Source organism: Syzygium oleosum, unplaced genomic scaffold (genome assembly GCF_021117445.2).
Source record: "Syzygium oleosum isolate NSW1041296 unplaced genomic scaffold, Sole_v2.1 Sole_v2.13, whole genome shotgun sequence".
NCBI lineage: Eukaryota > Viridiplantae > Streptophyta > Magnoliopsida > Myrtales > Myrtaceae > Syzygium > Syzygium oleosum.
The window spans coordinates 10,244,762-10,314,080 of NW_026607497.1; the positions used below are offsets into that span (position 1 = coordinate 10,244,762).

The 69,319-nt window shown below is 41.7% G+C and overlaps 1 protein-coding gene and 2 pseudogenes across 1 annotated transcript; 1 reads left to right on the plus strand and 2 right to left on the minus strand.

Annotated features, from left to right (window-relative positions):
• Nucleotides 1-14,283: 14,283 nt before the first annotated feature.
• On the minus strand, nucleotides 14,284-41,429 carry LOC115688016 (disease resistance protein RPV1-like; annotated as a pseudogene).
• A 5,064-nt stretch (nucleotides 41,430-46,493) lies between these two features.
• Nucleotides 46,494-54,089, minus strand: LOC115687987 (disease resistance protein RPV1-like). Its single transcript, XM_056317497.1, has 7 exons — nucleotides 54,027-54,089; nucleotides 53,292-53,932; nucleotides 51,812-52,592; nucleotides 51,684-51,734; nucleotides 48,019-49,023; nucleotides 47,627-47,875; nucleotides 46,494-47,533 (listed from the first exon to the last, which is right to left on the minus strand). Exons 1-7 carry the CDS (start codon nucleotides 54,087-54,089, stop codon nucleotides 46,640-46,642), a joined length of 3,684 nt encoding a protein of 1,227 aa, XP_056173472.1. The 3' UTR covers nucleotides 46,494-46,639.
• Nucleotides 54,090-54,178: 89 nt separating this feature from the next.
• Nucleotides 54,179-57,528, plus strand: LOC115687988 (disease resistance protein RUN1-like; annotated as a pseudogene).
• The last annotated feature ends 11,791 nt before the right edge of the window (nucleotides 57,529-69,319 follow it).

Below are 69,319 nucleotides of genomic sequence, written 5' to 3' on the forward strand. Positions count from 1 at the left end.
CAGCAACCGATTGTGTCTGGATTAGTGCCCCAAGTGTTGCGCCTCTACCGGTATCCACACACGAACGGAATTCTCCAATGATCCACGTGCTAGCGAAAGATCTTGAAGTTCCTTTTTCTTGAACGCCTTTTGATTTTCGATACTCTGTCGAAAAATCCTAGACAGAGAACGATTCTCTATCTATTTATACAGCCTCATTATCCAACGAAATTAAAAGAAGTGGACCGGGCGATTTGGGCCCGCCAAACCGTCCACCTTTAATCGTACGTTTAATCGTTATCTCATAACGCGCACGACCGCATAGATAATTTAAATAAGAGAATAAATTAAAATCTACTTCTTAAGTAGATCAAGGCGCACATAAAATATTAAGTCCGTTCGCTATTGTGTGCGACCCTGTAGGTTCACTAAATATTAGCAGTGTGCTCAAAACTCTTTTTGGCCCACAAATCATAAGCGGTCTCTAGCAAGACATTATGACTACCTAAGTATAGTGAAGGTCGATTTTTCGACACAACCTAATCCACAACTAATATTAGAGTATCAACCTTGATTGATTCCTAGGGCAGACCACTAACATGTACAAGTGAATCATTTCCGAGAGCCCAAACAATCATAATATCAAGGATAGTTAGGCATGATTTCGCAATAGCTCCCAAATTTGAAAATGTTACAACTCAGATACAATTGCACGATGGACCCCGAACTCTGAAAAGTTAGAGGTTAACTTTTTGTCACGCTCCAGACCCTAACGGGCTCGTGACACCCCTACGACGGTCGTATCGAACACGATATCCCAGGACTCGTCGCCGACCCAAACGAAACATCCCACATCATACGCAAGCGGAAGCAAAATTTTAAACAACCCAGACAGTAAACGATGAAGAAGGGGTAGTACTTACACAAACCAATAAATGCATTACCATTGCATGGCATAACTTACAACATTCATAAATACACGATATCAACCGAGGCCACTCACTTCAAACCACATTCATCAAAAGGGAGCGGTGGTTGGTGAGCTTAACTCCTCTACAAAAGGGGCACTCAAAAGACAAGGTAACTTGACCCATTCTCGATCCCCGAGGTACTCTAGCGGCGTCTCCAAATCAATCACGGTTGCGGATCTGAAATTGTTTGCACTATAGCAATGAGAATAAATCTCAATAAGCAGACAACCTAAACCCCACCTAGGCCAATGCGTACCCAGACAAGTCTCAACATGCATTCTAACAAGTGACATACTAGAATTCACATAAACGTACTTACCTCGCCTTAGAAAACACACCAACTCTGCATATTAGTCCAATCACTATAAGCAATAATATTCCAAGAACACATCACAATCACTCGAGCGCCATACACACGTGCGTTCACCCAATTCAATCAAGCACATTCCACATGCGTGTCCATCCAACTATCCACGACCCGTGTAAGCACACCTCAGGTCCTCTCTCATAGCCGGCGTCAACATGCCTCAGGCCCATTCTCACAACCCGCATCAACACACCTCAGGCCCATTCTCACAGCCCGCGTCAACACGTCTCAGGCCCAACTTTCTCCAATGACCCGCGTAAACACGCCTCAGGTCTAACTTGCCTTCCACGGCCCGCGTAAATACGCCTCAGGCCGTTCAGACAAGTGCATACGCCACATTATTCAATCAATTACCATGTCTTTCACATATTCAAACAGCGTCCAAGGATATCTGATCAACCACAATACCATTTGCCACTCACGCGCACCAAGACAACCATAATTCCACCAATTAAAGCCACACTCGTACACTCACAAACGGTCATTCAAGGTCAGCCATTACTCATCATCAAATCATCACTTGAGCACACAATATCAAGCATTGAATCAGCCCTTAATTCAAATAACCACCAGCCACACTTAGCTCGCCATTCCAATACAATAAGGCCCACATTTTACTCCAAAACTTGTCCAATATTAGTCCTCCGGACTAGCTAATGTCCCAGCTTGTGACAACCCTTAACTAGGCCTTAAAACTAGCCAACAACTCACCCAATGATGGCCCCAAATCAACCTCTAATTCAGCCACATATAAACAACATGAACAATCACCAAATCGGACTTTGAATCACACACGAATAATCAATAAACTTGACATAAATTTTCAGCATTATACGACCTCCAAACCAGCCATAAAATCAGCAATAAACCACTTCGATTCAGCCTACGTTCCAACCCAATCACCCATCCCGAACTCACCACCAATTCCTTCACTAAACCGCACCAAATCAGCCACCTAATCCGCACCAAACAGCCCATAACAGCCACCATTTTCACTCCAAACGACCCTTAAACAAGTATATTAATACCCAAAGTCTTAGACAAGGTTTAAGGTGTCGCTTACCTAGGTTTGGCCCGGGGAAAACCGGCAAGGGGCCAAAATGGCCCGATCGAGGTAGCGACGGCTTAGCGCTGGAGAGGGCGTAGTGGGCACGATGGCTGGCCACGGCTCGGCACAGCCCTCAGCCATGGCTCGGGACTCTCGGCCATGGTCGAGCGAGCGGCTAGGCGAGCGGGCGACGGCTTGGCAGTGCCGGGCGAGCGACTGGCTAGCTCAGCCATTGCCGGGACGGCGACCAGGCGAGCTCGGCCACAACGGCGACAGTGACAGCGACATCAACGGGCTCGGCCAGGTGAGCTGGGGAGCGATCAGCGAGCTGGGCTGGCAACGACGACAAGCTCGACCAGAATAGGGGGCGAAGCAGAGGCAGCCGCGTTGTTGCCGGAGAAGCAGGGGCGACGGCAACTTGGGGAGGGGGAAAGCTGGGGTGGTGGTGGCGAGCCAGTAGGGGCAACGGCGTTCGGAACGGCGACGCACGGTGGTCGTGGGCGAGGTGGAATAGGGGCGAGTCGGGGCGAAGGAAAAACAGGGGAAGGGGAAGGGGAAGGAGAAGGGGGGTCGCAGCGGCGATGGCGCGGCCGTCGTGGGAGAGCAACGGTGCAAGGTGGGCCGCCGGTGAGCTGCGGCTGGGTGAGCGGCGGTCGGGCAGTGAGCAGCAAGAAGTAGAAAGCAGAAGCTCGGCCGAGAAGAAGAAGGAGAGGGGAAAGAGGAAGAGAGAGAGGAGGAGACGTGAGCGTGAGGGGGGGAGGAGACGTGCATGGGGCAGAGGCGCGACAAAGGAGAGAGAGAGAGAGAGAGAGAGAGAGAGAGAGAGAGAGAGAGAGAGAGAGAAAAGTCAAATAAACACTCAAGTGCAAAACCAGCGGCCCACAATCGATCTCGCGAGCTTGATCCGACGACCACAAAAAATCCTAATTATAAATTAGGATTTGGCCAAAAGACACTAAATAAAACACATTACGAGAGAGGTCTTCTAGTCCAAATCCGCACCCAGTTAAAATTTCACTTTTCACCAATTCCGAGCAATATCGACGCTGGCCACAATAATATCGACACCGTCCAATTAAATTTGTCACGAAACTCTGAAAAATTCAACACCCAAGTTCGGGCTCTAAATAACAGCCAAATTCGATCGAGTGCGATTCTAGCGAAATCTCTAATTTAAAAATAACCCAAGAGTGATCAGTTCCAAGCGAGATTTTACTATAAGCACACTGACAAAATACACGCTTTATAAATCCCAAAAATAGGTCGAAATTCGGAATGTCACAACTCTTCCCCCCTTAAAAAAATTTCGTCCTCGAAATTTACAATACAACCCAACTATTCAAACAAATGGGGGTATTAATATCGCATCGACTCTTCGCTTTCCCATGATGCTTCCAAATTACCTTGACCATCGGAATTGTCTTGTTCCGTAACACTCTTTCCATTCTGTCCTCGATCCTTACTGACTTTTCCACATACGATATTCTGTCATCCACGTCTATCTCTTCATAATTCAGCACGTAGGTTGGATCCGGTTCGTATTTCATTAACATAGACACATGGAATACATTGTGAACTTGGGACAAATTCGGCGGTAGTGCGAGACGATAGGCCAAAGTACCAATTCTCTCTAAGACCTCAAATGGACCCACGTACCTCAGGCTCAACTTCCCTTTCTTGCCAAACCGTGACAATCCTCTCATCAGCGATACTTTGAGGAAAACGTGGTCCCTCACTTGAAATTCCAAAGGCCTACGTCTCCGATTTGCATAATTCTTTTGGCAACTCTGAGTGGTCTTAAGCCTGTCCCGAATCATTTTGACCGTTTCGACTGACTGCTGAACTAACTCTGAACCCGTGATGCTGCTCTCACCAACTTTATCCCAACAAATCGGCGTTCTGCAAGCTTTGCCATATAGCGCTTCAAATAGAGCCATTCTGATACTCTGCAGATAGCTATTGTTGTATGCAAATTCAACCAGATGCAACTGTTCCTCTCAACTACCCTTAAAATCCAATATACATGCCCGCAGCATATCTTCCATGTAACACCCCTACCTCGGGGTCATTAATTTGATGTCCCGTTCATTGTTATCTTTTAATAAGCACAAGCGAAAACATAAACTCGGGACAATCACAATCAGAACAACAGCGAAATTTAAACAAGTAGCATCATGAGCAAACCTTATATTTACAGGGCATGCCAACATATTTTAACAAGCCCATTCTTTTGGGTCATGGCAATTATCACATATTTTCATAGCCGACTATGAATAGCAAAACTTGACTTGGGTTATCCTATACCCACTACGGCTTCTCGCTCCTCGCTTCTTCACCTCCACCCTGGTCCCGTCTGCTAGGCCATCTCACATCCCACCCGTGGCTTTATCCCAGAGCCGGCTCGCCCGTACCGCCAAAGCACCATTGAACCCACATAGGGATCCAACCCATTCTCCATTCGCATAGCGATACCACGCCATGTACGGATGAGGCACCAAGTCCGTTAGGCTCTCATCGAACATCACAAGCGTCATGATTCGGTGGTAGGCGCGGTCTTCTCGGACATCTATCACGGTGAGCATTTCGGCTCTCTGCTCCACGGGATTGCCAACATGGGCTGGGGGAGATGCCATCCTACGGTCCTGAAAAAGGGAAACAATGGGGGATGAGTCGGGGAGACTCAGCAAGTGAAAACGCTAATATCAAGTGAGGATATATCGATCGCCGTTAACAAAAGTCGGCCCTTATCACACTCGCATCGATGGCAGATCAATAGCAAAATTCAAACAAGAGAACATCACGTATGGCCACATCATGTACACTTTACCAACCAAGGCTCGGTTCTATCTCAAAACAACATCAAACATGAAACATGATCAAACTAAGAAAATGAACCAACTACGACCAACCAAACGATCGAGAAACGGTCCAAGCAAACCATGTCACAACGCATCTCAACATCCTTTCTCGATATTAGGGAATTCACTTACACAACGACTAACAAAACTAGAGAACTGGCTAAAAACGAGTGAGCTCGGGAAATTTCAGGCCTTGTCCTTGCTTCCTTCTTGCTTGGCCGAGCAAACTTAGGCCTACAAAGGTCAAACCGTGGGCTCTTGGGTAGGAACGAGAAGAAACACGGGCCGGTTCGGGATTTATTTAGGCGGGAGCTTCTCGGGCCAATAGATGAGAAAACAAGAAACAAAAAGGGAGAGGAAGAAGATGGTGAGATTGGCGTGAGAAGAGGGAGAAGGGGGGGAAATTGTCTTGCTATTTATAGAGGACTTGGAAGACACTAGAAAATCCTAGACTTGAGCCAATAAGAGAGGGGCTCTTAGTCAAATTTCATGATGGCATGTATTTAATGTCATTAATGAACTAAGCCTCTTAGTCAAATTTCATGATGGCATGTATTTAATGCCATTAATGGACTAAAATGATGAAGAGGCCAACCTTATCTTCTTCTCATTGGCCCTCTCTCTCTCTCTCTCCCTTTCTCACGGCTACTCTATCTCTCTCTTTTTCCCCTAGGCCTAATGGCCTTTGCTTGGGTCATGGCTTAGGTCATCAAGGGATTAGGTCATGGCTTATGTCACTAAGAGATAAGGTCTTTTATGCTCATTTATGCACAAAGGCCAAAAGCCATGATGAAAACTCTAAGCCATTTAATGGCTTTAATTGTGGCCTTTCTCTTCCTTTCTCTCTTTCTCTCGGCTCACTCTCGTTTTCCCCCCTGGGATGACCTCCAATCAAAGTATAAAATATCTCATTTGAAAGCTCAGAACGTATGCTTTAAGTCATCAGAAGACATCAAGTCGAAATTCCAACATTCTCATGTAGAAAATGCTAAATCTTTGAAATCTGACAAAACCGGGCAGTTTTGCACTGTTCACGAAATTGGACTTGAAAACATAGTAAATGGACTCCGAAAATTCTCAAATTTGAATATGTCATAAACAAGGCCTTAACAAACATTTTTCATGAGAACATGAAATCTGAATCTCTCTGTAAACACCATTTTTATTAGCTCAAAGATAGACTAAAAATAGTTCGCTGGAACAGAATTCTTGTTTCTCAAAGTAAGCTCTGTCCAGAATCCAAATCATCTCGAAAAATTACCAAATTTATATACGTCATAGAAAAGAAAGTTCTCAACAACTTTTGTGAAGGAAACTTTTCCAAAATCATCCCAGAAAAGCTTGTAGAAAATAAAGAAAGGGTGAACATCAACGAAATACCCATTCTGGGCAGTTTTACACGGTCCGAAAATCAGGCCATCGTACCACTCATATCAAGTCCAAAAATTATGAAATTAAAGTATGTAAAACTTCAAGATGTTTGGAGAAACTTTCAAGAGGGATGTGTCTGGAAATTCGGATCACAAAAGTCTCTCCAAAAATAAAAAAAAAAACGAAGGGGTACAAAGGATCCAAAACTGGATTTTCCAAAACAATAGTAAAAAAATTGGTTCCAATTGAAAAATTACCAAACTTAAACCATAGCCATTTCTCAAGGACTAAAATTGAGGATGTTACATTCCAAAGTCTGAATCGTCCTTTCAGATTGGCCATCCGTTTGGGGATGATAGGCTATGCTAAATTGTAACTTCGTTCCCAATGCCATATGAAGACTTTTCCAAAAAGCGACAGTAAACTTAGGGTCACGGTCTAAAGTAATCGTCACTGGCACTCCGTGAAGACGGACTATTTGTCGCATGTATATCTCGGCATACCTTTCCAAGGCGAAGTCCTTTCGCACCGGCAGAAAATGTGCTAACTTTGCCAATCGGTCAACTACTACCCAAATCGAATCATGAACCCTCTAACTCCTCGGTAATCCCATTATAAAGTCCATAGTGATGTGTTCCCACTTCCATTCAGGATGTCCAATGGCTATAACATTCCACCTGGCTTGTAATATTGCGCCTTCACTTATTAACATGTTAAACACTTAGCCACGTGCTTGGCTACATCTACTTTCATGCCGTTCCACCAATAATGCTGTCGCAAGCTCTGATACATCTTCGTGCTACCCGGATGAATATTGTAATTGCTACGGTGAGCTTCTGACAAAATCTCCTCCTTCAGTTCTGCATCGCCGGGTACACATAATCGTCCACGAAACCTCGGAATCCCATCCTTGGGTATCTGAAAGTCCGATTTCCTTTTTGCGACATCCATTTTCAGAATCTTCTGAATCTCCAGGTCCGTCGATTGTAAAGCCTTAATCTTAGTCTGGATTTCCAGTTCAATCCTCAATGTGGCAAGCAGACTTGAGACATGACTCACTTCAAACTTAAACTCCAAATCCCAAACTCCCTCCAACAAAGTCCATTCCTTGACCATCATATGCGTGATGCTCGATTTCCATCTCAATGCATCCGCTACTTTATTAGCTTTTTCGGGATGATACATAATCTCACAGTCATAGTCCTTAAGGAGTTCCATCCAATGGCACTGTCTCATGTTCAATTCCTTTTGGGAGAACAAATACCTTAAACTTTGATGGTTCGTATAAATCTGAAATTTCTCCCCACACAAGTAGTGTCTCCAAATCTTAAAAGCGAAGATAATTGCGGCCAATTCCAAGTCGTGCGTTGGGTAGTTCAACTCATGTGGTCTCAATTATCGCAATGCGTATGCCACTACTCTTTCATATTGCATTAGCACGCATCCCAGTCCCATTAGCAACGCGTCATTGTAGATCTCATATCCTATCGGACCTGACGGGATTGTCAACGCTGGCACGGTCGTCAATCTTTGCTTTAACTCTTGGAAACTCCTTTCACACTTATCCGTCCTTTCAAACCTCGTCTCCTTCTTTAGTAACCGCATCAACAGTGTTGCTAATGCTGAAAACCTTTCCACAAAGCATCTGTAATAACCTGCTAGACCCAAGGAGCTCTAAATCTCGATTGCTATTGTCGGGTTCGGCCAATTCGTGACGGCTTCGATCTTCGTCGGATCCACTGCAATTCCTTCTCCGGATACCACATGTCATAAGAACGCTACTCGATGAAGCCAGAATTTACACTTACTGAACTTAGCATAGAATGCATGTTCTCTTAAAGTCCGTAGAACCTTTTCCAAATGTAACTCGTGCTCAACTGAACTCCTTGAGTATACCAAGATATCGTCTATGAACACGATTACAAACTAATCCATAAATTCTTTGAATACCCTTTCATTAAATCCATAAAGGCTGCAGGGGCATTAGTCAATCCAAACAGCATCACCGTAAACTCGTAATGCCCATACCTCATCCTAAATGCCGTCTTCGGCACATCCTCCTTCTTAATCCTCAATTGATGATAGCCAGTCCTTAAGTTGATCTTTGAAAATATCGACGCCCTTGCAACTGATCAAACAGGTCGTCTATCCTTGGTAGTGGATACTTATTCCTAATGGTCACCTGATTTAGTTGTCTGTAGTCAATGCACAATCTCAATAATCCATCCATTTTCCTCACAAATAAAACCGGCGCTCCCCATGGAGACGCACTCGAACGAATGAAACATTTATCCAATATCTCCTGCATTTAGACTTTCAATTCCTTCAATTCTAACAACGACATCCTATAGGGTGCTTTCGAGATCCATTCTGTCCCTGGGGCCAACTCAACCACAAACTCCATTTCTCTATCAGGTGGCAATCCTGACAATTCCTGAGGAAAGACATCGGGAAAATTGCACACCACAGCTAAGTCCTTTATCCTTGGCTCCTTAACCAACGAGTTAACCACAAGATAGTTATCTTTCTACACCTCGATGACAAAGCTTAATCCATCCAATTTCAATCCAACGGTTTCCCAAAAACAATCGTCCTGGTTCTTTACAGAATCTGAAATTTCCAAGCGATAACTCATTCATCCAAATCTTGCCCAAAGAATATCATCAGTAATTCCGAAATCCATAAACTGATTGCGCCTATCCACTATAAACAATTATACATCGTATATGACCATTCAAGTTATAACTTCAAAATCATCTCCTATTACACCCAACATTGTCACATTACACATCCAAACTATCAAGACAAATCCTCTGCTCCCTTCCCAACCACAGCATACATCTTTCCTTGTACCTGCGGTCGGTCTTGATTATTCTGCGGGGCAGCTCCCGCTTAATATCCTACTTGCGGTTGTTGTTGTTGAATTAGCGGTCTAGCTTGTCAGTTCAGGCAATTTCTCACTTGGTGACCATGTCGGTCACATCCAAAACATGCTCCATGTCCACCTAGACAAGGGTCATTCCCATGCCTCTTTCCACAAGACCGACACGCGGCGTTGGAGTAGTGATCCGACTTTCTAAAGTTCTTTCTTACCGGAGGGACAAATCTCCTATTCTCTGTCATAGGCTTCTTTTCAAAGTTCCCATTGTCCCTAGCCGGCGTGTACCACAATCCAGAAATGGCAGCCCTTTCATTCATATCCCTTTCAACTTGTTAAGCCCTCTCAAACAGTTCATTGTAATCCCTTAAGTCCAGTAGTATCAACTGACTATGGAGATTTGATTTTTTTTGTCCATCTCGGAACCTCCTCGACCTGTCCACAGGGTTTTCCACCATCCTTGATGCGAACTTAGATAATCTTGCGAATTCCGTCTCGTACTGATCCACTGTCATCTGATTTTAGCAAAGCCAAAGAAACTCTACCATTTTCTATTCTCGCACACTCTCTGAAAAGTGTTTCCCATTGAAAGCCTCGACCAAGGTACCCCAATACCTTAAAGCCTTTTTCTAACTCTTCTATCCAAAGTGATGCAGTCTCAAGGTCGCTTTTCCCATTGAACTTCGGAGGTTTCAATTTCAAAAATTGCTCAACCAGTTGATACATCTGTCTGACTACATTAACTTATCCTTAACCTTGATTTCCATCATTCTCATTAAAATTTCAACTTCCTCGAGTGCCCTTAGAATTCCATCCACTCTAGGATCCTCTATAACTCTAGCTTGCGGACCCACATGACCTTGACCTCGACCTCGACCTCGACTGCTCGAACTCATAGGGTTCACACCACTCACTTACGTGCTATAATTCCCCTCAGGAATTAAAGACTTAGGCCAACTATATCAGTCTAAAGCCCTAGGCAGTGAATCACAACAACCATTCACAAAGCAGGCAATCAATCAAAAACATAACTCAATCACAACCAACAGGGTTCGTGCACTTACCTCAAGTCTTACCGCACCTGCACTTCACATAGTATTGCATAAAATCACACGGCAATCCCAATCACATAGTATGGGGTACGCATGGCACACAAGTCCTCCTAACTGACTGCCCCAAAGTCATCACTCTTTATCACTCCAGGCTTCGACCAACTTGGATCGAACTGACCTTGCTCTGATACCAAATCAACTGAAATGTCACGTCCCGGACCCTAACGGGCTCGCGACACCCCTACGACGGTCGTATCGAACGCGATGTCCTAGGACTCGTCGCTGACCCAAACGAAACACCCCACGTCATACGCAAGAGGAAGCGAAATTTTAAACAACCCAGACAGTAAACGATGAAGAAGGGGTAGTACTTACACAAACCAATAAATGCATTACCATTGCATGGCATAACTTACAGCATTCATAAATACACAATATCAACCCAGACTACTCACTTCAAACCACATTCATCAAAAGGGGGCGGTGGTTGGTGAGCTTAACTCCTCTATAAAAGGGGCACTCAAAAGACGGGGTAACTTGACCCATCCTCGATCCCCAAGGTACTCTGGCAGCAACTCCAAATCAATCACGGTTGCGGATCTGAAATTGTTTGCACTACAGCAAATGAGAATAAATCTCAATAAGCAAACAACCTAAACCCCACCTAGGCCAATGCGTACCCAGACAAGTCTCAATATGCATTCTAACAAGTGACATACTAGAATTCACATAAACATACTTACCTCGCCTTAGAAGACACGCCAACTCTGCATATTAGTCCAATCACTATAAGCAATAATATTCCAAGAACACATCACAATCACTCGAGCGCCATACACACGTGCGTTCACCCAATTCAATCAAGCACATTCCATATGCGTGTCCATCCAACTATCCACAACCCATGTAAACACACCTCAGGTCCTCTCTCACAGCCCGTGTCAACACGCCTTAGGCCCATTCTCACAGCCCACGTTAACACGCCTCAGGCCCATTCTCACAGCCCGCATCAACATGCCTTAGGCCCAACTTTCTCCAATGACCCTCGTAAACACGCCTCAGGTCTAACCTGCCTTCCACGGCCTGCGTAAACACGCCTCAGGTCTAACCTGCCTTCCACGGCCTGCGTAAACACGCCTTAGGCCGTTCAGACAAGCCATGCGCCATATTATTCAATCAATTACCATGTCTTTCACATATTCAAATGGCGCCCAAGGATATCCGATCAACCACAATACCATTCGCCACTCACGCGCACCAAGACAACCACAATTCCAACAATTAAAGCCACACTCGCACACTCACAAACGGTCATTCAAGGTTAGTCATTACTCGACATCAAATCATCACTTGAGAACACAATATCAAGCATTGAATCAGTCCTTAATTCAAATAACCACCAGCCACACTTAGCTGGCCATTCCGATACATTAAGACCCACATTTTACGCCAAAACTTATCCAATATTAGTCCTCCGGACTAGCTAATGTCTCGGCTCGTGACAACCCCTAACTCGGCCTTAAAACCAGCCAACAATACGAACAATCGCCAAATCGGACTTTGAATCACACACGAATAATCAATAAACTTGACATAAATTTCCAGCATTATATGACCTTCAAACAAGCCATAAAATCAGCAATAAACCACTTCAATTTAGCCTACGTTCCAACCCAATCACCCATCCCAAACTCACCACCATTTTCTTCACTAAACCACACCAAATCAGCCACCCAATCCACACCAAACAACCCATAACAGCCACAATTTCCACTCCAAACAACCCCTAAACAAGTCTATTAATACCCAAAGTCCTAGACAAGGTTTAGGGTGTCGCTTACCTAGGTTTCGCCCTGGGAAAATCTGCAAGGGGCCAAAATGGCCTGATCGAGGCAGCAGTGGCTCGACGTGGGCGAGGGCACAGCGGGGACGGTGGCCGGCCACAGCTCGGTACAACCCTCAGCCATGGCCCGGGACTCTCGGCCATGGCCGGGCGAGTGGCCAAGTGACGGCTGGGCAGCACCGGTCGAGCGGCTGGGCAGCTCGGCCACGGCCGGAACGGCGACCAGGCGAGCTCGGCTACGGCGGCGACGGCCACGGCGGCGTCGACAGTCTCGGCCAGGTGAGCTGGGGAGCGGCCGGCGAGCTGGGCTGGAGAGTTGGGCTGGCGACGGTGACAGGCTCAGCTAGAACAGGGGGCGAAGCAAAGGCAGCCGCATCGTCGCTAGAGTAGCAGGGGTGACGGCAGCTTGGGGGGGAAAGCTGGGGTGGTGGTGGCGAGCTGGTGAGGGCAATGGCGTCTCGAATGGCAACGCGCGGCGGTCGTGGGCGAGGTGGAACAGCGGCGAGTCGGGGTGCAAGAAAAACAGGAGAAGGGGAAGGAGAGGGGGGGTCGCGGTGGCGATGGCATGACTGGCGGCGGCGCGATAGTCGTGGGCGAGCGATGGCGCAAGGCGGGCGGCCAATGAGCTACGACTGGGTGAGCAGCAGTCGAGCGGTGAGCAGCAAGAAGTAGAAAGCAGAAGCTCGGCCGAGAAGAATAAGGGGAAGAAGAAGAAGGAGAGAGGAAAGAGGAAGAGAGAGAGAGGAGGGGACGTGAGCGTGATGGGGGGGAGGAGACGTGCATGGGGCAGAGGCGCGGCAGAAGAGAGAGAGAGAGAGAGAGAGAGAAAAGTCAAATAAACACTCAAGTGCAAAACCAACGGCCCACAAATGATCTCGCGAGCTTGATCCAACGACCACGAAAAATCCTAATTATAAATTAGGATTTGGCCAAAAGATACTAAATAAAACACACTACGAGGGAGGTCTACTAGTCCAAATCCGCACCCGATCAAAATTTCACTTTTCACCAATTCCTAGCAATATCGACACTGGCCACAATAATATCGATACCGTCCAATTAAATTCATCACGAAACTTCGAGAAATTCGACACCCAAGTTCGGACTCTAAATAACGGCCAAATTCGATCCAGTGCGATTCTAGCGAAATTTCTTATTTAAAAATAACCCAAGAGTGATCAGTTCCGGGCGAGATTTTACTATAAGCACACTGACGATATACATGCTTTATAAATCTCAAAAATGGATTGAAATTCGGAATGTCACACTCTTGAACTTCGATTTTCGTCTCAATGGCTAATATTTCTAGTTTACATAACTGTTAAATGTTATTTGAGAGTGGATTAAATTATTTTTTGACAAACTTAGCTGAATTATTGTTAACTTCATTAGTCATACATCCTTCCTATTTTCTTAGCTTCATTCACCATGCAGTAGAAATTATTCTAGTCAAGAAGAGCAAGTCCCTTTTCAGGGAACGTTTAATTTGCTATGCAGAGGAAAAAATAGTGACAACAACAAAAACCAAAGCTCAAGAGGATAATATGTAACTTCTCAAAATTTGGTGCTATCGTGCAACGTTGTCAAAGTTCACGAAAATAATTTACAACTAATATGTACAATATGGCTAATTTCCAATGACACAAAGCATTCCTCTACGGTTAAGTTTCAATAACAGGAGTGTTTTCTCTTGTTTAGTGCTTGTGTATTGTTAGATTATCGTAGTTTCAATGAAAATATTACCGACAGTCATTGAAATTCATGACTATGCTAAATAGATACGTAACACCACATTGAAATGAAAAATAGAAATACAAGAAAAAGGGAAACATATTCAATTGAAATGAGCAGCCGTAATGTAATCAACCCAACTAACCATGGCAAATGAAAACACTCAATCATCTGATCCAAACAAACACTGTATTATTCATCGCAATAAATGCCACCAACGGCTGAATTTTGAAGATCCTAACATTTTTTGCTTCAAGTCAGGATTAACATAGAGGTTAATTAGGCTAGAGGGAAGGGGAGGCAACTCTTTGAGAAGGTCGCAGTGTAGCAAATCCAAAGTCTGAAGACTTGACATGAACTTGATTTCTAATGGAAGGCCAGATATACGAGCACCTCAAAATTTTTAGTTCTCTGACACAATGTAGTTTTGTAATACCACTTGGAATGACTCCCACCAAACTCCTACACCAGGAGGCATATACTTCTTCAAGGGAAAACAACCGTTCAATGTACCAAGGAAATTTGCTCACGAAACAAGAATCCATTTTCAGCACTTTTAATCTCCAAAGGTTCTTAATTGTGTTGAGAAAAATCCCTAATTAGTTTTGAAGAATGACAAAATAATCTTTTACTGACTACAATTACACTTAAGTTATTTGATGCAGGTAAATGCTGAGTCATCAGACTTAGTTGATGAAAGGACTTTGTTATCAGACTCAAAATTACTCGTCAGATTCAATAAAGGGTTATATTTTGGCAAGTTTATGAAGGATAATCAAATTAATATTTCAAGATATTCTAATTGGCAATCACAAGAGCGTTTCTTAAACACGAAGAACTACACTTATGGAAACCTTGATTTGATTGTATGGGTGATCAAATCACCTAGAGATAATGATTCTTCTTCTAACGGCTATGCATTTTCTTTTTGGGAAGTTTCTCCAACAGGTTAATTTGGAGATCAATCCTCTAAAGATTGTCCAACGGATAGATTGGAAGTAGAGGAGTATAAAAGGAGTGTAAACGTAGTACAAGAAGAATAACCAAAATCGAGAATTCCAAAATTTAAATAGAGCTTTGATCTTACACACTTGTGATTACTGTATTCCACGCTGTGACTTTAAAAAGAAAATTACTTGAGTGAAGAGTGTAAGTGATAGTGTAGTCTATCATCTGAGAAGCACTGCTCTTATAACCTTTTGATGATTCAATAGTGAAACACAGCCAACAGGCTATCAGTGTGGAGAGTGGACATAGGCTCGATAAAGCCGAACCACTATAAAGATCTGTGTACAGTATTCTCTATCCCTAAACTTTCATTTATTATTATAAACATTATACTGCATACATATCTATCAAATAAGTTCGTTAAAACATCATCTTAGTCATCAGACGGAATCATCTGACGACAACTTATATACTAGTTTGTTATACGCATCTATCTAATATTGATCATACGAATTGTTGACCTCAACTATATTCATTCCGCACGTTTAAATCATTCAATTTGATAAAATCACCTATTCACCCCCCTCTAGATGATAACACTAGCCGTAACAATTGGTATCAGAGCCTAGTGCTTATTTTTCTTTGAAGTGTTATTTTACTTCTGAGTTAACGATTCTTGATGGCTAGTAATGCTGAGTCAAGTCACAATAACAGACCACCTTATTTCAATGGAACTGAGTACAGTGTATGGGAAAACAAGATGAAGACATTCATCTTGGGAATAGATCAGGATATATGGGACATCGTTGAACATGAAATCATTCTAAACATTTCAACCGAAACAAAATCCTCAGAAACTTCAAAAGGGCAAAATGAGACACCTTCTGTTGAAGGAATTAGAGAGCAAATCAAACCTCAAGCTCTACCTCTCTCGGCCAAGGAAATTTCCAAAAGGATCCATCTGGATGCAAAGATCAGAACAGCCATATACAATGGTCTAGCAAGTGTTGAATATAAATGAATTGCAAATCTTAAAACTGCAAAAGAAATTTGGGATCATCTCAAGCTTGTTCATGAAGGAACAGAGAGAGTCAAGGAGACAAATCTTAACATTCTCCTTGGGCAGTACGAGTCCTTCACTCAGAAACCAAATGAAACAATTTTCGAGATGCAGAGCAGATTCACTGAGATCGTAAATGGGCTTGAATTCCAAAACAATCCTATCTCAGAACCTATGAAGGTGAACAAGTTACTGAGAGCTCTTTCAAAAGAGTAGAACAACATCAAAGTTTCTATTTGAGAAACTTAGGGGATCAAACCACTCACGGTGGACGAACTTATCAAAACTCTTCAATCCTATGAAATTGAAAAGTTTTTAGAAACTGAAGAACTCAAAGGTAAAAAATTCATAGCTTTAAAAACTAACATTGATTCTGATAACACAGATTCAGATAAAGATGAGGATAAAGATGAAGAGTTGGCTTTAATGGTCAAGAAACTGAGGAAGATGGCAAAGAAGGTGAAGATGAATAAGTCAAAGAAGCAATTTAAGAATTATAAGCCATCAAAAGCCAAGAAGCTAAACTTTCAAAAAAAATCAAGTGGTGAAGATGAAGAAAACAAGGATGTGATATGTTTTCACTGCAAAATGAACGGACACATAAAGCCAAAATGTCCTCTTCTAAAAAAGAACAAAGAAAAGTATGAACGATATAAGAAGGCTTTCAAAGCTGAAACGTGGGGTGATTCAGATGATGATGAGAGCGAACAAGAGTATGCCAATATCTGCTTGATAGCAAATTTGGACTCAGAATCAAGTTCTGATGAAGAAGACGAAGTAAGTAATTCCAAAATTCCTGAAGCAGTTATTAATTATATTGATGAGTTAGTCTCTCTTAACAAAACTGCTTTCAAAAAGATTTCTGTATTGAAGAAGGAAATTTTGTCTTTAAAAAGTACGACTCAAAACAAAGAAATTGATGAGTCAATTGCATATGAAAATGAATGTTTAAAAAAGGAAAACAATCTTTTAAAACAGCAAGATATCTCACAAAAGGATAAGATTGATTTTTTGCAAAAAGAAATTAATCTCATCAAGGAGAATAAATAATTCCTTGAAAAGGAAAATGATTTATTGAAAAAGGAAATTTCTGATCTGAAAAATATTTCTAAGGAAAGTTTTGATCGTATCTCTAATGAAAAAGAACTTTTGAAAAATGAAATTTCTAATATAACCAAGAAATTCTCAATGGGTTCGAAAAATCTTCAACATATTTTATCAATTCAAGTTCCCTATTATAATAAATCAGGTTTAGGTTTTGAGAAAAATACTGAATTGAAAAATGCTTTTCCCAATGTCAAAAAAAGACTAAAGAAAAGACCCCCCAAATTTGTGTATCAAAATCACTTTCAAAAGCAATTTGTGAAATTCAATGGTCAAACTTCCTATAAGTGCTCCAATTGCGATGATTCAAATCACTTTAAGAGTGACTGTCCTAAAGTTTGGACACCTATTCAAAGAGACATTCTGAGAATGATTGATCCTAACCAAATGGACCCAAGAAAATATGGGTAGAAAAAGTGAGTTACTTATCTTTTGCAGGTACCAAAGAATAGAAAGAACAAGTGGTACCTTGATAGTGGTTGCTCAAGACACATGATCGGAGATCCTCTGAAATTCATCCAGTTAGAAAGAATTAAAGGAGGAAGTGTATCCTTTGGAGGCAACAACAAAGGAAAAATAATTGGCAAGGGAACTGTCAGAATCGAAAATCTCATCATCAACGAAGTCTCACTAGTTGAAAGTTTGAACTTCAATTTAATTAGCATTAGTCAATTATGTGATATTGGTTACAAAATCACTTTCCAAGAAAACAAATGTTCTAGGATAAGTAAAGACAACAAGCAATCATTTACGGGTCGAAGACAAGGAAACATTTACCTACTAGACGCGAAGTCTAACGACTTGCAATGTCTCGTTTCCATAAAAGAAGAATCTAATCAGTGGCATAGAAAGCTCGAACACATAAGTGTCAAGTTGATTTCCAAAATAGCTTCAAAAAAACTCGTCAAAGGACTGCCAGAACGAAAATTCAAGAGCACCGAGTCATGTTCAGATTACTCTAAAGGTAAACAGGTAAGAAGTTCATTTAAATCAATAAACTATGTCAGCACTAACCAAGTTTTGCAGTTGCTTCATATGGATATTTTCGAACCTACTAAAACTCTAAGTCTTGGAGATGAGAAATACTGTTTAGTTATTGTAGACGATTATTTAAGATTTACTTGGATATTCTATTTGGCTCATAAAAGTAAAACATTTGAATATTTCTTAAAATTTGCCTAAAAGGTACAAAATGAAAAAGGTTATACTATTTCGAGCATTAAATCTGATCATGGAAGAGAATTTGAAAATAAAAAATTTTCTAATTTCTGTGATGAAAATGGTATTCAACATACTTTTTCCTTACCTTATACTCCTGAACAAAATGGAGTAGTTGAAAGAAAGAATAGAACTTTGCAAGAAATGGCTAGAACTTTTCTATTTGAAAACAAAACTCCAGCACATTTTTGGATTGAAGCTGTATCAACAGCTTGTTATATTTTAAATAGAATATTTCCAAGACAATTTCTTGAAAAGACCCCTTATGAATTGTTCAAAGGTAAAATTCCTAATGTCTCGTACTTTTGGATATTTGGATGTAAATGTTTTATTCTAAAAAATCCTAATGATCGTTGTAACGTCCTGAATTCGACCCACTTTCGTGATCAATGAAATAGATGTTTATTTCTCATTTCCTTTTTAATAAGTCTCGCCTGGAACGGATCCTTCTCGGGATACTGACCAATAGGGAATGGCTAACTAGGAAAACGGTACGTGGACCTAAGAACTCGACTGCGAATCGAGTCCGATTCCGAGAAACGACGAGGGAATATTTTGTGCCAATGTGGGCCGATCCAAGGAGAGTGACGGATTTGATTTGGCCAACGACATACAATCGGATCTCGGGTGATTCCGCACGATCGAGAGTATGCGTGGCAAACAATCCCAAACTTAACCCGAACGATCGTGACCTCCGGAACTAGCGATAAATTCTCGTGTTCTCTTGGAAGTTGAGACTGTCACAACTCGAGTAACCCTAGGTCAATACGCGTAACCCCTAAACAGCCGCCCGTTAGTGAGAGACGCTAAAATCGCATTTGAGCGAAATTGATCGTGGAATTGAGTCCGGACTTCGGTGTCGAATTTCGTGGACGTGCGCAACTATTTTGCGAGGACAACGTCATTTTATGTGGCCAATTATATTAGGGATCGGTATAGTCGAAAAATGAAATTTCGGGCCAGAAATAAAAAAAATTACCAAATTGCCCCTAAGCCTATGAATGGGTTCCGAATTTTAGAAGTGTTAATTTGTTTTATTTAGTCTATTAGTGGCTGAAAATGATGGTCAAGAATGCCCCCATTACTCTTGCTCAATTCCCTAAGTGCCCCTAGATATTTTGTGTAAGAATGAATCTTGACCCTTGGATCTAGCTTGTCCAACAAGACCAATTGTGAGCCCTTGGATATTTTGTGTCTAGAACCCATCTTGGCCATTGATCTTGGTTGAATGTGATTGATCTTCAAATTTGAGCCATTAGATCTAGTCTTGAGTGGAGTAGGCCACCAACCCCCACCTACTCCCACTTACCCATTTTGGATAAAATATCTCTCTCTCTCTCTCCTCTCATTCTCACTCTCCACCAACCGGTCTCTCTCTCCCATTCTCCCCTCCTCCTTGGCCGTGAGGTCAGCCGCCGCCAAGCAGCCACCGCCATTCACCGCCGGTGCCGCTCGCCGGAACCGCCGCCGGCCGCTCACGCCTCATGCATCACCACCTCGCCTCACCGTCTCACCCCCTCCTTTCTCTCTCCCGTTTTTGCTGCCACCACCACCATCACCATCACCCCCCCCCCCTTGCCGCCGTGACCAGCCAAGAGTCCCAACCACCGTCGCCGCTGCTGTTCACCGCCGAAGCGCCGCCGCCAAACCGGTTTGATCCAGCTGCTGTTCGGCCCGTTTCTCTCCTTATTGAGCCCACATTTGAAGCCTTAAACCTTGTGAGTGGAAACCCTAACCCTTAATTAGGATTATGTGCACTTTAGACAAGTTTTAGGGGTTATTAGGGTATTTTAGGGGTTAATTAGTGTGGGATGATTAGGGCTGATTTTGTGGCTGTCTTGATGGATTTGTGTGATGATATAAATGTGTTTTGGTGGCCTAGAATGGGCTGGTTGATGGCTGTCCAATGTGGACTTGATTTGGGCTAATATGTGGATTATTATGAGTACAATTTGTGGGCTGAGTAGTGGCTGATTTGTGGTGATTTTAATGGCCTAATGTGAAGGTTTGGAAGTGGATTAGTAGCCTAGAGTAGGCTGTGTAGTTGCTGTCCATTATGGCATTGATTGGGCCTTGTTCGGCTAACAGGCGAATTATTTATGAAATGTCGAGTACGCCTTGATGTGCCTATGTAGTGGTTGAATTGAGTGTGATTGTCAATTGATTGTATGATGCCATGTTGAGTGTTTGATGTGGACGAGAATTGAGGGGCATGGCGGGCCATGAGTGTACTCAATTATATTGATTTATCGCATGAATTCGGGTGCCAAGTATGTATTGTGGCTATTTTGAATTCATTGGTTCATTAGGCGTGCTAAGAGGTGAATTGAGCATGTCGTGGCACACATTAAGCATTGGCATAACATGTGCATTATGTGACCGTGCACGAATAGCATGAGAATGTGATCACCTAATCACCCTGATGCATTTACACGGGGTTCAGATACTAACCGGTGGATGTGTACGTGTGATCACATAAAGCCCTGATGCGTTTACGCAGGGTATTGAACCCGTCCTGATGCGTTTACACGGGACGATGCCCGGATTGCCGAAAGACGGCCAACTTGATGCGTTTACGCGGGTATGGTCCGTATATGGAGATCGATGTTGCGCCTGATGCTTTTACGCGGGCTAGAGACACTGGGCCTGATGCGTTTACGTGGGTCAGGAAGTGTTGGATATTGATGGACCTGATGCGTTTACGCTGGTTGGACCTGATGCGTTTTACGCGGGTCGGAAGTGAACAATTGGAAAGTTGGCACGTGTGCAAGTGTGCAAGTGTGCATTGAATTGTGCAAGAATGAGCATGACATTGGCAAGTGTGCAAAGAGTGCATAACGAGTGCAAGCATATGCGTGGCATGTGATCGTGGCCAATTGAATGATATGTGTATGTGCATTGTGGGGTATAGTATTATTATTATTATGTGCCTAACCTGCAGGGTCATTATATACTTGATTTGGGGCCCGAGGGCCTAGGTCGTGTGATTGCTCAACTGTGTGTTTAGTTGATTCTTGTCCGGGAGGTGCATGTTAGCCTAGTTTCGGTTTAGGGGGCCTACTCGCTGAGATTTATTCTCATTGTTGTTTAAACCCCACTTTTCAGACCCCCGACCTTGAGATGGTGGATGCGCCACTTCGTTTTGGGATCCCGTATCGCATAGAGCGATCGGTGACCAAGCACCCCGTAGGGAACGGGGAGTCTTATATTAGGCATTTCATTATAGTTTGGATCGACAAGGGCGGGCCATACTTCCGGGCCCATCCTTATCTAGCTTGGTGTTTCCGGGACCAGTTCGGCACGCATGGACCTCTTTGGTCCTTCGACATCCCGTTCGAAATATATAGCCAGCCGGATCCGCAGGCCGCTGATGGAGAGGTCGTGAGTCCCGCTGCCACGTCTGAGGAGGATTCCGGTGCCCGACCAGTCATCATCGAGATGGATATCGAGTCAGAGGGAGAGGAGCCGATGGACTGGGAGTCCGACAACGAGCCGAAGCCCATGGAGCAGGAGCTAGAGCCGAAGGATGATTCCGGGGTGGAGTCAGTGGGAGCCGAGTCTGAGCAGGATTCGATGGATTCCGAGTACGAGTCAGCTGACGATTTGTCCGAGTCCTCAGGATCCAACTCGGACTGGGTGCCCTAGGTTTAGCCTTGACCGTAGTTAGGTAGGGCCAACACTTTTTGGATAGGTGCCCTTCCTAAGTTTAGTATCCTGAGCCACATACCCCTTTTTTATGTTAGTGGCTGTTGACCCATATTTTGGTTGGTGTATATTGCCTGACAATGGATTTTGTAAATCCCTGTTATTAATGCAAGTATGTATTTATGATGGTTGTTGTTCATTGCTACCCCTGGTCATGTTGTTTTAATTTGTTCGGGTGTAATGTTGCTTCCGCGTGTATTTTGTTCTCTGTTTTAGGTTTTTGGTCGGCGACGCGTCCTGGGACGTCGCACTTAAATCGACCTCGATAGGGTTGTCACATGCCGTAGGGTTCGGGGCGTGATAATCGTGTTGGTAAATTTGATGAAAAGTTAGATGAAGGAATCTTTCTTGAATACTCAACTACAAGTAAAGCTTACAGAGTATACAACAAAACACTCAAACAGTAGAAGAATCATTGAATGTCAAGTTTGAAGATTCAATTCAGACTCAACAAGATGACTCTGACACTGAAAATTCAGTATCTGAAGAAAGCATCTGATGAATTGACGGTAAGTGGAAATAATCATAATCAAAGATCTGATGAAGCTCAGGAATCATTAAACCAACAAGACAATGAAGAATCATCAAATTTCAATGATGAAAATGATGAAAGATTCAACAAAAACTGGAAGCAAAAATCCAGTCATCCCAAAGACCTCATCATTGGAAATTTAGATGAAGGAATCAAAACCAGAGCAAAGGCAAAATAAGTCATAAATACACTAGCTCTCATTTCTGAAGCCAAACCAAAGAATGTCAAAGAAGCCTTGAAAAATGAAAGCTGGATTGAAGCCATGTATGAGGAACTTTTACAATTTCAGATCAATCAAGTATGGGAACTCGTTCCTAGACCCAAAAATTCTCAGTTATTGGAATAAAATGGGTATTTCGAAATAAACTGGATGATCAAGGAAAAGTCGTCAAAAATAAAGCAAGACTTGTGGCCAAAGGATATTCACAAGAGGAAGGAATAGATTACAATGAAACGTATAATCCAGTGGCCAGGTTAGAAGCAATAAGAATTTTACTGGCTTATGCTTGTTTCTGTGATTTTAAACTATTTCAAATGGACGTCAAAAGCGCATTCCTGAATGACTACATCAAAGAGGAAGTATATGTAGAACAACCTCCTGGTTTTGAAGATCCGCACAAGCCTAATCAGGTATATACTCTCAAGAAAGCATTATACGGTCTTAAACAAGCACCACGTGCTTGGTACGAAAGACTGAGTAGCTTTCTAGAACAAAATGAATTCACAAAAGGAAATGTAGACACTAACCTATTCATCAAAAGAAAAGGTAAAGATATTTTAATTGTTCAAATCAAAGTAGATGATATTATTTTTGGTTCTACAGATGAAAAATTATGTAAGAATTTTTCTAAAATGATGCAAAGTGAATTTGAAATGAGCATGATGGGTGAGTTAACTTTCTTCCTTGGCTTACAGGTTAAACAAACCAAAAATGGCATCTTTCTTTGTCAAGAAAAGTATGCCAGGGAAATTGCGAAAAAGTTTAGAATGGTAAAATTGCAAAAAGACAGAAACTCCAATGTCATATTCCTTTAAACTAGACAAGGATGAAAAAGAAAAACTAGTAGATAAAAAATTATATAGAAGCATGATTGGCTCACTTTTATATTTAACTGCTTCAAGACCAGATATTCTGTTCAGTGTTTGTTTGTGTGCAAGATTTCAGTCAGAACCAAAGGAATCTCATCTTCCTGCAGTCAAACGAATTATTAAATATGTCGGCACCAATCCTACACTTGGGTTGTGGTATCCAAAGGGATCAAATTTTACTTTCATTGGATATTCTGATGATGATTATGCTGGTTGCAAGATAGACAGAAATAGTACTTCAAGAACATGTCAATTGTTAGGACACATGCTTGTTTCATCGTATTCAAAGAAATAACAAACTGTAGCTCTTTCTAGAGCAAAAGCAGAATACGTCTCACTTAGAAGTTGCTGTACTCAAATCCTTTGGATGAAACAACAATTGAGAGACTTCAACGTCAAAGACTCAACTGTGGAGATCAAGTGTGATAATACCAGCGCCATTAATCTGACCAAGAATCCTATTCTACATTAAAGAGCTAAGCATATCGATATTAAGCATCATTTTATCCGTGATCATGTTTTAAAAGGAGATATTAATATTCAATTCATAGACACTAAATAACAATTAGCTGACATATTTACAAAACCTCTAGAAAAGAAAAGTTTCGAGCTTATTAGAAACAAACTAAGCGTTATTAACCCGCTTGATTGAGCTATGCAGTATGAACTCACATTGCATCTGATGACTTATTTGATTAAGCACATATTTGAAGCGTTTGGTTTTGGCGCACAACTCATCTTATAAAAGGTATGTATCTCATATTTTTTTTTAATGATATGATTGTTTGAAATAAGTTGTTCTGAATGATACTGTTTGGGAATTAAAATCCCAAATTTTCGAAATATAATTTCTGAAATTTCCCTTAACTGTCAATTGACAGTTTCTAAAAAGGATTTTGTAAGAACCGATATATTGCACTTCTCGGTTTAAACCCTTTTTCTTCTTCTCTCTCGCTATCACTCTCTCTGAACACACGATTTCCTCACTGAAATCCTAAAAATCCTATCTTTCTCTTCCGAAACCTAAAATTTCTTCAATGGCGCCTAAATCGACCTCTGAATCAAAGAAAGGAATCAAGGGCTCTAGAAGATCAAACCGTCTTACGGGAATGTTCACGAAGGCAAAACAAGATGGAGAACCAAAGAAGATCGATATCTCTTCCACGGGTTCTATAACGCTCTCACCTCGGGGTCATTCATGTGACGTCCCATTCATTATTATCTTTCGTTACACACAAGCGGAAGTATATCTCGGGACAATCACAATCAATACACACAGCGAAAATAAGACAAGAAGCATCATGAGCAAACCTTATGTTTACAGGGCATGCAAACATATTTTAACAAACCTGTTCTTTTGGGTCATGGCAATTATCACATATTTTCATAGCCAACTATGAATAGCAAAACTTGACTTGGGTTATCCTATATCCACTACGGCTTCTCGCTCTTCACTTCTTCACCTCCATCCTAGTCCCATCTGCCTGGCCATCTCACATCCCACCCGTGGCTTTATCCCAAAGCCGGCCCGCCCGTACCGCCAAAGCACCGTTGAACCCACATAAGGATCCAACCCATTCTCCGTCTGCATAGCAATACCACGCCACGTACGAATGAGGCACCAAGTCCGTTAGGCCCTCATCGAATATCACAAGCATCGTGATTCGGCGGTAGGCACGATCTTCTCTGACATCTATCACAGTGAGCACTTCGGCTCTCTGCTCCACGGGATTGCCAATGCAGGCCGGGGGAGATGCCATCCTACGGACCTGAAAAAGGAAAACAATGGGGGATGAGTCGGGGAGACTCAGCAAGTGAAAACACTAATATCAAGTAAGGATATATCGATCGCCGTTAACATAAGTCGGCCCTTACCGCACCTGCATCGATGGTAGATCAATAGCAAAGTTCAAACAAGAGAAAATCACACATGGCCACATCATGTACACTTTACCAACCATGGCTCGGTTCTATCTCAAAACAACATCAAACATGAAACATGATCAAAGTGAGAAAATGAATCAACTACGACCAACCAAACGACCGAGAAACGGTCTAAGCAAACCACGTCATAACGCATCTCAACATCCTTTCCCGATATTAGGGAATTCACTTACACAACGAATAAACTAGAACAAGAAAGGAACACGGGACTCTTGGCGATTCTCGGGCTTGAACACGTGAGCAAACGCATCTTGGCGAATCTCGGGTGATTATTCCTCTCCCACTTTTTCTCTTTGGCATGAACCAAGAAGCAAGAAGGCAAGAACCAAGATGGTGGTGGCGTGAGAGAGCTTGAGGGTGGCCAAGCCTATTTATAGGTGTCACTCCCCGAACCTCATCGAGCACAAGACATCCCTCTTCGGTCAAATTAGTGCGACGTCCCAGGGTATCGCCGACCTCACTTATAATTACCAAAGATTTATATCGACAGCGGAAACCACAAATACCCGGACAATAATATCTGGGGTAATAAGGGAGAATGCACATATTCGTTTTTCATTCAAACTTATATAATATTTACAACTTACAAACCGCCATACACATATGCACACCATACTATAAACCATCGATATTCAAAACGATCGATGACTTGGGTATTCTATCCTCAAAAATGATACTCTCCAAAAAGTCAAATCCCAACTCCTACTCTAACCCCTACGCCCTATGCTTGACGTTCACTCTGAATCAGACTCTTCGTTATCTGAATCTGAGTCCCCCTGGACAGTCTGTTCCTCTGAGGACTCCGGCTCGGCCTCAATCTCGATTGGGTGGTTTATATCACCCGACTCAGCTGGAACCTCGACCCGTTCCTCCTCGACCGACTCCTCAAAGAAATCGTCCTCAGGCACAAAATTGGGGTCCATCCACTACTCATACGGGAGTATATGCTCCGGTTCTTCTTCAGGCTCTACAAACTCAGCAGGCTCATTCTCGGGTTCGGCCTCGGCCTCTTCTTCTTCCGGTTCTTCCTCTGGAATCGGTTCGAGATCCATGTCCATTGGATCATACCCCGCCTGCGACTCATCAGGTTCTGGCTCATGCTTGGCCTCCGAGGGCTCAGGTGCTGCAAGCGCTTGCTATAGCCCTGACTGTGCAAGACTAGTCTCCACACTAGTCAACTCGCCATCAGGAGGAGGTATGGCAGACGGGTCCCAATCCCCGACTCCATCGAAGGGGACGTCGAATCCACGGACGGGACCAAACTCATCTACTCCGTCCCTAAAGAACCAAGCGGTATATGTATGGGCCTCCCATAGGGGTAATCCTACATCTACAAAGACTACGGTGGTATGCTTAATCCAGGTCATATGGTCGTCCATAGGAAACTCTACAATATCATGTTCGGTGTGCATCGGTACTCCAAAACGCTCAGGTGGCGGCGGCGGAGGGGGATTCATTGATCAAGCCGGGGTTCTGAAAAGTTCGGTTGAAACAACCATGAGAATACATCTCAGCAAGCACACCCCCTAAACTCCACCTAGGCTATCACGTACCTCCAGACAATCACAAACACAATCACAATCACACACTCGGCCATGACATTGCAGGCACACAACTTGCACTTACTTGGGCCTTTCCAGCGTGCGACCTGCACGTCAGTCACAATAGCACCAATCCACTCACATGCATGTTCTAATTACATTTCATACATTTGTTCCGATCTCATTACATCTTTTCCACACCACTCGCCAGTGACCCGCGTAATGATACCGCCTCAGGATCACTGCGACTAACTCATTCTCAACTCGCCAGTGACCCGCGTAGTAGTACCGCCTCAGGTTCACTGCGACTAACTCATTCTCAACTCGCCAGTGACCCGCGTAGTAGTACCGCCTCAGGTTCACTGCGACTAACTCAAAACAACACTTCAGAGCCCGCGTAATGGTACCACCTCAGGCCATGCATCTTGCCCGCGTAGTGGTACCGCCTCAGGCTCAACACCCACCACCTACGACACAACCCGCGTAATGGTACCGCCTCAGGTTGGCCGTCCTCCGGTATTACCGAGCATCGTCCCGCGTAGTAGTACCGCCTTAGGACGGAAATATCCCCGCATAGTGGTGCGGCCTCAGGGATTTCCACAATCACACATGCTACACCACACACAATCTCTTGCTCATTCACATGCTCAACACTCACTTGCCACTCAATTGGCCAATCACACGTGACCCGTGCACGCAACAATTCACATACATTTTTCATGCTCACTAAGCATTCAACATGGCCAATTTGACAATTAATTCAATCTGGCCCGAGCGTGCACATAACAAGCATATTTAAATCAATCAATTGCACATTAATGCACCCAATTTCATCACCACGATTCAGCCACAGTTCAAACACACATTCAACATACAAATTGCCATTTTTCCCCATCCAAACTGCGGCAAATCAATTCCGACCCTTCACGGCATTTTCCCATAATTAGTCGCCGGATCTAAATATCCAATTTGTGTACCGAACAAGACATCATAGCACTCATATCAGCCACCCACAGCCCGCCTTTGGCCTATAATTTTCCACCAAAATCTCCCAAATTCATTCTTAAAACCCGCTAATCAATTCCGCCCCTAAAACCGTGCTAATCCGCGTCTATTAAAACTCGAATCCACCCTAATTTGTCCGTCGATACCCGACGTCCTAAATAAAGTTTAGGGAGCGACTTACCAAACTCTAGACTAACGCGGCTAGAGTGGAAAGCGGCGGTGATCGGCGGCGCAGCTCGGCAGTGGCACGAACCGTGTATGGCGGCTCGGCGACGGCGAGCGGCGGCTTGGGCCGGTTCCTCACGGCCACGGGAGAGAGAGAGAGAGAGAGAGAGAGAGAGAGAGAGAGAGAGAACCGAGAGGGTGAGGGGGACGGTGGTGGCGCGGTACGGCGGTGGCTGGTGAGCGGCGACCGCGCGGTGGACGGCGGCGGAGGTGCGGCGTGCGGCAAAGGGACAGAGAGAGAGCTCTCGTTGGAGGGGCTGCCGTGAGATGAGAGAGAGAATAAGGAGAGAGAGAGAGAGAGAGAGAGAGAGAGAGAGAGAGAGAGAGAGAAATTTGGACTAAAATAGTCCAATTTTGACCAACTTGGCAAATTACAATCTTGCCCCTCTCTAATCTTTTTAATCAACGGCCGAAATTCGATCTTATCTTGGAATAGACGGCCGAGATCGAATCTTCTCCAAAAATATCCTAAGGCAATTTAGGAATTTCATAAAATTCCAAGGGCAAAATCGTCCAACTCAAAAGTTAGGGAAAAATGACCAAAATGCCATTCCCCTTTAATACTTGCCCTTTATAAATCCCCAAGGGTAAAATGGTCACTTTTCCATTTTCTTGTCGAAATTGAATTTTTTTGAAGGATCCGAGAAAATCCAAAGATGTACGTTCCAACCACGACGTCGTCCTAACTTCCCGTTATGACTTCCTAATTTTCCGATGTCCAATTTGGGCTCTAGTTAATAATTGAATTTTATTTAACATAACTCGAGCGTTTCTCAAACTAACGGGCGGCTTTTGGGGAAATTCGCATATTCGACCCATGACTGATAATAAATCAAGTCACGTGCAAGTTCATTCAGTCCGTGACGACTTCGATTGTCACTTAATCGCGAGGATCGATCGCTAGGTCCGAGAGGCACGATCGTTTGGTATAGGTTCGAGATCATTCGTCAATTCATTTCGTGGTCCAGCAGAATCACCCGCGATCCACTACTATGACAGTGGCAAACTGACCCCTGGCTATCCTTGGATCGGCCTACAGTGGCTCAAAATATCACTTCGACGATTTTATGGTCGAAAATCAATTCACGATCGAATTTTCTTTAGTCGCACGAATTTAAATCCCTAATTAGCCTTTCCCTAATGGTTAGTATCCCAGGAATAATTAGTTCCGGGCAAGAACTAACTACGAGTACGTTCATAAAACCAAGCATTTCATAAATCCCAAATGGGCAAATTTTCAGGATGTCACAATAGGCAAGCCAAACTTGCTCACTAAGTTGCTCTCCAACTTGCTCAAGAAGATACATGGCCATCATGACAAGGCCTCCAAAGTCAAGACTCATGATGGCATGCATTAAATGCCATTAATGGACTAAGGCCAAAGAAAATGATGAAGGCCAAGCTTATCCTAATCTCATTGGCCCTCTCTCTCTCTCTCTCTCCCTCTTGGTTCTCTTTCTCTCCCTCTCTCTCTCTCTCTCCCTCTCGGCTCTCTCTCTCTGAATGCCTCTCTTTTGGCTGAATGGCACTCTTTCTCATTGACGGCTCCTTGGCTTGGCCAATTAATGTTTGTAATTATGAAAGGGGTCCCTAAAGTCTAAACTCAATTAAGGCATGTCATCATGATACGGACTCCAAAGTCAAGGTCATTAATTAGGCTTCTCTGAAGAAAGCTCCGTCATTCTTTCCATTCATTTCTCAAAACTGAATTTGAAATTTTGAAATTCTCAGAAAATCCATTCAGAAACTACTTTGTTCTTGATTTTAAATTCATCTCTCGGACAATTTCGAAAGTAAAAGTTTTAATAAACTTTTCAAAAAAAAAAATAAAATTCATAATGGCTTTAATAAATTAAAAATTCCGAAAATTCATAAAATTAGAAAATTTCAGAAATCCATAAAAATTAGAAATTAAAATTCAAAATTCATAAATCGGGCCGACCTCTAATCAAAGCATAACATGTCTCATTTGAAAGATCAGAACGTGTACTTTAATAAATCATTTTTAAATTTAGAAATAGAAATGGCAAATAAGACATCAAGTCCAAATTCCAACGTTCTCGTATAGAAAATGCTGAATCTTTGAAATCTGACAAAACCGAATAGCTTTGCACTATTCACGAAATCGGACTTGAAAACATAATAAATGAACTCCGAAAATTCTCAAATTTGAATATGTCATAAACAAGGCCTTAACAAACATTTCTCATGAAGAACACGAAATCTGAATCTCTCTGTAAACACCATTTTTAGTAGCTCAAAAACAGACTAAAAACAGCTCGCTGGAATAGAATTCTTGTTTCTCAAAGTAAGCTCTATCCAGAATCCAAATCACCTAGAAAAATTCCCAAATTTATATACATTATAGAAAAATAAGTTCTCAACAACTTTTGCGAAGGAAAATTTTCCAAAATCGGCCCAGAAAAGCTTGTAGAAAATAAAGAAAGGGTGAACATCACTGAAATACCCATTCTGGGCAGTTTTACACGGTCCAGAAATGAGGCTGTCGTACTACTCATATCAAGTCCAAAAATTCTGAAATTAAAGTATGTAAAACTTCATGATGTTTGGAACAACTTTCAAGAATAAAGTGTTTGGAAATTCGGATCACAAAAGTCTCCATAAAAATAACAAAACAAAGGGGTACAAAGGATCCGAAATAGGGTTTTCCGAAACAAGAGTAAAACTTGGTTTCAATTGGAAAACTACCAAACTTAAACCATAACCATTTCCCAAGGACTAAAATTGAGGATATTACAGGTTCTAACAGGGAGTCATCTAAAGGTAATAAATCTCTGAGAATCCCTGTCAATAAACGTCATCGTTTTGTTAGAGCAAGGCAACTGATAAAAACCATCAAACTACTTCAAGAAAATCGAAGTGATCAAAGCACTGTCAATGCGGTATGCAAGACACTAGGTTTTCTATCTAAACGAGAAGTTGTGGATGAATATGAAAGGGGTATGAGGATTGGAAAAATACCTCCTGCTGAAAAGGGTATTGTACTTAAAGAGACATCTAATGTTAAGGAAACCCCTACGACAAAAACGAAAGGAATTTCTAGAAAAGGAAAAGAGAAAATAGGGGAACGGTCAAATGTTGGTCCAGATGAATTTGTTGGTGAGGAGAAACTTCAGATTGTAGAGCAAAGCAAAAACATTGACTCTAGAAAGGAGGATAATGACGAGAAATTATACACTGAGTTTGTGCCTATTTCTGGCATTCCCCCTGATGATGAGAAAAGTGACAGTTTGTTCAGAAACAAAACTCATCAGATTGCTTACAACTCTCTCTTAGCCAGAGAAATCAGGAATAACAGAGTAGTAGACTTCAATTTCTTTGAAAACTTCAATATCAAGATTCAGAATCTGATTGAAAATCTTGATTTTTAGAAAATGTGCTCTCTCTCTCACAAGGTTTACCCCGAACTCACTGCTTACTTCTATTCCAATCTATCTTTCAATTCTCCTGCTGAGATTGAATTCTCTGTTTTTCAACAAGATTATAAGTTAACAGCCTTTGATCTCTCTGCCATTCTAGGAGTAAAACATACTGAATTTTCTTTTATTCCTACCACTTCTGATTCGGCATATCGATTTTTGTCTGGTAACTCATCTTTCGTCAAAAGTTCCACATCTCATGTATCTGACATTCTTTTTCCTCTCAACTCCATTATCTTGCACAAAATCATCATAAAATATCTCAGACCCAAAAGATCTTCCAAAACTAATGTCTCTAGATATGAGGCAAAGCTGATTTGGGCAATTCAAAACACCTTTCCTATTTCTTTGTCCCATTTGATCCTTCTACAAATGTACAGATCTGTCAAGAAGAGCAAATGTCAACTTCCTTGTGGAGCTTTGATCACTGCTATTTTTTAGTTCTTAAAAATTCTCATTCCTGAGAAACTCAAAGGTAAACCTTTTCAAACCATGACTGTAGGGGAACTTATGATGACTAAAATGGGATATAGGTTTGATGGAGAAAGTTGGAAGGATAAGAAGGGTAAGATTATTCCAGTCAAGCTGATAAGTGAACAGAATAAGGGCTCTGTTAATATCCTTCATGAATCTGATAAGGAGGAGTCGATTGAATCTCTAGTGAGAAAGAGAAAAGTGAAGCAAACTGCCTCAAGATCAGACAGACCAGCCAAAAGAAGACAAGCAGTGGCCAGTGATTCTGATGAAATGGAGATATCAGATGAAAAATCTGATGAGCAATCTTAAGCTGATAACAGAAGCCTTGAGGAAATAAGGTTTACGCAATGGCTACTTAATCAAGAAGCCAAGCATAAAGTTCATGCAGACAGGCATGCTGCAACTCAGCTTGAAATTCAAAGGCTGCGAGATGAGGATGAAAGCTTGATGCAATCACTTAGTGACCTCATTAACAAAATAGTTATGGAGAATCATCAAGAGAACATAGCCACTGCAGAGAAAGAACCTGAGGAAGGACCCTCTAAGAGACAGGGGGAGCTTGAGCATGAACATGTCATAGAGGCTGAGAGGCAAGCTGAGTATGAGCAAGATAATGCTCAAAATATTGAGGAAAATAGCTTTGATCTGGTTGACATTCAGGAGGAACAAAATCAGAATGCACAAGAGGCATACCCTTCAAAAGCAACATCTGCAGATTTCCCTCTTGAAGGAGATGAACATGAAAATGTTCCATCTGAAGCTCAATAGAAAGGAAAAGAGAAGGTCATAGAATCTGTTGACATTCAGACCACAAACACTCCCTCTAGATATAATATCTCCTCACCTATGTTAGATCATGTAGCTATTACAGATCTGAGGTGGAGGTAAGCTACTATTCAGAATGAAGTCAGGGAACTTCGAAATGAACTTAAAAAAGGAATCCAGGAGCTCAAGAACTTGATGGAAGCAAGAATCAACAATCTGAAGATACAAGTCACAACTGATATACAAATTACAGCAATTCACACTGCAAATATCGAAGGACAGATTCATCAGCTCTCATCACATATTGAGCAATGATTGAACCAACTTTTTCACTTCAGTATTGTCCAAGTGCCTTTCCCACCTACACCTTTTGGACCCTCTTCATTTGAACCCTTTGGACCCTCAACCCTAGTCATGGCCATGGTTCCGAACCGGCCGGTTCCGGGCCAGTTCCGGTTCCGGGCTAGTTCCGGTTCCGGTTCATAATTTAAAATTTTAAAAAATAAATTATAAAATAAAAAAATAATGAATTATGAAATTATGAAATAATGAATTATTTAATATAAATTGTAATCAAAATGTAAATTGTAATCAAATTTGGGGACAAAAAGAGAGAAAGAGGGGGCTTGAACTTAATAAATTATCATTAAGCGGCTTACAATTCGTTACAATGATCTATAAAAAAAAAAAAAGGGAGAACAATATATATGCCCTAAAATGACCCCAAAATCTAAGCCTATCCGAACCCCCGCATTCCGTGCGCAGGGATCACATATCGTTGGATTATACTTCGGTTTCCCTAAACTCATGTGAGCGTGCCCGGTATGAGAAACAAGGGTCCCCAAAATATTTGCCAACTCCAACAATTCTTTTACCCTCAGTCGTCGCTACCCATTCCAGTACCGGTACCGGTACCGGTGGTATCTCCATCGTTAAAGAATTCGGATTCATTATTCCGATCTATCTCTTGTTGTTGGTATTGAGCCTTCGTCCAATCATCGACATAAGCTTGAGCCTCCACTGATTCTGGCACTAATCTTGAACGATGTTCGTCCAAAATATTACCTTCAACACTAAATGGTTGTTCGACCACAACTGTGGAACAAGGGGTTGCAAAATTTTGTTTTGCAATAAGAGAAAGGATTGGGTATTGGCTTGCGTGCCTCTTCCACTAATCCAAAATTAAAAAACCTGTACTACCTTCGAATTCAGTAAGCTCAAAGGAAACGGTTAGATAAATCTCTAATGCAGAAATATTTCCTATTACTCCCTTTTGCTTTTTTTGTCTATGTAATAAAAGTTGGTATCTTCTACTAATTTTACCTATACTCTCACTTTGTGTCTCGGTAGATTGAGAAGATCCAATATCACCTAAATTATATTTAGTATAAAATTCATTATATAATTCTATTACTACGTTTTTAACCTCACTTAGTATGGTTCTAACATTTACCGTATCATAATGTAAACATTGATAATACATATGCAAATAATCACTTAAACCATCTAATTTGCAACGCGGATTAAAAGCACAAGCAACTAAATAAATAATGGAAATTTCACTATAATAATGTAACCACTTCATTTTCATTGTTACTATAGTATGTTGTAATTCAACATCATTCTCATATTTCTCAAAAACTCCGACAATATTAATACACTCTACTAAAAATAAATGCATAGTAGGATAATAAATACCGGACAAAGTATAAGTTGCATTATTAAAAATCTTTAAAATATCTAATTTTTTTTGCAAATACCCCACTCTTGTGGGTATAAATTAATCTGAGGTATATTATTAGAAATGAATATACATAATAAATCTTTATATGCAAAAGATTCACTAAGCAAGTGGAAAGTAGAATTCCAATGAGTTGGAACATCTCTTGGAAATCTTTTTGGCTTTTTGTCATTTTCTTTACAAAATCTACCCCATTTTTTTCATTTTTTGGGGATGTTTCCATAAAAATTGAATCGCCATTTTTATTGGTTCAAGAAAAATATCAAGAGTTTCAAACCATCTTGTACACATAAATTTAAAACATGACAAGCACATCTAACGTGAAAAAATTTTCCGCCAAAAGCGGGTTTGCAAATATTTTCTAAATCGGCAATTGAAGCGGTATTTGCCGCGGCATTATCAAAACCAATTGAAAAAATTTTGTTAAGCAAATAATATTCTTCTAAAATTTGCCTAATTATTCTATAAATATTATTTGCCGTATGCTTACCATCAAAAACTCTAAATGCAATAACTCTTTTTTGAATATTCCAATCGTAATCTATCCAGTGACATGTTATGCCCATGTAAGAATGAATTTGCCAATGATCACTCCAAATATCACTACTTATATGTATGCATCCATTAAATTGCAGAAAAAAGTTTTGTAAATCTTTTTTTTCATTTTTGTAAAGATCTTTAATTACTCGTTTAAGTGAATTTCTAGGAACACGTTTTGCTTATGGAGCACATGCTTTTTGTACAAATTGATTAAAACCAAATCTTTCTCCAAAATTAAATGATAAATGCTCAATGGAAACAAATTCACCTAATTCTTCCTTATAAGTTTTTTCATTAAAACGAAATAAAGGAGAAGTGTTAGGATTGACGTACCCAGAAATTTGTTGTTGCCTGATATCGATTCCCGCTTGAGTTGGATGTTTGCTCCTAAGATATCGTTTGAATGTTCCATATCCTTGTCCACCTGTATATTTATATATTTTCCCACAATGTTTACAAATTATATCATACCTTTTTTGACCAATATTAAACATTTCCATTTTCATGAAGTGATCCCAAATGTCAGATGTAAGTTCCCGCTCCGCCTCCTTTGTTGTAGATATTTCGGCAGGAGGATGAAGACTTTCTTGCGTCGGGACGCGCTCCACATTGGGAAAAATGTTGATTTCATCATCTTGAAAATCTGCATAATCGCGAGGATCAAAAGAATGATGGGATTCCGTCATGATATTCTTACCTTTGCCAGTTGGCACTCGACTTTCACTTGTCATTTTTCGAGTGGATTGAGAGAATTGAGCGGATTGATTGGGAGAATTAAGAGAGAATTGCACGGATTGAGAAAATTGAGAGAATGTAAGAGAATTTGAGAGAATTTAGAGTATTGAGAAAATTTGAGAGAAGAGAATTTGAGAGAATTTGAGAGAATTTATAAGAAAAAAATGAGAAGAAAATTTAGGATAAAAAAAAAGCTAAATAACTGTTGCAATTTGCAATGGTTATCTTTTTATTTTTTTATTTTTTTTTATTTTTTTGCCCGTTGCCAAGGCTGCCTGCAAAGGCTGCCCTGGCAACGGGCTGCAGCAGGGCCTACAGACGTGCAGGCCCTGCTACAGGTTTTTTTTTTAAATTTATTTATTTAATTTTTTTAATTTTTTTTTTTGGAACTAGGCCCGGAACCGCCGGTTCCGAGCCGATTCCAAAATTGCTGGAACCGAAACCGGGCCCGTAGGCCACGGGCCGGTTCCGATTCCGAACCGCTGGCCCGATCAACGGGCCGGGCCCGGGTTTGACCGGGCTGAAACCGGCCCATGGCCATGACTACTCAACCCCTCCAGCAAATCAGCTAAACTGATCACAGCTATTTGTTTCAGCGTTCAATATTTGTTTTTGTCATGTTGGTGTGAACTTTGGATATTGACTTGTGATTCGACACTGGTTGTTAGACTCTTATGCTGAACTCTTATTGAATTTTTATTGATTATGCTATTGCTACTTATCCTTTCTGCTGATGTCAAAAAGGGGAAGAAGTATTATAAAGATTGTGAATGCAATTGTGGCATGAGCAGTAGAATGAGAACTAATATACTTAAATATTACCCTGGTTTTAGAAATTAACAATGCTTTATATGCTTTGAATGTTATATCCTCTCAATAGACTATTTTGTTCACATAAATATTTCTAAAGCATATGGATAGTTTTGTCATCATCAAAAAGGGAGAGAATGTTGTGGAAAATCCCTAATTAGTTTTGAAGAATGACAAAACAATCTTTTACTGACCACAATTACACTTAAGTTATTTGATGCAGGTAAATGCTGAGTCATTAGACTTAGTCGATGAAAGGACTTTGTTATCTGACTCAAAATTACTCGTCGATTCAATAAGTGTTATTTTTTGGCAAGTTTATGCAGGATAATCAAATTGATATTTCAAGATATTTTAATTGGCAATCACAAGATCGTTCCTTAAATACGAAGAACTATACTTATGGAAACCTTGATTTGATTGTATGGGCGATTAAATCACCTGGAGATAATGGTTCTTCTTCTAACGGCTATGCATTTTCTTTTTGGGAAGTTTCTCCAACGGGTTGATTTGGAGATCAATCCTCTGAAGACTGTCCAACGGATAGATTGGAAGTAGAGGAGTATAAAAGGAGTGCAAACGTCATACAAGGAGAATAACCAGAATCGAGAATTCCAAAGTTTGAATAGAGATTCGATCTTACACACTTGTGATTATTGTATTTCACGTTGTGAATTTAGAAAGAAAATTACTCGAGTGAAGAGTGTACGTAATAGTGTAGTCTATCATCTGAGAAACACTGCTCTTGTAATCTTTTGGTGATTCAATAGTGAAACATAGCCAACAGACTGCCAGTGTGGAGAGTGGACGTAGGCTTGATAAAGCCGAACCACTATAAAGATCTTTGTGCAGTATTCTCTATCTCTAAACCTTCATTTATTATTACTGACATTATACTGCATACATATCTGTCAAATAAGTTCGTTAAACATCATCTTAGTCATCAGACGCAATCATTTGACGACAACTTATACACAAGTTTGTTATACGCATCTATCTGATATTGATCATACGAATTGTTGACCTCAACTATATTCATTCTGCACGTTTAAATCATTCAATTTGATAAAATCATCTATTCACCTCCCTCTAGGTGATAACACTAGCCGTAACAAATTGAATTGAAAAATTTTGAAATACCTGTGCCCGAACTATCCAACTCTACTATGCGTCCCGACATGAAAGTGAATTCCAGAAGCTTTTTGAGCCCACGACATTCCCTCAAAGACAAGTGTGTAAGCTCCTTTAGGTCTCCAATTGAGTTGGGGAGTTCAAGAACTTTCGCGTCATCCAGGCTAGCACCGAAAGAGCTTTAGGTTCACAAACCGAACCAAGAACACCAACCAATGAGAAACAATTAGTGGCACTAAGAATTTGCAGTTGAAATAATCTGCCTATCGATGTAGGAAGTTCTCGTACGGAAGTGCCATCAATCATGAGCTCTCTCAAAGAATTCATCCCATCCATTTCCACTGGCAAGATGCTAAGTTCGGTGCAAAACTTCAAATTTAGGGTAACCAAGATCTTCAGATCATTAATTGAAGGATCTAAATGAACCAGTCGAGAACATCACTCAAGAATCAATATCTCCAAGTTTGGGCAGCAGGAGAAGCTGGGAGTAACTAATAAGTCCACACAACCTATAAGATCCAAAACTTTCAAATGCTCCATCTGCAAAACAACGGAAAAAGTTCAGATGGCTTAGAACTCTCAATCTACTTAAGGGCCAACACGAACACAACAACAAATGAGCTATAGACCCACCTTAATTCTTTTCCAACCTCCCCAAGATTCTGTAACCTTACTCCACGAAAGATCGAGAATAACTAGGTTCTCAATTTTCTCTAAATGAATGAGATCACATCTCGAGGGCACCCCTGCCAATGAAGCCACCGTATGTCCAATAAGGCATCTGCAAATTGTCCACCAATATTGGCATGACTCAAGCTGAGAAATGTCGTGTTCGGCAGGATCTCAAAGCCCGCCTCATCAGTGTTAAGGCGGTCTGTTTTCTATATGATGAACCACAAAAGTCAAGTAGAGAAAAATGTGTTAGTATTCAGACAATAAAATAATTACTATGGATGCTAAACTCCCATGAGGTAAAAAAAAATTCTTTCATCCGTGAAAGAAAATAAACAAACAATGTGGTTATTGCTAAAAAAAATACAGAAGACACAAAATAATATATAAAAAATTTCCAAGATAATTACTACACATCCAACTATTCCACTCAAATCGACCACCAAACCGTTACTCCAAGATATGATCTTTGGTGAAATTAACAAATGATGGTTATGAATTGTAGAATTCCTCCAAAAATTCTTTGTGGATTCTATTCTTGCAAGGGAATTAGCTACTGAAAAATTAAAGTATATGTAAGCTACTTCAGAGTTCGGACGATGACTTGCTTTCTCTTGTAGTTTCAGCTCATGTGTTTGCCTTCTTTTTTCTTTATATTCTAGGGATAATGACACAAATAGTCCTTGAACTTTGGTTTAATGTGCAATTTGATCTCTAAACTTTTAATTTGTTCAATGTAGTCCCTAAACTTTAGCCTAACGTTTAATGTGGTCCCTGAACTTTCAATTTGTTCAATGTGATCCATGAACTTTTGGTACATATTCAATTTAGTCCTCGAACTATATGAAAATGTACAATATAGTCCCTGAACTTGAATTAATTGAAGGACTACATTGAACATTTTTATAAAGTTCAGGAACTATATTGAACATGTACCAAAAGTTCAGGTACCATATTGAACAAATTAAAAGTTGAAGGACCATATTGAACATTGAGTTAAAGTTTAGGGACTACATTGAACAAATTAAAAGTTTAGGGATCAAATTGCATATTGAGTCAAAGTTCAGGACTGTTTGTGTCATTTTCCCTGTATTTTAACTTTACAACAACTGTATAATCATGTAAAAAAATTTCGGGGTGATTAGACTTTTTATCTATTTGATGTACAATACACTTAAGCTGAACTAACTTCATCAACAATTACCATCTTTAGGAGAGAGTACTGGAGAAGAGAGGAGAATAGGGGCGAAAAACCATAACGAGGTCCTGTAAGACAACATGAAATGATCACCAGTTGATAGATCTTCAAACACATATTTGTGCTCTATCATCAGCTTAAACAAAATATCTCCAACGATGTTTGCGATTAGTGCCCCTTCACTGCCGAGGCAGAAAAAATCCTAGTTCCAAACCATTAAAAGATGTGATCTAAGGACCTACCACCCAACACACCACTTAATGAAACGACAATTTGGATGTGCTGAAAGATCTCTGATCTTTAACTGCAGAACATGATTTACCTGATGCAAAGATCTATTAAACATAGGATAACTGATGTTTAGTGATTGTATGAACATAGGATAATGCCACTGCAGCAAGTATTTAGTCCGACCAACGGATTATATTGTCACAGTTCGCCATTGGGGTAAATATATGACTCAACCATGGATTGAAATACAGAAAGACGCCACCAAGTGAATGAATAGAATGAACTTATAAAGAGAGTTCACTGAGCCAAACTAAGATATGTTGTGTAAACGGGTCAATTCGAGAGAAGGATTTGGCCTGCACAAGAAAGAAGAGGGAATTGAAAATTTTAACCCTGTTTTAATTCCCATAAATGATTTCCACTTTTTTCTCTAGTTTTGTACCCATAAAGCTTTGAAACAGGCTCAGTAACGATCATGAACACAAGTAAAGTGAACAAAACAATTAAGAGTACAGCAGAGTCGACCAATATTTGCTTTTTTTTCCTGGGAAAAGGTTGTTGAGTTCCTTTTCTTTACCGACATTGTCGACACTACATTGGTCGATTGAGCAAACAAATCACAAGGAAACCTACAAGAGAAGAAGACAGATGTAATGTAACATACCTGTTATATGAGCTTAGCTCCCATCCCTCGACTTTACCAGCCTCCACGAGAGCCTTCTCCCACTTCTCGACCTTCTCAGCGCCAAACCACCGGCCGTGCGAGTCCAGGAGTCCTCTGTAGAGTGATGTTTCCAGCTGCACATCAGACCGTTTCACATAGTAGAAAACGGGCAGGATCTCTTTCTTCCCACCTGATCTAGACGTGTGCTCTATCATGAGTGCGAGTGTCTCGAGGCAGCGAGGGCTATCAGCATAGGTTCTCGAAAAGATAGGTACGAAGATCTTGGAGCCGGAGACCGACAGCCGAAGCTCTTGGGTAGAGTACATAGGGTTCCGTCATAACTGAGAACGCGAATTCCGTCAGCTACCAAGCGGCGATGCAGGGAATCAGCAAATCCAAAGGAATCATCGGATCCTCCGAAACTCAGGATCACATCATCTTCCCCACTTTTCCATTCTCTTTGATACAGCCTCGCTAGTTTATCTTTGCCAGCTTTTCCAGCCAAACTGATGAACCTCGCGGCGGCGGTAGTTCGCTTGTCTCCCCTTTTCTGCATGCGGATTCACCCATACTTGTTGATTCCTCCGCCTTCACCTCTCAAATCTCTCGTCGTCCAGCTTCCGCTCTTGCCTGAGATTCTATATATAGAACAGTCAAGCTCAACGAACCTGTGCGAATCCGAAAATAACTTACTATTTACGGAAAAACCAAAAAAATTTATAATCCACGTGGTATTAATTAAGATGCAATTACTCTAATATCACATGCACGTGGTGTTTTTTATATTTTTCAATTTAAATTAGGAATAAATAATTAGCCTAATTTAAACATGTAATAATATCTAAGAAAAGAATCTAATCTATTCTAAATTGATATTTTTGACATTATTTAATTAAATTTGTAATTGTTCGACCAAAAAAAATTCGTAATTGAGAAATAGTGAAAATAAATTATCTATACTAGGATATTACCTAATTTAAATTAGAAAATAAACCAGGCCAAATCCTAATTTAAATTGGGATATTATTCCAATTTTCTAGAACACCTATTCTATCCTAAAATATCTTAATCTATTCTAAGAAAATAATCAAAATCTATCCTGAACATGCAATGTATCATCTTTATAAAATCTACTAAAATTTTATCTAATCTTTTTTGTATTTTTTTTATGGAAACACAATTAATCCAATCAACATTAGAATAATTCAAACAAGGCAATAAAGTATATATGACTATTGATTAAGATAAGATTATTACCTAGTTCAAATACTTGTTTCCAAAATTGGACGGACTCAATAGCAATTCCGGCGGCCTACGGTGGTGGTGCTCCCACGACGGGGTTGGCTCTTGGCAGGTTCTTGGTGATGGGTGGTTCGTGGCCGAGGTGCAGCTCTTTGGTACGGCCGTGAACTCGTAGTGAACCTGCAAAATCAGAGAAAGACTGAGCCAAACGTGGAGGCTCGGTCTCGGCTGTGCTCGCGGCAAGGAATGCGGGTCCTCGTCAGAACAAGATAGGAACAACGTCACCAGGGCCAAGACAGGAAACCTGGTCGTGGCGGTCGTCGCGGGACAGGAAACTTCAACAACGGGGTTCCTCGGTTCAGCGCATACAGCAGGGATGTCGCAGGCCGAAGGTTGCAGCAGCTCGGCGTTGCCTACAGTGTGGAGCAGCTCGTCAGAGGAGATCTGGAGCCTGGGAACGGCAACAGGGTCAGGAGAGGAGCGGCAGCAGCAGCTGTGGTCGTCGGGACTGCAGCGGTTCAGGCCAGAACGAAAACAGCAAGCAGCGTTGCCGGTGCAGATGGCAAACAGCACCGTCGCGGGTCGGCAATAGCGGGCTGGATACAGCAGCTCGTCGGACTCCACTTAAAAGATAATGGGCTCAACTTGATTTCTCGCTTTATGGGTTTAGCCCAATTAATCTAATTAAGCTCGAAGCCTCCTGTATCAGTCTATCCGCCGCCGTCCAATCAAATGCAATTAATTTAAAATATGCTCCTGAAAAGTGAAAACTATATGCCACGTAATTTAATTATAATGCTTTTGTTTAGGAGATTAATCCTTTATTTTCTATATAATTATTTCTAAATGGTGAGCCAAAATTTAGGTGTCAAAAGTCATAGAGGTAAATTATTAATTGTATGTGAAGATGAGTTAAGGCGACTACAGATAAATTAGGACTCAAACAATTAAATCACTACATATAAGGGTAACCAACATTACGGTGATTTCAAGTACATTACCATAAATATCAAAAAGAAAATATAAACTTATGCGAGATTTTTCCGCTTATTCTTTTTGCTTATTATAACTTAAAATAAGGGTAATTAGGGAAGACTAGGTGAATCAAAACTCACTAATCTCCTAATAATGTGGATATAACCTTGCAATTTCGTAAATAATGGTAATTCAAAATAAGTCCATGTTAACCTTTTAACTTGTGTGACATTTGCAATTGAGCAGAAAGTTTTGTTTTGTACAATTGAGTAATTTAATTCTAGAGTAACTCAGTTTGAATCGAACCTGAATTTGGTTCCAAATCTAGAATTGGCCTCGGATGGATATAGAATCCAATTCTTAAGATGAAAATGCTGGTTCTACCTAAGAACCATTTCATCACATAATAATCACTCAATCGGTCATTTTACAGTGAAAGGATGCAATATTGTACCAATGAGAAAAACCCGTACGACTGGATTATTTTCCTATCTAATTGCTTATTTAGAAACATCTGCTTTTTTTAGTTTCATGATGATCTCTAAATTTATCATTCAAAGTGCTTCTAGTTATTCTTGGCTTTAGGATAAGTTCACTAAAAGTCCTAAAACTTGTCACAAAGTGCAATTAAATCCTAAAACTTGTCAAGTTTGTGCAATCAAGTCTTTTCGTTAACTACGCTAACGTGAATTTTCTCAGAAGGCACTCACGGCACGTCCACTTTCTTCTCAATTGGATACCTCACTTTTCTTTTCGAGCAAATGAAGATGTATGTTGCTGAAGCAATATGGCTGGGTGTTTGCAACGAAAGACGAAAGCGTTGGAGGATAGCTGGACCTTAAGTGGAGGGCTGCCGAGCGGGGACGGCTGATTGATGAGGCCGCGGGCGCGAGTCGATGGAGGAATCACAGTGGATGAGGTGAACGAACACGTCGGGGCAACTTCGCGGATTGGGAGGAGGATATGGTGGTGGCTTGGCTTAGGGACTGGTGGTGGGCGGCGGAGTGCGGAGGAGAGCAACCGCGGATGAAGACTATTGCTCTTCAAATGATGCCAGTGGAACCTCCTCGGGGTTGTGCCGAATATAACCGCAACTTTTCATTCAAACCTCTTAACAACCAGCAGATATTATCGCATTTGCATTAAATTCCACGATTTTTTCTATCTTCTTTCTTGGGAAAAATTCAATGGCTCGACCTCCTAATTGCCTCATTGTCTTCTCTTAATCACTCACCGAAATCCAAGCCTTCATCCCACCTCAAAATCTCTTCCATTTTGCCAGCCCGTTAACAAATTCCGCTGTTTCTTTTCAAACTGTGGATATTCTCGATTTGCCGATCGCAATTGTCTTTCTTTCCTTTTGAATTGTTGACCAAGATTGTGAGAGATGATCCTACACACGCTTGTCCGTGCATCAGTCCATGGTAGCATCGTAGGGAAGTCTTGCGATGACTTAAGTAACAAAAAAAATGTGACTGTGAATAACGCAAGTGATAATTTTATTTTTTTTAGGGTTCAGGTCGACTCCTAATTATCTTATGCAATATAAATGGCTAAATAGATTGCCAAAATTTAGGTGCCGATAATCTAACGACCTGATTGACACCTGGATCTTCCTTTTTGCTCAATCTTCTTACTAGGTATATATAATTTCTTGGGGTTAGCCGGGAGTGAAGTAATACCTCGCATGATTTCATTTCATTGAAAGGTAATTAGTGACACATGCGATTCACAAACTACATTTTTTCATACACATGTTGTTGCATGCATGATTGTCGAAGAACGTCGCAAGGTCAAATGTAGCCATGCATCGCACACGAGGATGATTATGTACCTTCGAGACGTGTTGAGACTTGGGATTAGATGGAGAGGACCAAAGCCAAAGGGAGGTGTTCTTTGTGTGTGTCCTTGAACGAGGTCCGACCATCTAGAAACACGTACTATTGGACTTCAAGTGTCTAGATGGAATCAAATACGGTCCATTACATGCCCGTCAGTTTAAAGCTTTGTGACAATAGATATGACTTTGGTTGGTATGTAACTTTTGTTTTCCCTAGCTATCCATTTCGTTGCAACGGAAGCTGGACCTCCATACGCGATAAAGATATGAATTTCCATCTAGATTTTCAAGAATAGGTAGGTTAATGAAAATCGTAACTTCATGGGATGCACTAGTTGTGATGCGGATGGTTTCTCTTTGACCAGACCAGAAAAGTGAACTTTATATGGTTTGTGAAAACCGACTTAATATATAACCCGATCGCTCTACCCAAAAATGAAAAGGAAAATCATTTGATAGTGAGAAACCATGAAGGATTTACACCCTTGCCAACATGTCTCAATCGGGAAAATTGTTTAATCAGTCTTAAATTTATTGTATGGTTGCCGATTAAGTTCTAAATTTTTTAATTTTGCCAATTAAGACCTAAATCTTTGTGCGAAATCCAAATGTAGTCCTTCCAGCCAATTATCGTCGCAAATCATTGCCGTGACAGTGTGCCACGTAGGATGGCCGGTAGTGACTGGACCGTCGTGTCAATAATTTCCAACGAAAATTGACCCAAATGATTACATTGGAATTCCGTGCAAAGATTTAGGACTAAATTAAAAAAAAATTGAAAAGTTTAGAATTTAATTTGTATCCGTAAATAGGTTTATGAATTATTGAGTGGACTGATTGCATCATGCACATTAGTACCCAGGCCGTGCGTGTATGTTTTTGAGGGTAAACGATTCAATCAGAAATTCAGGACAAAAAAACCAGTCTAATCAGAATCACAATGCAATGTACGATTTTTTTATTTTATTTTTTTATTTGTTGTGGCCAGAGTGCAAACTACGATATTTGGTTGCGGAATAATAACGTAGGAAAACTTCATTTCCTCAATCAATGTAAATCCACTGGCATGGAAATTATAACTAATTTACCTTAAATTCTTTTCTTCCCCGAAACTAATCACCTTAATCCAAACAAAGTTTGGCGCTGATTGTGTTCATTCTAAGAAAATTTGTATCCTAATTCCTACACTAAATTAACAACCAAGCAATGGCTCATAACCTAACAGGATCCTCGTACTAGAACTCGGTATAAACCGAACCATATATTTGACGTGGATCTAATAAACAAAATATTCTTAAATAAAATGTTTCAATAAAGAATAAGGTCATTCATGGAGTTCATAGCTTTTCTTCAATAACTAATATGTACAATACGGCTAATTTGCAACGGCACAAATCATTTTCTCTACGGTTAGTTTTCATATGACATGAGCGTTTTCTCTGATTTGGTGTATTTACATTGTTTTTCTTATACAATATTACCGAGTCATTCAAATTCATGACTAAGCTAAATTGATACACATGAAACATAAGAAAGAGCGAAACATGTTAAATCAAAAAGAGTACGTTGACACAACTCTGGAATTGCCGGGGTTGTAATGTAATTAACCGTACTTATCACGATAAATGACAACACTCTCGACCATCCAATCCAATCTGCAATGTATTATTTATCACGATGAATGCAACCGATGGCAGAATTGAAGATTCTTACACATATCGCGTCAAGCTGGGATTTACATATAGATGAATTAAGCTAGAGGGAAGCCTAGGCAACTCTTTGATATTGACGCAGTGTAGCAAATCCAAAGTCTTAAGACTTGACAGCCAATAGATTTCTGATGGAAGGCTGGATATACGAGTACCTCGAAGCCTCAATTCTCTGAGACGATGTAGTTCCCAAATATTACTCGGAATGACTCCCCCCAAACTCCTGCACCAGGAGGCATGTACTTCTTCCAGGTCTGTCAACCATCCAATGTCGCGAGGAAATTCTCTTACAAAACAAGAATCCATTTTCAGCACTTTCAATCTCCAAAGGTTTTTAATTGAATTGGGCAATCTTGAAATACCTGTACTCGAAATATCCAACTCTACTAAGAATCGCATTTTGCCAATGGATTCCGGAAGCTTTCCTAGCCCACGACAATTCCTCAAAGACAAGCTTCTAAGTTTCCTCAAGTGTCCAATTGACTCGTGTAGTTCAAGAATTTTCGCGTTATCCAAGGCTAGCACTGAAAGAGCTTTAAGTTTATAAACTGAACCAGGAACATGAACCAATGAGAAGCAATTAGCGGCACTAAGAATTTGCAGTTGAACCAATTTGCCTATCGACACAGGAAGTTCTCGCACGGAAGTGCCTTCAATCAGGAGCTCTTCCAAAGCATTCATCTCACCCATTTCCACTGGCAAAATGCTAAGTTCGGTGCAGAACTTTAAATTCAGGGTAACCAAAAGCTTTAGATCATTAATTGAAGGATCTAAATGAACCAATCGAGAACATCGCTCAAGAATCAGTATCTCCACATTTGGGCAACAGGAGAAGCTGGGGCTAACTAATAAGTCCCCACAACCTGTAAGATTCAAGACTTTCAAACACTTCATCTGCAAAACAGGGGAAAAAGTTCAGCTGGCATAGAACTCTCAATGTACTTAAGGGCCAACGCGAACACAACAACAAATGAGCTATAGACCCACCTTAATTCTTTTCCAACCTCCCCAGGATTCTGTAACCTTACTCCACGAAAGATCAAGAATAACCAGGTTCTCATTTTTTTCTAAATGAAAGCTAATTGCATCTCGAGGGCACCCTTGCCAATGAAGCCACCGAACGTTCAATAAGGTATCTGCATATTTTCCACCGATATTGGGATGACCCAAGTTGAGAAATGTCGTGTTTGGCAGGATCTCAAAGCCTGCCTCTTCAGTGTTAAGGTGGTCTGTTCCCTACATGATGGACCACAAAAGTCAAGTAGAGAAATATGTGGAAGTATTCAGATAATGAAATAATTACTATGGATGCCTAAACTCCCGTGAGGTAAATCGAAAAACAAATTAAGGCCCAAATGGTACTGTTTTCCCCGACATACCTTTCTCCCCTTGTTCGTGTCCTGGGCTATGGCAGGAATGTACAATACAACCCCTGTTCCTGGATCACGGAAACCTTTGCGGATAATCTCCCTGGCAAGGCACCTTAGCATACCGTGCATGCCTATTTTATTTTCTTCGATTTGTATTAGGGACATATGATGAAGGACCTCGATTTCAGGACGATCATAAGGATGCCACATATACGAGGCAATCCTACAATCCACCTCCGGAGGAAAACATGCAATATCAAGATACATCTGCTTTCGCTTTCGATCTGATGCATCATAAATTATGCGCAGAATCTTCTGGTAATCTTCCTGAAATTTTTGTATGAGATATTCGAATTCAATCCAATCATCTACTCCTCTATCGTGCAAAAAAGAACCAAAAACTTTGAGAAGTAGTGGAAGTCCCTTCGCAGCCTTGACTATTTTGTTTGCAATATCAACATAAAAATGTAGTTTATCTCTCTTTCCGATTGCACAGTGCCAGAAAAAGTCAAAAGCTAGATCATGATGCATCGGAATAACATCATAAGTACGAGCCAAACCTCGATCAACAAACCCTTGAAGACCGCTTCTTTCTTTTGAGGTGACAATTATCCTGCTTCCAGAACCAAACCAATCAAGCTCGGGTCCTACAAACTCCTCGAGGAGGTACCCCCTTTCCACGTCATCGAGAACAATGAGAATTTTCATATTCCTAAATATTTCTTTCAAAAATCGTACTTCTTTGAAAGCAAAAGCAACCTCAAACTCTCTTTTCAAAATATCACAGATCAACTTGGTTTGAAGATACTGAACACCACCAGGTTGCTTCGTTGTTTCTTCAATCTCCGCAAGAAAACTGCAAGTGTCAAAGCGAAGGGATATTCGGTCATATACAATCTTGGCAAGAGCAGTCTTTCCAATTCCATCTCTCCCATGGATTCCAACAATTCGTACGTCGTTTACTTCTAGTTCCAATAATTCCATTATTTTCGATTCTTGACTGTCTTGAAGCTCCTATAAAGGTACTTAAATTTAGGAGAATGTTGGTTAGAAGAGAAGTGAAGAAATATACAGAGGTACTGTTAGTTCCAGATGATAAGGCCATTCTCTGAAATATGTGTTTTGAATGTGTCTGCCAATCAATTATATGCCTTGCTAGTTGAGATGTTGTAACTAAAGTTTAGCTGACATAGTAGATAGATAGTTGAAGGTAACCTCCACTGAAGTTCCCTCAACACAATCGTTCCCTCCATGCATCTCATTTAAGCTAAAGATACGATAGTAAACCTGCTGTCTCTATTATGGAAAGATCTAATAAGTAAATCTGGTTTTGCTAAGCATCAAAAAGCCTAATCTGACTAACATACCCTGTTTCTTGTCCTATGTAGTCTGAAAAGGAAGCACAAAAAATGTGACTACCAGCCTTATCAGGGATCATCTCCGAGTTGCCGCAGTGATAAATTCAGTAGGAGTTTACCTTGAGATCTCATTTATATGTTTAAGACCTATAATGACTAAAACTTAATGCCACAGAAAGAGGAAGAAAGCACAAACATAATTTGAACAATCCCATCTCACACTGCTTCCGCTGTTAAAATGCCGATCCAATTTCTAGAGTCTTCTAGGATAGACATGTGCTAGAAAAGTCCGGAAAAATCCTACAAAAATCTAATCCTTGAGCGGCAGTGGAAGTGTCTGGAGTCCACTAAAGCCTGTGTAGAAGAATCCATAAAGGATATCGCTCCAACATGGCAGAGATATTTGCCTTGCAAGTCGGTTTACAAGGCTCTGGCGGTGGAAATCTGCAAGGATAAAATGAACCGAAATCTCTGACTTGAGCCGAAATTTTCTAATGTTTAAGTTGGTTGCAAGCCTATAAAAAGGCTTGGGTCGTCCAAAACATATACTCTTGGAGGACCAACCAACTAAGTTCTTCTCCTTCCTTTTGCATTAACAATTAAATAATAAAAGCTTTTTTTCCCTTGTTCCAATGTGCTGCTTTGCCGTGAAACTCCACTCTCATACGCACATCCCTTGTTGTTTCTTTGCCAAGTACAGCGCACGTACACACTTGTACATCAACACCAAAAATTAACAGTGGTATCAAAGCCTTGTTTGGTTGATATTGAGATTTATCCTAACCACCCTCTACTGAAATCACTCACCTAAATCTCCGACACAAAAACTATGCCAATTCTACCTCGCCGCTCATTCCTAGTTTCGACAGAAATAACTATGACTGTTGGAGCATTAAAATGACTACTTTCCTGATGACTCAAGATTTATGGGACATCATGGAGAAAATCACTAACGTGGCGGTCTAGTCATCACCATATGTCCTACATGGAATACTGCCTTAATCAGAAGGATTACATTGGAATATTGTGCAAAGGTTTAAGATTAAATTGGCAAAATTGGAATATTTGTGGCTGAATTGGCATATGTACAATAGGTTTAGCACCAATCAGATAATTTTCCCCTTTTAAAAGTGCTCTTGATGCACTTGTTTTGCAACCAAATGAGGATATTGAAGTTTTCAATATATTGACAGGCCTTTAATATGCACAATCGATGCTCAACAAATGCTTTGGGACAAGATTCATACAAATTACATATGGGCTCTATTTATAGAGGATCGAGAGTTGAGAGACACTACAAAACCCTAATTGTCTTATTTAACACTCACCTAATATGGCAAATTATACTTCAACACTCCCCCTCTAGAAGTGTATAAGAATGTTCAAATCTACTTACATAGATTTGTTACCCCATTTAATTAAGCGTGTCTAGTTTAACCGTGTTAAAAACAAGTCAAAAGACATCAACTCATTCACGACACGCTTCTTACTTGTGTATAGTCTGCTTGACCAATCCATGATACGAATTGCAACTAAGTATAATCTTAACACACTTATCCTAGTAGCATTCCCGTGTCGTGCAATTGGGTCAACCCCAGCGGTTGCATAAGGCTGTGGTGATCGGAAAAAAGGTGACTTCGTTGTTTCAGAAGGCAATTATGGGATTTTGGCTTCTACATATAGTTGCATTTCAAACAATGCTTCCATGAGTAAACAATGTGGTAATCGTTTGCCAGATAAAACAAAAGCGACAAATATAATATATAAGAATTTCTAAAAGTAATGTTTTAGTAAAGTCACTTTTGATGCATCGACTCTCCTTAACAAAGGAAAGGAAGGAGGCATTCTTGAATCACTAATACCGTGAACTTAACACCTACTTTGCCACCAGTTTTGTGTAATAAAAAGAACTCTGTAGTAACATTTTTGTGTGGTGGTCTAAAATGACAATTACTATACATCCAGCTATTCTACTCAAATGTAATTATTAAGTGAAGAATTGTCCCCCGATTTTTGGTGGATTCTATTCTTGCAAGGGTAATTAGCTACTGAAAAATTGATGTATATGCAAGCTACTTTGGATTTCAGACGATGACTTACATTCTCTTGTAGTTTTAGTTCATGTGTTTGCTTTCTTTTTTCTATTATATTCTAACTATACAACAACTGTATAATCTTGAAAAAATATTTTGTGGTGATTTGACTTTTTATTTATAAGATGTAAACACACTTTAGGAGAAACCAACTTCATCAGCAGGTACAATCTTTAGGAGAGAGTACTCCAGAAGAGAGGAAAATAGGAGCAAAGAAATGTACCGAGGTCCTGTGAGATAACATGGGTCCCTGAAACCCGGCATCTGCTTGAGCCTGCTAAAGTCAATCAAATCCCTTGTCAGTCATAAACTTGCCATTAAGGTTAAAGTAGATAGGGAGTCGAATATAACCATTTTCAAATGACTTGTATGAACATTGATTAAGTTCGCTATGGCTTCGAGTGGATCAGCACCAGTATATAGATCTTTAGGCTCATAATTATGCTCTATGTTGGCTTTGAGTGGAACAGCACCAGTGAATAGATCTTCATGCTCTATATCGGTTTTGAGTGGCCCAGCACTGGTGGATAGATCTTCAGTTGCATAGCTATGCTCTATGTTGGCTTTGAGTGGACCAGCACCAGTGAATAGACCTTCATGCACTATATCGGTTTTGAGTGGCTCAGCACCGATGAATAGATCTTCAGGCGCATATTTATGCTCTATGTTGGCTTTGAGTGGTCCAGCACCAGTGAATAGAACCTCATGCTCTATATCAGTTTTGAGTGACTCAATATCAGTTTTGAGTGACTCAGCATCAGTGAATAGATCTTCAGGCGCATATTTATGCTCTATGTTGGCTTTGAGTGGTCCAGCACCAGTGAATAGATCTTCATGCTCTATATCAGTTTTGAGTAACTCAATATCAATTTTGAGTGACTCAGCATCAGTGAATAGATCTTCAGGCGCATATTTATGCTCTATGTTGGCTTTGAGTGGTCCAGCACCAGTGAATAGATCTTCATGCTCTATATCAGTTTTGAGTGCCTCAGCACCAGTGAATAGATCTTCATGCTCTATATCGATTTTGAGTGCCTCAGCACTGGTGGATAGATCTTCAGGCGCATAATTGTGCTCTATCTTCAGCTTAGGCGAAATTTCTCCAACAATTGTTGTGATAAGTTCCCTTTCACTGCCACCGCAGAAAAAATCTCAGTTCCAAACCATTAACAGATGCGATCTGAGGACATACCACCCAACGCACTACATGATGAAACAACGATTTGGTTGTGCTAAAAGATCACTGATCTTTAACTGCAGAACATGATTTACCTGATGCAAAGGTATATTAAACATACTAAACTGATGTTTTGTAATTGTATGATCGTGGGATAATGCCATTGCAGAAAGAATTTAGTCCGACCATCGGATTATCCTGTCACCATTCACCATTGGGGTAAAAAATATCACTCCACCACGGGTTGAATTACAGAATGACACGAACATGTGGATGAATAATTAAACTTTTATAGATAGTTCACTGGGCCAAACTGAGATATTTGTGTAAACGTGGTCAATTCGAGAGAAGGATTTCGCCTGAAATAGAAAGAAGAGGGACTTGAAAATTTTAACCCCGTTAATTCCCATGAACAATTTCCTCTTTTTCTGTAGTTTTGTATCCATAAAGCTTTGAAACAGGCTCAGTAACGATTATAAACCCAAGCAAAGTGAACAAAAACAATTTAGAGTCCAGCAGAGTCGACCAATATTTGCTTTTTTGGCTGGGAAAAGGTTGTTGAGTTTCCTTTTCTTACATTCTCGATACTACCTCGGTCGATTGAGCAAAGAAATCCAGAGAAACCTACAAGAGAATAAGACAGATGTAGCATACCCTTTATATGAACATCGTTCCCATCCCTTGACTTTACCAGCCTCCGCAAGAGCCTTCTCCCACTTCTCGACTTTCTCAGCGCCAAACCACAACCTGTGCGAGTCCAGGGCGTCTCCGTAGAGTGATTTTTTTTCCATATTCACATCAGACCACTCCACATCGTAGAGAACGGGTAGGATCTCTTTCTTCCCACCTGATCTAGAAGTGTGTTCTACCATGAGTTCGAGTGCGTCAAGGCACCGAGTGCTGAAAGGGTAGTTCACAGAAAAGATAGGTATGTAGATCCTGGAGCTGTAGACGGATAGCGGAAGCTCACCATCTCTGAAAACACGAATTCCGTCGGCTTTCAAGCAGTGATAGAGGCTATCGGCGAATGCACAACTATCGATTCCTGAACTCAGGAACACATCATACGTTGACTCAGCCTCTAAGTTTATCATATCTTGATTCCGCCTCTCCAGTTCATCGTCGATCCTTTCCCGTTCACTTTGCTCCAGCCTCGCTGGTTCATCTTCGCCTTTTTCCCGATTATCGCCACCGCATTCAGCCATACTTGATTCAAACTCTAACTTTATAGAATCTTGATTGAGCCTTGCTGCTTCATCTTCTCCCGCCTCTTCTCCGTTTTCTGCATGCGGATTCTACCTTGGGTTTGTAAAGAATAATCAAGTCAACCGTGTCGGTCCGGGTTTGCCTTGCCCCTCCTCTAATTATTTATCACGAATGAGATATTACTTGTTTTAGTACATGTTTTGTCAAATATAAGTAATTGTTATAAAGAACAGTGGACAACCTCATCGACCGGATAAGAAATGAACGGTCAGAAGTGACGGCAAGCCTTTGGGGTGCTCCAAGTCAAGATTCCCATAGCTTCTGTAAGCTTCTTAGATCCGAGCGAATCTGTAAGCTTGTTCTTTTGGCTTTTTCTTGAGCTTCTCTCACTTATGGACGTCTGCACTAATCTCTCGTGGTTTCCATCTACTAGATGGCCCAACGTTACCCGCTATGAAGTCTTTCTCAGTTTCAGAGGAGGAGATGTTCGGAGGGGCTTCCTTGGATGTCTCCACAAAAGCCTCATTGATTCAGGGATTGATGCATTTGTCGACTGTGAGGGAATTGAGATCGGAGAAGAGATCATGGAAAAGATCTTCCAAGTCATCAGGCAGTCGGAGATATGCATTCCCATTTTCTCCAAAGATTTCGCTTCCAGTAAGAGTTGTCTGAAGGAGGTAGAGAAAATGGTGGAGTGTCAACGGACAATCATGCCCATTTTCTACGACGTCACCCCTTCAGTCGTCGGCAAACAGCAGGAAAGTTACCAGCGGTCATTTCGCAACCATGCGGCCCAGGGGGTGGAGTCAGCGACTATAAACAAGTGGAAGGAGGCTCTGCAGAGTGTTTCAGGAAAACGAGGATGGGAATTGGAGAAATTCCAACACGGGTAATTTGAAATCAAGATTTCGATGCTTTTCTATTTCTCCAACACCAGTGATCTAGTATGAAATCAAATGAGTGCATTATCCGACCATTCGTTCCTTTTCACCTCTTCCTCTTTCCTTCTTTTCCCATTTGACAGGGATCATCAACTTATAAAGGAGGTCGTTTCCACAGTCCGCTGGCTGTTGAGGAAGGATGAGTTAGATGTGACAGAACATCTGGTGGGGATGGATCACCATGTGCAAGAGATGATGACAAAACTTGGTGTTCACTATGAAAATGGACAAGTGGTTGAAGGGCAAGCGCTGACGGGAAAACATGTGGTTGAAATGTCGGGCCTTTCAGGGATCGGTAAGTCGACTCTTGCCAAGATTGTCTTCAATAAAATCCGTCATCTCTTTGAGAATTGGAGCTTCCTTAATGATATCCATGGAAAGGATGAGGAAAGGAGACTCCTATCTCTCCAAGAAGATTTAATTAGTGACCTCCAAAAGAAACGATGTACACTCAGATCTTCTGCTGAAGGTACCACATTTATCAAGTACAAATTTAGAAATCTGAGGGTTCTCATTATCCTTGATGACGTGAGTGATTTTAAACAAATCAATTCACTAGCCGGAGATCCAAGTTGGTTTGGTCTAGGAAGCAGGATCATCGTGATCTCTATGAGAAGCAATCTTGTCGACAAGTATAATCAGGCGCCCGTGACCTTTGGAAGCAGCAGTATTGTTAACAGTTGTGATGACATCCTCGTTGAAAAATACGAGTTAAGGCAAATGAATAATGATCATGCTTTTCAACTATTCTGTAAATATGCTTTTAGAGGAAAACCTCTTCAAGAGGAATTCTGCTCTTTGGCATGGGACATTAGTTTGGCTGCTGGAGGAATCCCTTTTGTTATTGAGATTGTTGGTTCATTTTTGCATGGAAAGATCGTAGAGTTTTGGAAGGAGGCATTGGGTAGATTGAACCGAGAGCCTTACAATGAGGAAGTAAAACGAATTCTGAAGAGAAGATATGAAGATTTAGATAAATATGCCCAAGAAATATTTCTTGATATAGCATGTTTTTTCGTGGGAAAGGACAAGACAATACCCTCTTACATGTGGGAAGCTTGTAAATATGATCCTTATAGAGGAATCGACGAGCTTCATAACATGTCTTTGGTAAAAACCAGAGAAAATAATGAATTGTGGATGCATAATCAGCTAAAAGTCCTTGGGATGGACATTGTCAAGGAAAAAAATCCAAGAAAACCTTTCAAGTGGAGCAGGTTATGGAATCAGGAGGATATTGAACTGGCATTGAATGAAAGGAAGGTAAGTTTTGAAGACAAGGAAGTCTCTTTTATAGTCTGAATTAAAGTACTTTTTTTTACTACTTAATTCTATTCTCAGAGATGATTGTGAATGCACTTCTATTTCACTTTCTCCTTTTACCATTTTTCCACGATTGGCAGGTCGCTGCGGTTGAAATGCTTAGTGCCACATTTGACAAATCCCGTTCATTTCCTGAACATATATTTTTTTGTTATTTCTCTAAGCTTCGGTATCTTAAAATGGACGATGATATTATCAAAGGATGTGAGCAGAGAGTAGATCTTTTCCTTCCGTGCTTAAAGTGGCTTGAATGGCAAAGGTGCCCCAATATCTCCACTCTACTTGCTTTAGATCTATCAAACTTGGTCATTCTTGATCTATCTTGGAGTACCTCCATAAGTTGGCAGTGTTGGAGACAAATTATGGAGGTATGAAGACATATATTTGCATTTTTTTCCTCATGTTTGATAATAGCTTGTAGTAAACAAGGCTTTCATATTCTCTTGTATTGCAGAAGGCCAAAAACTTGAAAGTTTTGATCCTAAAAGGTTGTGGTTGGCTAGCTGAATCTCCAGTTTTCCATGCTTCCGTAAACTTAGAGAGACTAAACTTTGAACATTGTTCTACATTACCGGGTGTTGATAGATCCATTAGTGAGCTAAGGAATTTACGTTCTTTGAATATCAAGTTCTGCAGCTTCGTGCAAGAGTTGCCAAAAGATATGGGTTACTTAAAAGCTTTGAAAGAGCTTTATATCGATGGAACTTCCATTAAAGCCATTGATTTCCCGGAAGGTTCATATGAGAAGCTCGAAATTCTGAGTGCTTGCAACTGTAAATCCTTGTCTTTATCCAGTTCAATTGGCAACTTAAAATCTCTTTTGTACCTAGCATTGGACAATACTGAACTCAGTGAGCTCCCTGATTCTATCGGATCGCTGGAGAATCTTCAGACCCTATCTCTGAGAAACTGCGGGAGCTTGTGGAAACTGCCAGATTCCATCGGAGACCTCAAGGAGCTGCAGGTCCTGGATCTTTCTGACGCAATAGTCGACCAACTACCTTCCTCTGTCAAGGATTTGCGAAACTTGAAAGTACTAAAGATGGCTCGCACTTTTTTAACAGAATTTCCCGGAGGCATTAAGAATCTAGAGAGGTTAGAAGAGATAGATTTCTCGGGCTGCAGAAGTTTGACGGGGGAATGTGACATTACGGGATTATCCTCTTTGCGGGTCTTACTTCGAGAAAATACTGATATTTCTCAGGTGATTGGGACGGATGGTCAATGCTCTTATCTCCCAAACCACGGACTAGATGGCAGTGCTCGCATCTCGAAAGCTGGAACTACTGAAGGAGCACAGCATCGGACCAACGGATGTGAGACTACGACAACGTTCCAGGATGACGGACATCACATCAGCATGCCGATGATGAGTCAGAGACCTAGCGAGGCGGCGGTCCGACAGAAGAAAAAAAGCTTTCGGTGGATGTGGTTTGGCTGTTGTTGACACCTAAATTTTGCCCAAATCATTTGAGGTTTTATCGCATAAAAATTAGGATTTAATTTTTAACCCCTAAGCCAAAAATACTTTTATTAAATTCCATGGCATATAGACATTAGGCACATTTGCATTAATATGGCCTATTAGGACATATTCATTAAAAAAAAAAAAAGATTTTCGAGCCGGGTTCGTCGGCCCATTCTTTTTCCTTGTTTTTCTTTTACTGCGCGCGGCCCGTGTTCCCCTTTCCATTTTCGCGCGGGCTGGCCCATTTCCCACGGCCCGGCCCGCGCACTGTTCAGCTCCCCCTCCCCAGTCAACGTTTCTGAAGTGTACGGGGGAGGAACAGTGGCAGAACGCCACAGAGAACAGAGACCAGAGGGGCGCGGGGGACGCCGGCGCGATCTTCGGGTCGGGAGCAGGCCGGCCGCGGCAGGCTGGCGGTGGCAGGGCCATGCGCGCCTGCTGGCCGGCTTCGCGCCGTTGGCTGTCCTTAAAGCCAGGGGGGTCCGGAGGGAGACATGGGAGAGAGAGAAAACCGGGAGAGATCCGAGGGAGAGAGTGAGGCCGAGAGCGTTGGCGAGAGAAATTCGAGGCCAAGCGGGCTCCCGTCGATGACCGTCGCGCCTCAACCGCGGCTGGCGAAGCTCCGACGATTCTTGCGGTAGGTCCCGGCTCCAAGCTTCGTCGGGTTTTCTTGTTCGGTTTGATTCGGGGTAATTTCCCGAGGATTCCGGCTTGGGGGCGTGCGAGGCGACCGGACGTAGTCCGATCCATCAAGTTCGCCGTCGTTCGCCGCCCCCCAAGTCGGATAGGGAGCGCCGCAACGGCACCCCCTCCCCTGTTTTTGCTTCTGTTCTCGGGTTCACTGGCCGGAGCTCGCGGCCGTCCGGCTCGCGCGAGTTCCGGCCAGTGACACCTCGGGCCTGCTTGTCTGTGTATTGTCTTGTGTTGACGATTTTGGCCCGTTTCGAGCCTCGATCGAGTCCGAAATTTCCCGTTTTCGTCGCGCGCTCCAGCTGTTTGATGTTTTGCCTGAGTGAGATCTGTGCGTTGTTTTCCTCTGTACGTGATGCATTCTCGAACCAGGGCAGGAGATCAGTCCGCCTCCTTGCAGTCAACCGAGCTGGCTTGTCGTCGGCGAACGATGAAGGTCCGCAAGAGGGGGGCGACGCACGAGCAGGGAGCTCGTTTTGGCCAGTCCCTCGTCGGGGCTCAGCCGATTCGTGGCCGGCCATCCCCTCGTCGGGGCTCGATCGGTTCGGTTTTAGTCACCGGTCGCCGCGGTGGCGACGCGGAAGGAAGCGGCTCGTGGCGGCGGTCCGGACAGCCATCGCGGGCGAAGAACTTTCGCCACTCCTCGTCGGGGTGGCGATGCGCACGGGCGGCAGCCGGAAAGGTCTCGGCCATGAAGGCCGAGCATTCGCTCCACGTCGGAGCGGCGGCCGGCGTTCGAGCGAGTCGGGTCGGGAATCGGGTTGCGGGCACTAGGGTTTTGGGCGAGTCGGGTCGGCGGCCGGTGACCGGGTCGGGTTCGTGGGTCACAACCGGGTAGGGTTTTGTGGGTGTTGGGCTTGGTATTAGGTTTTTATTAGGTTTTGGGCCTTTTTTTTATTTCAGAATTAGAGTGGGTTTCATTAGGTCTTGGGCCTTTCGCGGGTGGGCCGAAATTGGAATTTGGGCTAAATTGTCTTGTTTTGTCTTTTTATTTCCAGTGGGCTTTGGGCCTTTATTGTTTTTCTAAACAAAATTTCAGGCTGGACCCTTTTCTTTCTTTTAAATTTGTCGGACCGGGCTCAACAAATGAACCCGGTCTGGTCGTGGACATGGGCATGCGCGCCCGGGTCAGTCCCGGTCCGGGTCGGATGTGGAGATCCGACCCGGATCCGTTTTATATTATTTTTAATATTTTTTTTATTTTAATATTTAATTTTTTAAAAAAAAAACTTTAATTTTTTTTATTTTTTTTTATCCGGGTCGGATGTGGAGATCCAACCCGGTCTGTTTTATGTTATTTTATTTATAAAAAAATCGAAAAATTTTAAAATCTTTTTTTAAAATTTTAATTAAATTTACAAAAAAAATTCAAAAAATTCAAAAAAAAAATTAAAAAAAATTTCGAAAAACCAGAAAATATATTTGGACTTTGGATTTGATTTTTTTGGCCCTATTGTGTGATTAGTGCCATATTCGACCACACGTTGCTTGGTTCACACACTTGAATTGTGCGTTTAATTTAACCTTGCATGTGATTGATTACGCATGTTAGGTTCATGTAGTGATTGTTGCCTCCTTAGCTTGGTTAGGAATGAATTTTTTAGACTCCCGATTAGTGTGAACACGTTAGGTGGTGAAATTGAACAAGATTAGGTACCGAAAGGGCACTAATTAGTCAATTAGTGTAATCAAGTCCCCGTACCCATTGAATCTCTGGTTCGTAGAAGTAAAGCATTTCTCCCGTGCTTTACTTGGGTGTCTAATCGACCCACCAAAAATCGATTAGTGGCGACTCCTAGATGAAATTAATTTGCATGTTAACAACTTAAACTCAAGTCGCGAATTGGTATGAGCTTGGGAGAGCTCGAGCTAGGTTTAACTTAGTAATCCATTAGCCTAATCCCTTAGGTGGCGGGACCGGTTCGGGGAGGTCGCGACAGCTTGGCGACTCCGCTGGGGAATTTTTAGAGGACTTAGGCCGTTTATCTTGTTCAAATACATCCCTAACGTGAATGTTTTCGCCATTGACCCCTTATTTTGCAGGTTTGGGATTTGGGGAATGAATGTTTATTTTTTCGGATGCTTGAAGTATTCTTTGTGTATAAACTGTTGTGCATGCTTTAAATTTTTTAGCACTACACTGTTGCACACACAACCATGCTGCCGGACCTGGGCTGCACTAGGAATGTTTAGGATGGTATTGAGTTGGATACGACTTCGACCGCGAGGCCGCATAGTAGAGGTTGCACAACTCAATCCCGAAAGCTTCTTTCTTGGTGTCAAGAATGCTTACCTTTGCCCGCGAGGCCGCGTCGCATCGGGGTATCATTCTTGATCGAGCCGGAGTCACGAGGACTTGGCTTAGTACGCGAGGCCGCGACTAGTCATCCCACTCTCGTAACTCCAATTTGTTAAGCCATCTAGAGTAGAAGTCGAGCCGCACATTACATTCGCATGTTTATGTGATTAAAAGTTTGCCATCCACTGTAAGTATGATTTCTCTCTTTACTTGCTTACTTTTGGTTGAAACTTTCATTTTTGAAATTCGTGGAAATCAAGCGAATGCCCTAGGTGATCTAAGCTCATAATTGAAAATTTCGGGCAATCACTCTTGACAGTGAGCCTGGAGCATGAAACTCAAACATCTCTGATTTGGCCCTACAAAACGGATGATCTTGTCTAAATTTTCAATGATGGGTTTAAAATCACAGTTTGTATAGAAATTCTTCCAAGTCAAGATTGTATTTTGGGGCATAAAATTGAAATCACATTTTCAACAAAATTATTTCTTGTTCACATTCCGGAATTGGAATTCAAATCACATTTTATGAATTGTCCCGTCTTTCCAAAAATCCGAAATCACAAATCAGTTTTTCACAATTGATGCCACATCTTGCACATTAAACTTTTGAAATAGAATGGGCATTCGATTGATAGCCACGATTTGATCTTTTAATGATGTCTCCTCTTACTACGAAACCTTGGCGAAATACCAAATCCTCGCAAATAGGGATCATGGGGCACGTATCGTCGCCTTGCTTTCGTTATAAGAGGCGGCTTCCTTGAGAGATCACTTTTTTCATTCACGTACTAACATTGTCTTCCTTTTGAAGGTTATACGCAACGGCCCTTCTTTGGAATCTTCTCGCTCGATCACGCCAAGAAGTGGACTTAGAAGCTAGGACGAGATTTGCACTCTTCTATGCAAGAGTTTTTTTGTACTTTGTCATCGTCTTTATTCTTAGTAGGAATCATGTTTCGCGTTTTGGGCATTGATTGTGAACCCAATTGAATGTTTTTGTAAATCATGCAACTCAAATTCAAGGTCATAAGTAACTTTTGCCTTGGGTCCAATTGGAGATGCTGCAATCCACCCATATGGATTGAGTTTCCACGGAGACTCGGGAGAAACATTCTGGGATGGTAAAATGTGGTCGTTCCAATAAGAACTTCTCATGCAGCAATTGACTTGTTTTCCATTTTCTTCATGAAAACAGGTAAAATGAAAGGGTTGTTTGAGATTGGCATTCACTTTCCCTACAAAGCCAAAGTGTGGGCCCTTTGAACTCGAGGCACATGCAGCAAGGCGTGAGCATCAAAGGAATTGCGTCATAAGAGAGTACAAATTGGCAGGTCTAGAAGACATAATTTCTTGAAGTTTTAAAGTATACTGCCCGTCTTCTCAAACTCCATAAGTAATCTCTTGGAACACACATTGGATTGGCGTTTGATTCATGCATACATTTGCATGATGAAGTCTGCTCGTATCCTTGAGATTTTAAACTGGAATAGAGGCAGCTTCTGGATTCAAAGCAACTAAGGCTTTAGGAAATGGGTGCTCATGCTTGGGGATTTTTGGGAAGAATCCCCGATAATTTTGAAAGGACTGCCTCCTTGCAGGATTTGGATTTGGGTCGTAATGATTTTTCCAGCTTTCATCCAGTCTGAGGGAGCCTTGTACTTCTAAAAAAAAAACTCAATTTATCTCATTGTATCTGCCTCCACTTCTCGCGAGCTTGCTTGCTTGAATATCGCTGGGAGTGAGATTCCACGATGGTTTCATTAGAAAGTTTCTCATTTTGTTGCAAAGAACCACGAGATTGGAGGAATAATTTTCATTGTTGAGGTCTCTCTGGACATTGTAAACCGGGGAAACTTTCCGCTACTAGCAATCGTGGACATTAGAAGAAGGCTTCTCAGGCATGAAGGTCTGATACGCACCACGACATTGTGCCTGATAGGGATCCCCGACACAAGTGAAGACCAGCTTTACTTGATTATATTTCCAGAATTCGAGGGTAGGAGATCATCACGATCTCTCATGCTTGCTTTGAGGCAATATGGAAGAGGCTAGTCTCCCACTGATGAAGGATGAAAGGACTTGCGGCTCTTGGCATAGACGATGATACCCTAGTGTTCATAAAGAGCTCCATTTCAAGAATCCACTAACCTTTACGCTTCACCATTTTCAGGAAATGAGACCGAGGAGGGATGACATCTGAACATTCCTAAATTTGAAATTTGACCTTAGGGTCACATTTGTGAATCCACTTCTTTCTTCAATCGTCAACGTGGATGAAGAAATGCTCTTAAAATTTGTGCTTCAAGTAATCCCTATTGTTCTCAGAGCAGAGTCCACAGAAATTTCTCATCTTGGAGAATCTCACATCAATTTGACAACATTCTCAAAAGAAGAAATGTGCAAAGATTCCTCGGCACCAAGGCTACTTCCTGGGTTAGTGACATCTATAACTCATGGGAAGCTCTTTGACGGGTCCACATATATGGATGCGGACTATCCAAACGATATTGTCAAAAGACAAGAAGAGGAATGAGCTATGATCCATTTGGAATTGCTGAGCATTAGTAGCTGCAATTTTTGCGCCTTCAAATAGCTTCTCGGCATTTAATCCAACGTGGAGATGATTATTGGTGGTTCGCGAAATGATCCTTCAAGGCATGGATGTACACGAGCAAGAATCAACCATCAAATGGTGCCCCCGAGTAAAAGGCTGTAATCGTTCCAAGTTAAATTCGATTTATTTAAAGAATGACTTGTTCCTCCCCTTGTGCAGAATTCGTGAGGACAAAAAGAGTTGATGTAAGGAAAATTCCCGGGAATCGACAGGATTGCATGAAGAGGACAACTTAGTCCATAAATGCGCCATCCCAAAAGAAAAGGGTGTATATCGTTCCCAAATTAGTCCAACTGAAAACGGAAATGACTTGTGCCATCTCTCATTGTGCAAATGAAATAATGTGTTTGACCACGGCGACAACAACTTCTTCCAAGAAAGCATGATGAGGCAACACACATTGAAGGGGAGTGTATCTGATCATAGGGGCAACGCCTCCCGTCAACAAATCGTGACAAAACCATCCAACTTAGCACAAAAGGATATATCGTTCCTAAATTAAGTTCAATCGAGAATGGAGATAACATATTCTATTTCTTTTTTGCAGGGAGATATACAGGGCAGGTCACTGAAAGGGCAGTAACCCTCATCCATGATGCATGATAAAGCGGAGTCATTCGATTCAGCACAAAAAGGGCGCGCATTGACCACATGAGCAACATCTCCAACAAAAGAAACACGATGAGGCCAAATCATTCATTTAGGAAATGTTAACAAAAGCGCATGAAGGGGCGTTGTCAAATACCCAAGAAGGCGAATTCAAATAAAGGGTAAATTGTATCGTTTCCAACTGTCCATTTTAATACAATTCTTCACATGATTCTCTTTTCCTTTGATAGGAAGCATTAAAGACCTGAAGGACAAATGCAAACGAGGGGTAATGTTGTATCGTTCCCAACTTTCCAATCCCTAAAGGGTCTTTAACTAACACATTCTTTCTTATTCTTTACAGGGTTACCAAGTCGCCATACCGCAGGTAAGTACCCTTCCTCCAAAATTCAAATGAAAATCAAATGAAAATTTTCTTCACGAAAAATGGGGGAGTTTCTGATGTATTTGAGAAAAGAGCACAAAAGTAGAATTGTCAAAGCAAACTTTTCACGAAAATTTTGAATATCGTCTTTATCCAAAAATTGCCTTGATGCTTGGCGGATCATTCATTTTGAATCAAAATTCCCTGTGGAGATTGATCAATTCATGATGATCTCAATGAAGTGAAAGGAGATGTTAATTATGCCAAGTGAGAAACACTTAAGATGAGGAAAGACAAACCATTCCCAAACACGTCCTGTAAACACTTTGAGAGGAGCGAAAAAGGGAAACTCGTGTTGTTTAAGGACGAGAGATTCATTCGCGAATAGTATACAGATCGAAATGAAAAGAGGCATTTCCTTCTTATATCCTATACACTACAGGTGATCATAGTTAAGCCCATTTGAGCCTTTAAATGTGAAGAATTCTCAAAATACCCCTGTCAAGAACCACCCCACAATTGGGGCAAATTTGGAGATTTTGGTTAACATCATTTGGTGAAAAGATGAGAAAGATTTCTTTGCTCTCACTGGTATCAATCTTTTTGTGGTAACTTCAGGTGAATTCTTGTGGAAGCTCGAAACATCCCAAAATGAAGAAGAGCATTCATTTCTCTACCCAAACACTCATACCCTTTGTTCAGCCAAGTTGAGCCTAAATATTCATTTCTAAAGCCCAAGTGGTGATTATCTCCCTATATTGGGACAAAGCATGTGATTTATCAAGACAATGGATACTCGTGAGACAATGTGAAAAACATCTCGAAAGTCCTAAAAGTTTAAAAAAAAAAATCAAAAGAGCAAAAGTCAAATGAAAACTAGGGGGCATGAAAAAGCAGTGTGCCTAGTAAAAGCAAGGCCAATGCCCATTAAAAAAGAGAGAAAAAAAAAGTTGCATCAAGAGAAAAATTCTCAAAAAAAAAAAAGAGGGGGGGGGGGAATGTCAAAAGCAAAATGCTTGCAAAGAAAAAATCATTGCAAATGCAAAAGTCATTAGAGAAAAGAGTAAAGCTCTTACATTAAAATGATTAGTCAATGGACTTTCGAGACAAGTTGGATTTCAAAAGTCGAGTGCCTTCAAAAAGATTGGATGATGGTAATGATGCCATGGTAATCACCAACTCCTAAATCCCATTTGAGAATTTCTGAGCCTTTCGAGACTTTCACCGAACTAATATTACAACCATTTCCCAAAGTCTCTTCTAATTTGGATGATTCAAGCGAAAATAAGGACTTTACAAAGAAGCTGTCGCTTGAAGAAGTGGGGGCAAGGTTATCTTATCTCATCTTAAGGTTTCTTGATTTGTAAACCTGGCGGAGATGCTGATCCACAATTATTTCATTTCTTAGCCGATAATGCTTATCCTTTGTTGAAATCATGACCAAACCTGCATTACAGTCCTTAAAAGACCTCTTGGATTGCTCAGTGCATACTTATTGCGAATGTTTCTCGAAGCCTTTGACACTGATAGTGTGAGGTATATAGAGAGAACATGCCTATTTCCCGCATCAATGGATGGGAGTAAACAACCTTCTCTGAGAGCTTGCAAGAAGCCCTTTCTGACTAAGGAACTCTTGTTTGGTATATTTAACTAACCCTTTCCATGAGCCAAGGTCTTTCTGACAAAGGTTTATCTCCTAAGAGAATTTGATGATTAATGACATTTCCCAAACCCAATGGCAATTTTGTGATATTGAATGATGCTAAATGTTTGAAACTAGTTCGATTTGCTCATGCAATCAACACTTTGTCAGTGATACTATTCCTTTGATCGTGTCCTTCATGGCGTCTGAATGATATCAATCTCGCCTACTATGCTTTCCCTACCAGGGCATCTGTTATAACATATTCCGTTAGATGTGCAGTGGCCATTTCGGAATCTTCTTGATTGATAGGTTTACAGCCTCAGAATTGCACGTTGAGCTTTTGCAGCCCGGAGCACCCGATTGACCTGGCGAGCTTTCGCAGCCTAGAGTCTTTTTCTTTGCACGGTGAGCTTTTGCAGCCCGGAGCAACCTATTGACCTGGCGAGCTTTCGCAGTCCAGAGTCTTTTTCTTTGCACGGTGAGTTTCTGCAGCCCGGAGCACCCCTTCGACCTGGCGGGCTTTCGCAACCCAGAGTCTTCTCCTTACACGGTGAGCTTTTGCAGCCCGGAGTTTCCTTTATTTCTCTTGTAAACATCAGGTAAGTATTTTTACCCTCTTTAAAAATTAAGAAAAAAAAAAAGAAAAATGAGGCCTTCACAGCTATGCCTCTGAGCCATGCTCCTTATGTCAAATCCTTTGTGAGAAACTTAGGCACCTCAAGTCCTTCGTGAGAAACTTAGGCGCAATCTATCAAATCCTCGGGTGAGGAACCCCGTATGCTCATTCTTTGAGTCTTTTCAAACCCTACTAGCGAAACCCACCTGACAATCCATCAAATCCTCGGGTGAAGAGTCCCGAGTGTTCATTCATTGAGTCTTTTCAAGCACTATTGGTGAGGATCCACCTGGCAATCCATCAAGTCCTCGGACAAGGAACCCTAGGTGCTCATTCTTTGAGTCTTTTCAAGCCCCGCTGACAGAGAGCCTTTAGACAATCCGATCTGACCTACAGGTATGTACACCTAGGTACGTTTTTCCAAAAGGTTTGTGGTCCAACCTTAAACCACGCTTCCAAAGGTTTGTGGTCCAACCTTAAATCACGTTTTTCAAAGGTTTGTGGTCCAACCTTAAACCACATTTTTCAAAGGTTTGTGGTCCAACCTTAAACCACGTTTTTCCAAAAGGTTTGTGGTCCAACCTTAAACCACGCTTCCAAAGGTTTGTGGTACAACCTTAAACCACGCTTTCCAAGAGGTTTGTGGTCCAACCTTAAACCACGTTTCCAAAGGTTTGTGGTCCAACCTTAAACCACTCTTTCAAAAGGTTTGTGGTCCAACCTTAAACCACGTTTTTCCAAAAGGTTTGTGATCCAACCTTAAACTACATTTTTCTTTAAACTATGCTTTTCGTTTATTTAGATCTTATTTTATTTTCTCTTCTTCCTTGCATTGCATCATCCCGTGCCCTCTGTCAACAAAATTTAGGCGTGTCTTATCTTTGAAAGGAACCTCTTCGAGCTCCCCTTCAAAGAGGGGCAGTTGTTGACACCTAAATTTTGCCCAAATCATTTAAGGTTTTATCGCATAAAAATTAGGGTTTAATTTTTAACCCCTAAGCCAAAAATACTTTTATTAAATTCCATGGCATATAGACATTAGGCACATTTGCATTAATATGGCCTATTAGGACATATTCATTAAAAAAAAAAAAAAAAAAGATTTTCGGGCCGGGTTCGTCGACCCATTCTTTTTCCTTGTTTTTCTTTTACTGCACGCGGCCCGTGTTCCCCTTTCCATTTTCGAGCGGGCCGGCCCATTTCCCACGGCCCGGCCCGCGCACTGTTCAGCTCCCCCTCCCCAGTCAACGTTTCTGAAGTGTACGGGGGAGGAACAGTGGCAGAACGCCACAGAGAACAGAGACCAGAGGGGCGCGGGGGACGCCGGCGCGATCTTCGGGTCGGGAGCAGGCCGGCCGTTGCAGGCTGGCGGTGGCAGGGCCATGCGCGCCTGCTGGCCGGCTTCGCGCCGTTGGCTGTCCTTAAAGCTAAGGGGGTCCGGAAGGAGACATGGGAGAGAGAGAAAACCGGGAGAGATCCGAGGGAGAGAGTGAGGCCGAGAGCGTTGGCGAGAGAAATTCGAGGCCAAGCGGGCTCCCATCGATGACCGTCGTGCCTCAACCGCGGCCGGCGAAGCTCCGACAATTGTCGTGGTAGGTCCCGGCTCCGAGCTTCGTCGGGTTTTCTTGTTCGGTTTGATTCGGGGTAATTTCCCGAGGATTCCGGCTTGGGGGCGTGCGAGGCGACCGGACGTAGTCCGATCCATCAAGTTCGCCGTCGTTCGCCGCCCCCCAAGTCGGATAGGGAGCGCCGCAACGGCACCCCCTCCCCTGTTTTTGCTTCTGTTCTCGGGTTCACTGGCCGGAGCTCGCGGCCGTCCGGCTCGCGCGAGTTCCGGCCAGTGACACCTCGGGCCTGCTTGTCTGTGTACTGTCTTGTGTTGACGATTTTGGCCCGTTTCGAGCCTCGATCGAGTCCGAAATTTCCCGTTTTCGTCGCGCGCTCCAGCTGTTTGATGTTTTGCCTGAGTGAGATCTGTGCGTTGTTTTCCTCTGTACGTGATGCATTCTCGAACCAGGGCAGGAGATCAGTCCGCCTCCTTGCAGTCAACCGAGCTGGCTTGTCGTCGGCGAACGATGAAGGTCCGCAAGAGGGGGCGACGCACGGCGGGGAGCTCGTTTTGGCCGATCCTCGTCGGGGCTCGGTAGGTCGTGGCCAAGCCATCCCCTCGTCGGGGCTCGGTCGGTTCGGTTTCAGTCACCGGTCGCCGCGGTGGCGACGCGGAAGGAAGCGGCTCGTGGCGGCGATCCGGACAGCCATTGCGGGCGAAGAACTTTCGCCACTCCTCGTCGGGGTGGCGATGCGCACGGGCGGCAGCCGGAAAGGTCTCGGCCATGAAGGCCGAGCATTCGCTCCACGTCGGAGCGGCGGCCGGCGTTCGAGCGAGTCGGGTCGGGAATCGGGTTGCGGGCACTAGGGTTTTGGGCGAGTCGGGTCGGCGGCCGGTGACCGGGTCGGGTTCGTGGGTCACAACCGGGTAGGGTTTTGTGGGTGTTAGGCTTGGTATTAGGTTTTTATTAGGTTTTGGGCCTTTTTTTTATTTCAGAATTAGAGTGGGTTTCATTAGGTCTTGGGCCTTTCGCGGGTGGGCCGAAATTGGAATTTGGGCTAAATTGTCTTGTTTTGCCTTTTTATTTCCAAGTGGGCTTTGGGCCTTTATTGTTTTTCTAAATAAAATTTCGGGCTGGACCCTTTTCTTTCTTTTAAATTTGTCGGACCGGGCTCAACAAATGAACCCGGTCTGGTCGTGGACATGGGCATGCGCGCCCGGGTCAGTCCCGGTCCGGGTCGGATGTGGAGATCCGACCCGGATCCGTTTTATATTATTTTTAATATTTTTTTTATTTTAATATTTAATTTTTTTAAAAAAAAACTTTAATTTTTTTTATTTTTTTTTATCCGGGT

What these genes read in the sequence shown, in the direction of transcription:
- LOC115687987 (XM_056317497.1), bottom strand. Translation starts at nt 54,089, where the DNA reads ATGAGGTTGTCCACTGTTCTTTATAACAATTACTTATATTTGACAAAA. An exon ending in TGTTATCTCACAGGACCTCG is followed by an intron (nt 49,024 to 51,683) that starts GTACATTTCTTT and finishes GTACCTTTATAG; the next exon opens with GAGCTTCAAGACAGTCAAGA. An exon ending in ACACGAACAAGGGGAGAAAG is followed by an intron (nt 47,876 to 48,018) that starts GTATGTCGGGGA and finishes TCCATCATGTAG; the next exon opens with GGAACAGACCACCTTAACAC.